This window comes from Macrotis lagotis, chromosome 8 (genome assembly GCF_037893015.1).
Source record: "Macrotis lagotis isolate mMagLag1 chromosome 8, bilby.v1.9.chrom.fasta, whole genome shotgun sequence".
NCBI classification, from domain to species: Eukaryota; Metazoa; Chordata; class Mammalia; order Peramelemorphia; family Peramelidae; genus Macrotis; species Macrotis lagotis.
Genome location: NC_133665.1, coordinates 89,996,669 through 90,068,757, shown reverse-complemented (window position 1 = coordinate 90,068,757; position 72,089 = coordinate 89,996,669). Strand labels below are relative to the sequence as shown.

At 34.5% G+C, this 72,089-nt stretch overlaps 1 long non-coding RNA gene across 1 annotated transcript; it reads left to right on the top strand.

The window, feature by feature from the left end:
- Window positions 1-26,150: 26,150 nt before the first annotated feature.
- Window positions 26,151-30,721, top strand: LOC141494881 (uncharacterized). Its single transcript, XR_012470572.1, has 4 exons — window positions 26,151-26,173; window positions 26,577-26,794; window positions 29,892-30,042; window positions 30,504-30,721. It is a non-coding gene; the product is annotated as an uncharacterized LOC141494881 (long non-coding RNA).
- Window positions 30,722-72,089: the final 41,368 nt, after the last annotated feature.

Genomic DNA, 72,089 nt, shown 5'->3' with positions numbered 1-72,089 from the left:
GTTTTATATTTCTGTGGGGGGAGTGGGCTTATGTTTACTCTTACAACAAGAATATTTTAGTAATGTGTAAATAAATAAAATAAACAAAGACTAAAACAGTTTATGATGACTTGGTTTGGAGGGTGAAGTACTTTGATTATTTTTCTATACCTTCAACCAGTGGATAGAGTACTGACCTTGGATTCAGGAGTTCAAGAGTTTGAATCTGGCCTCAGACAGTTGAGTCTTTCTAGCTATGTGATCTTGGATGAGTCACTTAGCCCTGTTTGCCATGCACCCAGGACTATCTCCAGTCATCCTAGCCACAGGATCCAGATGTCTCTGGAAGGCAAAGTGAGTCTATTGACTTAGCAAAGCATCTCCCTCACTCAAATGCTATTCAGTACTTGTCATAGCATCACCTTTCTGATATCATGGTCTTCTTTGAAAAATGAAGGATAAACATTATACTTTCATTCTCTGAAAGATTTGAGGACACAAAAACTGCAATTATTTTCATGATATTTTTGCTTGTGCCTATCATAAAATTGCAAACTGAAATTACCAATTGTCTTAATATATCAGGGTTTCATCTTGGAATACGAATCAATTCCTTTATTTGCCTCTTCAAGGTGAAACTGTGAGTCCTTTAACTGCAACTTCCTTTTTTCTTCTCATTTTACTGAATGTGAGATTGTTAACATTAATGTGATCTCTATCTCCTAATAATATTGTGAATTTGTTAGTCCAGTTTCAGAAACTAGAGCAATTGTGATATTCTAGCATGTCCATGATGAGGAGGGAGTGAAGAGAAGCATCAGCTTCAGGTGTCCTTTTGCCCACAACCTTTTGCTAGAGCAAGAACTACCAGGTTTTGAAAGCTCTTCAGGATGTATCACTTCCCATTTAACTTTACTTTTTTATTTTATCATTATTGACCTTGTAGCATCCATGGATTAGATAACAACAATATCTGAATCTCTATTTACTGGCTCTTTCTCAACAACCTGCAAATATACCGACATCTCCCCTATCATTAATAACAAACAAAAAAATCCTTACTCCATCTTATCATTTTGGAAAGCTGCCATATTATCTCTCCTCCCTTCTTAACTGAACTCTTTGAGAAAACAGGATACACTAGGTATCTCCATTTCCTCTCTTCTGATTTACTTCTAAACACTCTGCAACCTTGCTTCTGATATTATTATTCAACTGAAACCACTCTCTCCAAAGTCAGTAATGATCTCTTACTTATCAGACATAATGGTTTTTTTCTGAATTCTCACTTATGTTTATTTATATGTAACACATAACATGCTTGGTAACCTTTTCTTCCTGGAACCTCCTCACTGAGTTTTTAAGATATTGTTCTTTCTTTGTTCTTCTCTTACCAGCCTGACCATTCTTTCTCAATCTGCTTTTTTGGATCTTCATCCAAGGCATACTCACTAAACATAGTATCCCTCAAGAGTCTGCTTTCTCTTCCCTCTATTAACCTTGCTTGATGAAATCAGTTCCTATGAGTTAAATTAGAGCATTGGGCCTGGAATCAGAAATATCTAAGTTCAAATCTGACCCCAGATACTTACTAGTTTAAAAATCTGGATGAGTGGCTTTAACTGTTTTCAAAATGGAGAAAATAATATCTACCTTCTATGACTGTTGTGAGCATAAAATGAGATGCATTGGTAAAACTTTTTGCAAATCATAGCACATTATAGTTTATATGTGTGTGTATCCATATATATGAATAAAATGTTACTCGTTTAAAACCATTTCTCAATTAGATTAGTCAAATGATATGAATAAACAGTTCTCAAAACATGAAATGCAAAGTATTCATAACCACATGAAAGAATGCTCCAAATCATTAACAATAAGGGAAAAGCAAATCAAAATAACTCTCAGGCTTTGCCTCTCATGCTGAAAATTAGCAAAGGTGACAACAATCAATATTGGAAGATTGAAAAATAAAAGACATAAGAAGACTTTGTTGAGACAGCTATTAAATCCTTTTTAGAAAGCAAATTAGAATTATGCAAATAAGGTGACTAAAATGTCCCTATCCTTTGAACTTCATTAATGCCCTCCTACCCCAAGAAGTCCATTATTGAGAAAAGAATTCCTATATACATCCAAATAATTATAGTAGTACTTTTTGTGATAGTAAAGAATTGGAAACAAAGTAAAATGCCCATCAATTGGGGAATGTCTTAAACAAAATCCTGAGCATTGTTTTTGGTGAGTTGACAAGGAACAATGGTTGCAAAACAATCTTCATTCAACCAATAATTTTTAGGTTTTGATTATGGACAAATCCATTGAAGAATACAACGATGAACTCTTGGAAACAGTCTCTGCATTAGATGTTCAGAATTCAATAGAAAAGATAAAATGCAAGTATAATAGCTACAGGGTAAGTGAGAATACGATAAGTGCCATGAGGGAGGTACAAACTATGTGCTGAAGAGGAAAGGATTACTTCCATCTGGGGATGATCAGTGAAGGTTTAACTAAGGTATAAGGGTATATCATTTAAATTAAACTACAGCAAACTTGGGAACTTAAAGAAAGTCCTGGTTTGTCATTCTGCTTTCATTTTAAGTATAGAGGCAGAATTTTTTGAGAGACTTTGACAGGAAAGATCAACTGGCTACTAGCCTCACACAAAGGGGGGGGTTCCCCTTCCTGTGGTAGATTCTGGGGCACCACAGAGGATTTCTGGATGGCCTGTTTATTCTCCCCTTAATGAATAGATCTTTGCATGGGAGGGATGTACAGGGAAATAGGGGCTTGGGCAGCTAAACAGGGACAGCCAATCAGATCACAGTTACAGTTGCCTGAGCTAGATACTTCATCTTGTGTTGTCAAGCCTTGGCTAAAACTAAACACATACTCCAGGTCCAGGATGTTTGGCTCTGCACCAAGTGGCTCTTGTTTTTTGGCCACAACACAACTTTTGCTCTGTATACCAGTGAAGGAAGGAGAGGGTGTAATTCATTCTCTCTGGATGGGTCTAAGCTAAGGCTAAAAAGAGGTCTGTTGTCCTCCTCCTCTGATTAACGTTAAGCTACAGTAGACAATGGTGAAGGGTGAGATAGTTATGGGTCTGTGCACTCCACTCCTGACCCTGTAGCCTTCAGGAAGATGATTTACCTCTCTGTGGTTTAATTTTCCAATCTTGCTCTGCAAAAATAACTGTGAGGGATTGGGAAGAGTTACAGGCAAAAAACTATTCAGAAGAGTTACTGACAAAAGCAAAAAACTCACTAAAAGAAAAGAACACCTTATCTAGGCAAATTATGCTGATACAGTTCTGTAACAAGTAAACACCATTATAACAAAGACATTCATGAAGGAAAAACAAAGAAACACAAAGAAAATAGAAACATCTTTAGAACCCAAGTCAAAATATCAGAAATATATATGCATTCAGGAAAATAAATGTTTTACCATTGTCTCTTCTGAAGGGGAAATCACTCTCTGACAGGGTGTTGTGATCAGCGCTCTTCTCACTTTTTAATTCTCTATTAAATCTATTTTGAAAGGAGAACTGCATCTTAAATAACTCCTCACAAGTTTCTTTTCCAGAAAGAAACAATTGCATATTTATCCTAGCTTTGCTACTTAGCAGCTTTGTGACTTTCAGCTTTGCTTCTCTAAAATCAGTCTCTCCATCTGTAAAACAAAATGTACTTCCTAGGATCATTGAGAACCAAATGGAAAAAACATTTTCTTATAAGTAAGAACCAGTTAAACTTCTAGTACACCAACAAAATTGAGGCAGTTGTCAAGAATGACCCTTTTCCTCTTCTAATCTCAGACTCCTATGATAGAATCCTCCACTTTCTAATGAAATTGTCTATTGGTCAAGATAAAATCCTCTACATGAAGCCTCAATTATATCCCCTCATATTTTCTTCAGCAGATTGCCCCCTCTAGCATCCTCATTTCTTCAGAAAGCTGTTCCTAGTCCCCCAAGTACTAGAATCTTCCATTCTAAGATTAGCTCCAATTATTCTGTATATAATCTGTATGTTTTATCTCTTCTATTATAATGTAAACTCCTTAAAGACAAAGAATGGTTTTGTATTCCATTGTATGTCTAATTCTTGATTTAGTATCTGTCATATAAGATACGCCTAATAAATGATTGCTGGTTGATACTTGTAATAAAATATTGTTATATTATTAAAACTTTGGGATAATTGTAAACCACATAGCAAATGAAACTCAACCACAGATGAAATAAACTGATTATGCCTTAAAGAGCTTTCTTTAATTACCAACTTTTTTTCTATCTGATTTTTCTGTTTTACTTAACAGAAATTTATTTTCTCTTCCCCTTACCTTTGACCTCACTGGGGAAGAAGAAAAACAAACATCTTTTTAACAATTAAGCATAAACAAGTCCTCCCCTTCCTCCAAAAAAAGGCCTGGAGACAGAAAGTCCTGAGTTCAAATCCATCTGTGTGATGCTACCTCTGTATTACAGAGTATCCTACTCTGTGAAATGGGCTGGAGAAGGAAATGACAAACCACTCTAATATTTTTGCCAAGAAAACTCCAAATGGGGTCATGAAGAAAAAGACATGACTGAAACAACCAAATGGCAAAGCAAAAAATAATCTCAATTAGTTGTAATTTTCAAAAATCATATATCATTCTGCATCTTGAATCCATCATCTCTCTTTTAGGAGAGATGGATAGTATATTCATTATTGGTTCTCTAGCATCATGGATAGTTATTGCACTGCTCACACTTTTTAGAGTTTTCAAAGTTGTTTATTGTTACAGTAATATTTTAGTTATATAAATTATTCTCCTGATTTTCATTTCATTCATTATCTATTAATAGGTCTTTGAAATTATTTTTTTAAGAAAATTGATATAAATTATTTTACTTTTCAGTCAAGTTCTGCTTATTTGGCTCAGCATCAATCCATACAAGCATTTCCATGTCTCTTTAAAGTCATATATTTCCTCATTTCTCATAGCACAATAGTATTTGATTACATTCAGATAATACAATTTGTTCAATCATTTCTTAAATGATTGGCAGTCCTTTAGTTTACAATTTTTGCCATCAAAATAGAGCTACTACAAATATTTTTATCTTTATATGACCTTTTTTCTTTGTCATTTTTACAATAACATAACTGAACTATTTAGTAACTGTTTAGTAACTTTTTTATATAATTACAAAATGATTTCCAAAATTGTTGAAAAAGCCCATTCATAAGTCCACAAAAGTGTGTCACTGTACTTGTTTTCCCATAACCTTTCTAGTATTTATCATTTTTCTTTTTCGCTATATATCTATCTGATGAATTTGAGGGAGAAACTCAAAATTGATTTATTTGAATCTCTCTATTACTAATTTTAATTATTTTTAAATTTAACTATAGAGAGTCATGGCTTCTTCTCTTAACTACCCAATTTATATCCTTAGATATTTGTATATCCTCAAATCTTTCACAAGTAAACAATACACTCCTTATCTTTCTAAAGGAAAGCAAAATACCTTCCCCTCTATTAGATCCTAACTTCCCTCTCAGCCTAAATTATCCTCAAAATTTATGCTAAAATAAGGTCCCAGTTGTTCTTCAGTACAACTGTCATTCTACTGGTAGCACTACTGAGGTCATTGTATATTTCCATTTCATTTAGGTTCTGATTTGCCCTTGTACCTCAAGTTCAGAATCTCCTTTTCTGTATGTCCATGTGCTGACTCCTCAAGAACATGTGTTTGCCCGTAGATTGTTTTTCACCCTCCTTATATCCACTGATTCTCACATGCTACTTGTCAAACAGTAAGTGCTTAATAAATGCTTGGTGTATTTAATTGAATTAATGCTTTGTGAAGTGCAAGAGAAAAGATTATATCTGAATTGGGCTTTAAAAGATAATAGGAATTCAATAGGCAAAGAAGGGAGGGGATTAGTTTGATTTATTTTTTTTCCATTCTCTGAATCTATAAAATGAAGAATTGAATAAGATGATAATGTCACTCTAAAGTGCCAGGATAGTTTTGAAATATGCTATTAGTAACGTCTCAAGATTGTTAACAAGAGGTATGTTTAAAAATAGAAGGTAGGTGATATTTGTCCTTTGTTCTTGAAGAAAACCATGACATCAAGGGGATGATGCCAATGATAAGGAAGTGAATTAGACTTGAGTGAGGGGGTGCTGCGAGCTGTGCTGTGCAGCTCACTTTCTCTTCCAGAACCATCTGTGTTCAGTGGTCAGATATGAATCAGTACTACTAGAGGAGGTGGGTGGTAGTGGGGGAAAGAGATTTTGGGGAGATCAAGGGAAATGAGAACACCCACAACTTGAAAGTAACAAACTTACAAGGTTCATACTTTTCCTGGGATAAACCAGTAAAAAGAGACATGAAGTATTGGAGGTGAAACTTTAATGAGTTCAAATTCCATTTCAGTCATAACTAGCTCACTTAAGTCCATATACCCCCAGTTTTCTCATTTCAAAAGGGAAGGGGTTGATCTGAAAGCCAACACAGATCCTTCTATACATAAATCTATGAATTTAGGACTACATGATTTCTAAGGTTAGTTCCCCTGCTAATATTCAATAACTCTAAGTGGTGCAAGACAAGGAACAAACTCGACTGTGAGAGAAACTCCTAAAAGGGAAACTTGGGACTGTCACCTGTGCAGAGAAGAAACAGACAAAGTCACAGGAGTTAATGGTAACATGGTACAGCAAATAATCCAAGGTCATCTGATGGAAAGCCTTGAAGTTGGGTTAGATGACAAGTCTCACTTCTAACCAACATTTTGATGATAGTAATTCAATCTGAAAACATATGTATTACATTTACCTTGAAAATTAAGGGATAAATCTTCATGGCCAAATACATTTGGGGTTTCAGCAAGCCCAGATCATTTGGAAAAAAAAAGGTTCTGAGACACTGAATGTACAGTGTGGTAAAATTTGGCTGGTTGTGGTTGCCTCGTAATCTAAAAATAGTCATTGAGAAACTCATATTTATAGTAAAGACAGTGTCCTTTCAGTTTTCATGGGGGGATGAATTCTTGCCTTAGTATTTAAGCTGAAGTTTTGATAGAAAAGCTTGAGAACTGGTAGGTGAGGGGAAAGATTTGTTTTTCTTTCCTATTACATTTCTTTTCTAGAAATTTCTTATTCGGGATTATTATAACAGCAGCCCAACTACTGTGGCAAAAGGTTTCTTAAAAATACTTCCAGGTATGTATACATACATGCAAGTTCATGATGGTCAGGGACAGCACTCTGAGGAGAAAAAACATAGGCCTTGGTACCATTAGACAGGGATCCTGGAAGAGGTGAGTTTTGCGAGTGGGATTCAGCACCAATCTATCTGAACTTTAATTTTTCCATCATTTTTTATCTATTTTTGGTTTACATAAATGTTATTTTCCAAAAATAAAATATAAGCTTCTTCTTGTCTTAACCTCTCCATAAACTTAATCTGTGATCAAGTGACATTGGTCCTCTTGATGTTCCTTTTGTAAGGGACAGACACCCTCCCCCCTGCCACTACACACTTTTTTCAATGGCTGTCCTCCATTTCTTGGAATTCACTCCCTCATCATTAACACCACCATCCTTTTCAGTCCTTTCCAGTATCTTCCTCAGATTATTTCCAGTTTATCCTGTATCACTCTTCTTTGTTATCAGGGATTTACAAGTTGTCTCCATCATTTGTGAGCTTCTGAGTATAAGGGCTATTTTTACTTTTGCCAGCGCTAACAGGACATGGGACAGAATAGATATTTGATAAACAAATGGTGCTTACCTGTTCCTTCAGGGCTAGTTTCATTTTAGTTATTTTTGTCTCTAGCTCCTATCATGGTTCCTAGCACATAGTAGATTCTTAAAGATTGCTTGTTGATAAATAGACAGATGATCTGTAATTTGGGGATGAAAATATTCCTTTTCCTTCATTTTATGTTTTTGTTTAGTTTTGTTTTGATGTAAGACACACAACTAAAACTAAGCAGTCTTCTAATCTAGGCTGGAAGTCAGACTAGAGTATTTGACTCTCCTGGATTTTACCTGGTATTTCCAGAAACTAGAAAAAGAGGATTTAATGGCCCAAATAAGGCTTTCTGAAGCAATTACAGCCCTCCTGTCCTATAGATTAATTTCTCTGCCTCTCCTAATTTTGGAAAGAAAGATAATAATAAGTAAAAAAGCAATAATAATAATAATAATAATAATAATAATAATAATAATACATTTAAGTTACATAGAAGAATATTCATAGTCAGCAGAATTATCCACAAGCAGAGAATTTTAAGAGTATTACTTTAAAAATGTCACCTTTCCTACACAAGGTAATGATTTCACACAGTTTGAATGCAAGTCTTTTTAAGATGATTCACAGGGAAATTTAATGAAAATTCAGTGGGAGGAATATTTATTTTAAGCTTTTTTTTTTTTGCAAGGCAAACGGGGTTAAGTGGCTTGCCCAAGGCCACACAGCTAGGTAATTATTAAGTGTCTTAGACGGATTTGAACCCAAGTACTCCCGACTCCAAGGCCGGTGATTTATCCACTACGCCACCTAGCCGCCCCAAGGAGGAATATTTTTTTGTCATGTAATCAATCTCCAAATTTACAGAAAAGTAAATCTCCCTTTTGAATAGAGACATTACTACTTAAGATTATGAGGTAGGACAACCAGGTAAAATCTGATTCAATGTATATCTTAAAAGAATATTTGTGAGAAAAATTAGGTTTTAAATATATGTTATTTTGAAAGACTTAGGAACTCTGTTCGACACAATAACCAACCACAATTCTAGAGGACTGATGATAAAGCTTACTATTTTTATCAGGGGACTGATGGACTCCAGGTAAAGAATGACACTGTTTAAATATGTGTATTATTACAAGGTCTTCTCCTCCTCTCCCTCCTAAAGAGGTGATGATGATGTTTGTTCTTCATTACGAAAGATTATGATATTAGGGGAGGTGAAGCCATGACAAGTACATGAATTGGATTTGAGTGAGGGGGGATTGTACTGAGTTACCAACCTTACTTTCTCTTGTAGAACCATCTGGGTCCAGTGACCAGATATAAATAGGACAACTGGAAATGGTCCTGGATGGGAGACAATCAAAGTTAAGTGACTTGCCCAAGGTCACGCAGCTAATCAGTGCCAAGTGTCTAAGGCTGTTATGAAAGCTTTTAAGCATTCCTCTATACATATTTAATTTACAAAATTCCTTCCACCCTCCCTTACCATCTCCCTCCCCTTAATGGTAAAAAGTCAGATTAACATATATATAAGCAATATATATATATATATATATATATATATATGTATATTTGTGATAACTATGTTTACAAGTTAGTAATTTTCAGTATAAGAAATTAGGATTAAGGGAAAGAGATACAGAAGAGATTTTTTATAAAGTGTTTATCATATTCTAAAGGGATATTTTAATTATCTTTTTGTTTTATTTTGTTGTTTCCTTCCTCTGGATGGGGATAGGATTGTCCATAGCTTGTCAAATATGGTTGTTCTAGTTTTCCAACCTGCTGAGAGGAGCTGCTTCCATCAAGGTTGATCTTCTCACAATGTTGTTAATGTGTACATTGTTCTCTTGGTTCAGCTCCCTTTGCTCAGTATCAGATTCCATAATTCATTCCAACATCCAATAGTCCAACTATTTATGGTTTTATATAGAGCAATAATATTCCATAGTATTCATGTACCATAACTTGTTTAGCCAGTGCCCAATTGATGGTCATCCTGTCAATTTTGAATTCTTTGCCACTATACAAAGTTTTATGATTTCTTTATAATATAGGCCAAAAGGAATGAATGTTTTATTGATTTTTGGGCATAGCTCCATAGTGCTTTCCAGAACAGTTGGATCATTTCACAACTCCACCAGCAATGCATCAATATCCCAATCCTCCCATAACCTCTCCAACATTGATCATTTTCCCATTATGTCATCTTAGCCAATCTGATGGATATGAGGTGATATCTCTGGGTTGATTTAATTTTCATTTTTTCTAATCAATTATGATGTGGAACATTTTTTCATGATTGTTTATAGTTTTAACTTCCTCATTTCAAAATTGTCTATTCATTTCCTTTGACTTTTTATCAATTGGGGAATGACTTGTAATTGTGTAAATTTGATGAAATTTTCTGTATAATTTAGAAATGAGACCTTTATTAGAACTTCTAGTTGTGAAGATTGTTTCCCAGCTTTCTTTTTTCCTTCTAATTTTGGCAGCATTGATTTTATTGGTATGAAATCTTTTTAATTTAATATAGTTAAAATCATTCATTTTGCAGTTTATAATGTACTTTGCTTCTTGTTTGGTCATAAATTTGTCCTCTTTCCATGGATCTGATAGATGAGTATTTCTTGGTCTATTAATTTATCTGTAGTGTCATGCTCTTTATGTCTAAATCCTGTACCCATTTTGACCTTATTTTGGTATAGAGTCTATGCCTAGTTTTTGCCATATTATTTTCCAATTTTCCCAATAATTTTTGTCAAATAGTGCATTCTTATCCCAGAATCTAATGTCTTTGGCTTTTGCCAAACAGTGGATTACTGTAGTCATTCATTGCAGTTTCTTTTAAACCAATTCTAATCCACTGATCCATTACTCTATTTCTTATTTAGGACCAGGCAGTTTTGATGACTGCAGCTTTATAGTATAGTTTTAGATCTTATAGAGCTTTGCCACCTTCTTCCTGACTCCAAAGCCAGTTCTCTATCCACTGAACCACCTAACTTTCTCTTTAGAGTGGTAGAATGAAGAGAGATGAAAATGATTTTTATTTTTTTTTAAGTTTTTCTTTTGCAAGACAATGGGGTTAAGTAGCTTGCCCAAGGCCACACACATAGGTAATTATTAAGTAGATGAAGTCAGATTTGAACTCAGGTACTCCTGACTCCAGGGCCAGTGCTCTATCCACTGCACCACCTAGCAGCCCCAGAAATGATTTTATTGTTTGGAAAAATAATAATTTGAAAGAGAATGAGATGATATGTGCTCCTCATTGACAAAGAGAAAATCTGTATGTTCCTTAAATTTCTAACTTACCTCATCAATACTTCATTTATCTGACAGTCAATTAAATTAAAAATCAAATGAGAATAAGAAAGGAAAGGTAAAAGGTCACCAGATGAACAAAAGACATTTTAAAAAGAGTAAGATTGAGCATTCTGTTCTTTATGTCTAAGAGAGTCTTTGGGCTCTTTTATTTGCATATAAATCCCATTTAAAAAAATAATTTGGTGACAGGGACTACAAATATGATGCAAAATGCAAAAAAAAGCAAAAAGTGATAGATACATCTCCTAATTCCACGAAGTTTTCCATGGTTTTTTTTTCTATAATCTAGCATCAGATTGGAGTTACTAGGTCTTCCGAAAACCTTCTCATAATAACCTTGCCTATTTCATAGACTTGTTAGTGATTATAATCACAGAGAAATAGGATTTAAAACTAGAAATAACTTTAGATGTCACCTGGTCTAATTTCTTCATTTTGTAGATGAGGAGACTGAGACCCTGGGAATGACTTAGATGGTAAATAGAAGAGCAACGATGATCAAAGCATAAACTAAAAGACTGGTTAACGTATAAGACAAATCAAGTCATCTACCATGAAGATCCATCAGTCTGTAACTGGCATAAAACAATTACATATATGGATGAGGTGCACAGCTTCTCAGATATTAAGTGAAGACTTCAGTAGTACTTTGGAATCACTGAGATTATAGTAGCATTTTTTTTTCTCATAGGAGATACTTCCACTAAAGTATAAAAATGTGTGAGGAACAAGTGAAGAAAATTCTTCACTCATATGTATGAATATAATGCTCTACTACAAGTTTTAAAAATGACCATCTTGGAATAAATTTCATGTTTAGGGTACCATTTTGTAAATCCCTTATGATGCTTTCACAAACTAGGTCCAGTGCTTCTTAGAGTTAACCAACTTTTGTTACTTCCAGCTTTGAACAGAGAGACAGGAAAGGGAGGGAAAAGAGAAGAAAAAAAACTGAATGCCCTGCCAGTACTTTGGAAATGACCTACAATATAGTCAGTGTTTTCCTTGCCCTGGCTCATGAGTTTCCTTGGGTCAGAACTCAGAATCTAACAAAAGTGGTGTTGTGGGATGGGGTAAAAGGGTCCTTCCACACACTTTACTTTTACTGATTCCTTCAAGACTTTTGCCAAGATAATGATCTGTCTATATTTTGGCTTCGCAGGCCTTTCTGGAGTAAGGCAGGAAAAGTAGTAACAAATATCTAGCAAGTGTGACAGAAGAGGGAAGTGAGGGTTGACCTCTGACTGTCCAGGGATCTGAGGAAAGTAGAATTCCTTGATTTTGGAGTCTATAGAGTTGGCTAAAATGCAAATCCAAAGGTAACCCCATATGTAAATTCCTGATAGAATAGTATTTGAGCTGTCACTGCCTTAATGAGACTTACTGAACAGCAGAGGAATTGAGGGCTTTCATTCAACTGTTTGGGATTACCATTGATAAATCTTTACTTAGCCCACTGAACTAACAGCAGGTGGATCACATTCATTATTCTTATTTTGAAAGGGGAAATCCTGCTTAGAGTTGAATAACTTACTTCATTCCGGTTCTTCGCATCTCTAATATAATGTTTTCTTTTTCCTTTCTGAAGTTTGATCTTTATAGATTTGGAACTTGATACATCCTTGCTTGAAGCCCCTATAGAAAGGAAGGATCTGTCATAACCAAGAAAGTATTTATCAGATGGAGTATTCAATTCCAACTACATAAAAAACAACAACAGAAGTTGCTGCACATTTAAGCTTAGAATGGTATAGTGTGTAATTCCTGCAAAATAATACCTAACACCTGATTTATGTTTTACTTCTTTCCTTCTGTTTTCTAAACCTTTTTAATACTCTGTTCAAATAGAATATTTTAACATTTTCATCAATAATAATCCTGTTGTTATTGCCATTTTGTAGTTACCACTACTCTATGAGGATAAAAGTTTTTTCTTTTATTTAATATTATTATTATTATATTTTTAAAATTATATGACAAGAAAAGTTTAAAGAATTGTTTTTAAAAAATTTTTTGAGTTCTAAATTTGTCTTCCTCCCTTTCCTTCCCTTTCCCTAAAATGGTAAATGACTTGATTTAGGTTAGAAATGTGCAATCATGTAAAACATATTTCCATATCAGTTGTACTGTGAAAGAAGACACAAAAGCAAAGGTAAGAAGATCCACAGAAAAGAAGGTAAAATCATATGCTTCAATCTGAATTCAGACTCCGTCAGATCTTTCTCTTGATGTAGATAGCATTTTCCATTACAAAGTCTTTTAGAATTGTCTTGAATTATTGTATTGCTGAAAAAAGTAAAATCATTCATAGTTTTTTTTATTGTACATTGTTGCTATTACTGTGTACAATGTTGTCCTGGTTCTGTTTACTTCATTCAGCATCAGTTCATGTAAATCTTTCCAGGTTTTTCTGAAATCATCCTGTTCATCATTTCTACTAGTACAATAGTATTTCATTATATCCATATAGCACAACTTGTTTAGACATTGTTCAATTGATGGGGATTTCCTAAATGTCCAATTGCTTGTCCTCACAAAAAGAACTGCTATAAATATTTTTGCAAATGTAAGTTCTTTTCCTTTTTTATAATCTCTTTGAAATACAGTTCTACTAAGTGGTATCATAATTCCAAATTTCTCTAAAGAATGGTTGGATCACTTCACAACTCTCCAAAATTGTATTAGTGTCCCAAGGTAGAATATTCACAAATAGTTCACAGTATTCCAAAAATCTTAGCATGTAATGGACATAAGAGCCCACCTAGTACAAAATACCTGAATAAAAATGTCTTCCACAAAAGACCTGACAAGTGAACATATAACTTCTGCTTGTAGTCAGAGATTTCACTCTAATACTTGTACCTGGAGCAAGTGCTATTTGTGGGACATAAAACCTAGATGTAGACACTGAAAGGAGGAAATATGTGCTATTAGAATGCTTCTATGTTGCTATAGGATATAAGAGCCAAGGACATGGATGCTGTAAATGATTATGAAAAGTGAAGGGAAAAATTTGTAGAGTTTTTACTCTATGCTTCACAAATATCTCATTTAATCTTCACAAAAGCCCTGCCAGATAAGTGCTGTTATTATCATCATTTTACATTTGAGGAAACCTAGACAGACAGATGTTAAATGTCTGACCAGAGTCACTTAGTTAATTAAGTGTCTGAGTCTGTATTTGAACTCAGGTCTTCTTGCAGGTCCAATATTCTAGTCATTGTACTATTCTGCTGACCTCATAGGTAAGTGTGCCTCAGATGTGATGGGAGGAAATATTGGGTATAAGGTCAGGTTGAGGACATTTGAGGGAGGAAAAAGATCATAGACCATGGTGAAATTTTTGTGCTGCTGAAGGACTGGTCACATGGGGTTGTCAGAAGGAAGATTAGGCAAAGGTATGCAGCCAGCTTTCCATAAGACTGTCTTGTCAAGGGAATTTTGGATAGAGAACCTCAGAGCAGTACCTCCTGGGTCCCTATACTTCCCATTTGCAAAAAAGCACACATTTCATTGAGGCTACTAGCAAAATTACTGTTGACTTTGTAGGAGAATCATGCCCTGTTAGTATGCTCTGAATAGTCCAATCTCAAACTTTGGTGGCTATAATCTAAATTATAACTCAGAAATACTCTTTACCTTTGATCATCTCTGATTACAAGGAAGTTTTGCCTTACATAAAGAATAAATATATTTCTTTCTCATTTCTCTTCAGAGATTTGTTGTGTTTATTAGTTCTTTTGTCAGCATGTTCATAACTGACATGCATTCGTGTATCTGTGACTACAAGCATGAGAGACAGAGGAAATGTCCAGAGCTCAGAGATGGAAGGCCTATTTGTGGAAGAGTCACAATTCAGTGTCACTGAATTGAAGAGTTCATAAGTTACAAAAATAATCATACCCTTTCACAATACTTAAAATAGGTAGGAATATAGCCCTTGTACCAAATGTCCCAGTTTTCCATAAATACCCCTATGTTTTCCTATTACAATTGAAATCTTCACCACCATCAGTCTTCAGTATTCACAATTTCTTTGTCTTCTTTAATATTCAGCTGGATGACCCCATATATCCAGTAGGCAGTTAAGTTTTGACATTACCTTTTTATTATCTTTCCCATTTATCCTCATGGCTGTTTGAAAGACCACACTACTCAACTAGTCTGGGGTCAAAAATAAAGCAAAAAATGTACAAAAACATAACTTTATGTTATATTCCACCATCAATGGCACATGGAATGTAGAGACAAAATATATACAACTTTATAGATGGGAAAAAATCCAGTATACTGGAAAAATAGATAGCTCTTGTTTTGAAAGATCTCAGTAGGTATGCATCCCAGTAGGATCCCTGAGTGAAAAAAGACCAGCAAATAAAGGCCAGCATTCTGAAGTCAAAGCTGGATACACATTTTTTTCTGGAGTGGAAGCAGTGATGAGGAGCACCTTGAAACTAGTGAAAATTTTGCAATCAAATCTAATACAGACATGAACCTTGTATACTTTTTGAAAGGAGTGAATAAAAGGCTCATGACAATGAGATTGTCACTTTCTTTCTTATTTATTTATTTTTTTAATTTGGCAACTTTCCCCCTAATCTCGCTTGCCTCCCACCATCCCCACAGAAGGCAGTCTGATAGTCTTTACACTGTTTCCATGCTATACATTGATCTAAATTGGATGTGTTGAGAGAGAAATCATATCCTTAAAGAAAAAATGTAAGAGATAGCAATATTATATAATAAGATAACTTATAAAATTAAAAGTTATACTCTTTGGTCTTTGTTTAAGTCTCATAATTCTTTCTCTAGATACAGATGGTATTGTCTATCACAAATACCACAAAATTGTCCCTGATTGTTACACTGATGGAATTATGAAGTCCATTAAGATTGATCATCAACCCCATATTGCTGTTATGGTGTACAATGTTCTTCAGGTTCTGATCATCTTACTTAGCATCAGTTCATGCAAATCCTACCAGGTTTCTCTGAATTCCCATCCCTCCTGGTTTCTAATGAAACAATAATGTTCCATAATGTACATATACTACAATTTGTTCAACCATTCCCCAATTGATGAACATTCACTCAATTTCCAATTCTTTGCCACCACAAACAGAGCTGCTATGAATATTTTTCTACAAGTGATGTTTTTACCCTTTGACATGATCTCTTAAGGGTATAGACCCAGTAGTGGTATTGCTGGATCAAAAGATATACACATTTTCATTGCCCTTTGGGTATAATTCCAAATTGCTCTCCAGAAAGTTTGGATGAGTTCACAGCTCCACAAACAAAGCATTAGTGTCCCAGATTTTCCCCATCCCTTCCAACATTGATAATTGTCCTTTCTGGTCATATTGGCCAGTCTGAAAGGTGTAAGGTGGTATCTCATAGATGCTTTAATTTACATTTATCTAATAAGTAATGATTTAGAGCAATTTTTCATATAACTATGGACCACACTGATTTCCTCATCTGTAAATTGACTCTGCATATCCTTTGGCCATTTGTCATTTGAGAAATGGCTTTGTTTTTATAAATTTGAATCAGTTCTCTATATATTTTAGAAATGAGTCCTATGTTAGAAATACAAGTAGTAAAATTGTTTCCCACTTTACTACATTTCTTTTGTTCTTGGTTACAGTGTTTTGTTTGTGTAAAAGCTTTTTAATTTAATGTAATTAGAATTATATAGTTTGTTTTGAATGATGTTCTCCATCTCTTCCTTGGTCATAAACTGTTTCCCTTTCCATAGATCTGACAGGTAAACTACTACTTGATCTTCTAGTTTCCTTATAATATTGTCTTTTGTGCCTAAGTCCTGTATCCATTTTGATCTTATCTTGGTATAGGTTGTGAGGTGTTGGTCTAATCCAAGTTTCTTCCATACTAACTTCCAATTTTTCCAACAGTTTTTATCAAAGAGAGTTTTTATCCCAAACATTTCATTTCCTGCTATTGCACCTAGTCTATTCCACAGATTCACCAATCTTTTTCTTAGCTAATACCAGAGAGTTTTGATGACTGATGCTTTATAATATAATTTTAGATCTAGTAGGGCTAAAGCACCTTCTTTTGTACTTTTTTTCATTAAATCCCAGGAAATTCTTGACTTTTTTTTCTCCATATGAATTTACTTACAATTTTTTCTAACTCAGTAATTTTTTTTGGAATTTTGATCAGCAGGGCACAAAATAAGTAGTTTAATTTGAATAGAATTGTCATTTTTTATTATATTAGTTCAGCCTAGCCATGAGCAGTTGATATTGCTCAGTTATTTAAAATATGATTTTATTTGTATGAGAAGTGCTTTGCAATTGTTTTCAAAAAGTTTTTGAGTCTGCCTTGGCAGGTAGACTCCCAAGTATTTTATATTGTCTGAAGGTACTTTGAATGGAATTTCTCTTTCTAGCTCTTTCTTCTGTATCTTGCTAGTCATATATATATAAATGTTGAGGATTTATGAGGATTTATTTTGTATCCTGTGACTTTGCTAAAGTTGCTGATTGCTTCTAGTAATTTTTAGATGATTTTTAAGAATCCTCTAGGTACTTCATCATGTCATCTGCAAAGAGTGAGAGTTTTGTCCCTTCCCAATTCTAATTCCTTGAATTTCTCTTTCTTCTGTTACTGCTGAAGCTAACATTTCTGACACAATATCGAATAGTAGTAGTGATCATGGACATCCTTGTTTCACTCCTGATCTTACTGGGAATACCTCTAGCTTATTTCCATTGTGTATAATGCTTCTTGATGGTTTCAGATAGATACTGCTTATTATTCTAAGGAACAATCCATTTTTTTCCTATGCTCTCCAGGGTTTTTAGTAAGAATCGGTGTTGCATTTTGTCAAAAGCTTTTTTGGCATCTATAGATATAATCATATGATTTCTTATAGGCTTGTTTTTGATATACTTAATTATACTAACAGTTTTCCTAATATTGAACTAACTCTGCATTCTTGGGATAAATCCTACTTGGTCATAGTGTATTAGTTTAGTGATAACTTGCTGTAATTATTTTGCTAAGATTTTATTTAAGATTCTTGCATCTATAATCCACCAGGGAAATAGATCTATAATTTTCTTTCTCTGTTTTTACTCTTCCTGGTTTAGACATCAGCACCACATTGGTGTCATAGAAAGAGTTAAGCAGAGATCTATCTTCACCTAGTTTTCCAAAGAGTTTATATAGAATTGCAACCAATTGTCTCTTAAATGTTTGATAGAATTCACTTGTGAATCCCTCTGGCCCTGGAGATTTTTTTTTTATTATGGAGTTCATTGATGGCTTGCTGAATTTCTTTTTCTGAGATAGAGATATTTAAGTATTTAATTTCCTCTTCATTCAACCTAGGCAACTTATATTTTTGGAAATATTCATCCATTTCACTTAGATTATCACATTTTTGGCATACAGTTGGGCAAAATAATTCTGAATTATTACTTTAATTTCCTCCTCATTGGTGGTGAGTTCACCTTTTTTCATTTATGATAATAGCAATTTAGTTTTCTTCTTATTTTTTAATCAAATTAATCAGAGGTTTATCAATTTTACTGGTTTTTTTCATTAAAACCAGCTATTGGTTTTATTTATTAGTTTAATAGTTTTCTTACTTTTGATTTATTAGTCACTCTTAATTTTTAGAATTTCTAATTTGATATTTAATTGGGGGTTTTTCATTTGTTCTTTCTCTATTTTTTTTAGTTGCATGCTTAGTTCAGTGATTTCCTCTTTCTCTAATTTATTTATGTAAGCATTTAAAGATAAAATACATCCCCTGATAACTGCCTAGGCTGTATACCATAAATTTTGGTATGTTGCTTCATTATTGTCATTATCTAGGATGAAATCATTAATTCTTTCTATAATTTGTTGTTTGATCCACTCATTTATTAAAATGAGATTATTTAGTTTTCAATTAGTTTTAGGTCTATCTCTCCCTGGTCTATTATCGCACGTGATTTTTAGTAAATTATGATCTGAGAAGGATGTATTCACTATTACTGCCTTTCTGCATTTGATTATTGGGTTTTCATGCCCTAGTACATGGTCAATTTTTTTTGTGTAAATGCCATGTACTGCAGAAAACAATACTATATTCCTTTCTATCCCCATTCAATTTTCTCCAAACATATATCATGCCTCAATTTTCTAATAATCTACTTCCTTAACTTCCTTCTTGTCTTCTTGTTTATATTATGATTAGATTTATCTAAATTGTACAGTAGGAGGTTAAGGTCTCCCACTAGTAGAGTTTTGTTGTCTATGTCTTCCTATATCTCATTCAACTTCTTTAAGAATTTGGATGCTATACCATTTGGTGCATACATATTTAGTATTGAAATTGTTTCATTTTCTGTTACCTTTTAAGAGGATATTGTTTCCTTCCTTACATCTTTTAATGAGATAAATCTTTGCAGCTGCTTTATCTGAGATAAGAATTGCTACTCCTTTTTTCACTTGAGCTAAAGAAAAATGTATTTTGTTCCAAACTTTTACCTTTACTCTACATGTATCTCTCTGCTTCCAATGAGTTTCTTGTAAGCAGAATATTGTAGGATTCTGGTTTTATAGGACAGTTTGTCCCATTCACATTCAAAGTTATAATTGCTAACTCTTTATTGTCATCCATGATATCTTCCCTCTGTTTGTATTTTTCCACCTTTTTTCACTTTATCCATATTCCCTGGTATTTTGTTTCTGAACACTATAACCTTCAGTGTGTTTGCTCCCTTTTATCCAGTCCTCTCCCCTTTCTTTCTCTTTTCCCTTTGCATCTTCTTCTATCCCTTCTTTCTCCTAGTTCTTCTTTTCTTCCCCCCTCCCCCTTTCCCCTTTTAATACTTGAAAGGCAAGATAAGTTTCTTCACTTAAATGAGTGTATGTATGTTAACTTTAAGCCAAGAGTAAGATTCAAGCAGTTCTCACCTCCTCCCTTCTTCCCCTTTATTGCAATAGGTCATTTGTACCTATTTATGCAAGTGACTTACCCCATTCAGTCTCCTCCATCCTCCCATCTTTTTACTGCCCCCCCCTTTTAAGGAGACATTGCTTTTAAATCATTTTATCAGTCATGGTTAAGTCATGAGTGTCCATTATTTCTGGTTAAGTAAATTTTCTCTAATAGAGTTACATCTCCTGAGAGTTATGAGAGTCTTTCTCTCAGGTGGTGATATAGCCAGTTTCATGTAATTAAATAGCAGTTTTTTTCTTTACCCTTTTTTTAACCTTTTCATGTGTCTCTTAAGCCTCCTGTTTGAACTCCAAATTTTATATTTAGCTCTGCTGTTTTCATCAGGAAAAGATGGAAGTCTCCTATTTCATTTAATATCCATCTTTTCCATTGGCAGAGAAGATTCAGTTTTGCTGGATCATGAATTCTTGACTGCATTTCAAGCTCCCTTGCTCTTCACAATATCTCATTCCAGGCCCTTTGATCCCTTCATGTTGATGCAGCTGGTTCCTGTGTAATCCTTACTATGGTTCCTTGGTGTCTAAATTATTCTTTCTGGCTGTTTGCGGGATTTTTTTCTTTTATCTGATAGTTCTGAAATTTGACCACAATATTCCTTGGTGTTTTCATTTTGGAATTCCTTTCCAGAGGGGCTTGATGTATTCTTTCATTAACTATTTTGACCTCTGGTTCCATGATATCAAATAAATTTTTCTTCATTAAATTCTATAGTATTGAATCCAGGTTTTTTTTCCTCTCTTCAGTTTTTTCAGGGAGTCCAATGATTCTTAAGTTGTCTCTTCTAGATCTACTTTCAAAGTCAGTGCTTTTGCCAGTGATGTATTTTACATTTTCTTCCATTTTTTTTCGATTTTTTGGGTTTTTTGTTTAATAGACTCTTGTTATCTCATGAAGTCATTAGTTCCCACAGACTCCATTCTTTCCTTTAGAGAAGAATTTTCTTCAGTTACCTTTTGTAACTCCTTTTCCAATTGGCCAATTCTATTTTTGAAGGACTTTTCCATTTGTCCAATTGAGGTTTTGAGAGACTTATTTTCTTTTTTGCATTTGAACAATTGATGCTTTGAGAGAATTATTTTCTTTTTGCATTTGTCCTGTTGCATTTTTCAAGGATTTGCTTTCTTGTTACAAGGTGTTAGTTTTCTTTTGGGTTTCTTTTCTCAAGTTTTCCCAATTGATTTTTTAATTCCTTCCTGATTTCTTCAAGGAAGTCTTTCTGGACTGGAGACCAAATAATATTCTCCTCAGAAGGTCTAGTTTTCCCTGAATTAGGGTCTTTGCCTCTGAGGTAAATTTCTATAGACCCCCCCTTTCTGCTGGCTTTTCTTCATTTTCTAAGATCTTGTGTTGGGGAGGAGTTGGTTTACAGACCTTTTATTTTAAGATCCCTAGAAGCTTTGCTCACTGGACTTAGTAACTCCAGGTTAGCTGGCCAGTAGGTATACCTGGTTGCTTTCTCTGGAGTGTCTGTGACCTTGAATTGAGTCCCTCTCCCTATGCCTGGAGGGGGTGGTACTGCTGGATATTGCTCTCCTTGAACAATGTGGGCTGGGCCCTAGGGTGAGAATGTTAATCTCCCTATTCTGCTTAGGGAGCTCTACTGCCCATGCTGGGGTGGGGGTGGGGGACCATTGTTACTGTGTTACTTTTGGGAAGAGGACTATGCTGAAATGAAAGTATGGAGCCCATGGTCCTCCAGATTAGCTAAGCCCCCGGCTGTACTCTGTAACTCTCTGTGCAAGAACTCACCCTCCAGCCCTGTTGGAGCTCCCCAGATTGCCACTCCCACAGCCAAAACTTCCGCAGCTTAGTTGTTCTTCAGACTGTGGTTCCCACAGTCAAAGCCACCATGGCTGATCTTAGGTTAGTCAAGATCTCACCATGCCCCACTAACTCTCTGCCCTCTGCCCCTGGCTCACCCATGATACTTGGAGATAGACCTCGTTGGCAGATATTCTTCTGTTAGTTTCTTTTCCTGTGTTTTGTCAAATTAGTTTCTTCTAAGAGGTTTGTTTCATATTATTTATGAAGGAGACCTTAGCACAGTGCCTGTCTTCTCTCCACTATCTTGGCCAGAAATCAAAATTGCCACTTTCAAGAAAATGCTACACCACTATCATCAGTGCTTATGTTCCCAACCATGATGAACATTGATGAAATTAAAGCAAAAAAATTTTGAAGACCTGAACATTTTCAGTGTGTCAAAAGAGGACGAGATCATAATTCTGAGAGAGTTTAGTGACAAGAGTAGTCACAGATTATCATATATGGCAGGGAATCCTTGGAAGAAATGTAGTCAGAAATAGCAATAGCAACAATAACTTAAGGCTTACTTATCTCATGACCTTCTTCTCATAATTAATACTGTTTTCTATTTACCTTAACTCAATAAAGCTTTGTGACTGCACGTTCACAGCAAAATTAGCATTCAAGAAACAAAGACATTAGAAGAAGGAGAGAGAGAGAAGAGAGAGAGAGAGAGAGAGAGAGAGAGAGAGAGAGAGAGAGAGAGAGAGAGAGAGAGAGAGAGAGAGAGATGGAAACTATGAAGGCAATGTGTACTACAAAGTGCTGGACCAATCTTAGACTTATCCTCTCCAAGCTAAGCACTTAAATTTAATAACAGGATAGTTATTGAAGGGCAACCATCAGAAGATTTAATGTCAACAGATTAGAGCACTTCTCCCATGCCCTAAGAGTTTGTTGTTGACTTGAAGGGAAAGTTAAGTCAATGCAAATCTGACAAGTGTAGAGCATAAAATGAATAAGTAGTTTTCAGAAATTTAGAATATAGCACTTATTTACTCATCTGAGTAGAACATTTGCAAACATCAGGATTGGTTTGATAAAAATGATGAGAAAATTAAGGAACTATGAAATGAAAAATCACAGTGTTTGTCATCAGGATAGTTCATCCATCTCTAAGAAGTTTTCAATGAGAACAAAAACAGCATCAAAGTCAATTACTGTATTAAACATAAATTATCTTCAAAAGGTTACTATTCAAGACTAAAGTAGAGGGAGAGTAGGTACTCAATTTTTTGTTCAAAGATGATTATCCATTCAATGTGGCCTCTGAGGCGGATATACAACAGAATATGAATTGATGCTCTGTGATTTGTTCTAATTTATAACTGATAATACCAAGTAGACAAAGGTTCTCCCCCACACCACTCATATGTGAAATCATTGACTACTACAAATGGATAAATTATGAATACTAAGAATATGTTCACTTAACTTGGCAGTTGCCCAAACTAACTCTTGATTGGGAAACTCTAAGAAGTTGTGGAAAGAGAAGTATTATATCATGTACCAAACTACAGCCATTGTGCTGACCTTGAAGTTGTAAGACTATGAAATCTGGAAATACAAGCATAGTACCAAGAAACCGTGTCTCTTCCATTTGAATTATCTTAGAAAGATGCTGAATATCAGCTAACAAGAAAATGTACCAGATACTAAGGTTCTATCTCAAACTGAACTGCCAAGCATTCAAACACTACTGTGTAGAATACAATTCTGCTATGTTGGCTGCATTGTTAAAATGTATGTTTACCTAAAAGGTTATTTTAGGGAAAACTCATATGAAGTAAACATCATACAGAAGTCAGAAGATGAAGATTAGAAAGGCAGTATGGATAATGACAGAGGTAATCTGCTGAATAAAAAATAAAAAAATGAAAACAAGGGTTCATGTCAAAGAGTATCATCCCTTCAGAGATTAGAGAAGATAGCAAGGCAGGGAAGTTTCAGAAGGTTATGAGATGAGGAGAGAAGAGGAACCTCTCAGTTAATGGCCTCACATTTTCTGGTGACATATAAGGCAAGGATCTCAGCAAAGACCATAGGGGAAAGGCATAGTTTGGAAAGACTAGGAAGAAAATTAAAAACTTTGAAGAATTGTTATGGTGAATGGTGAATGTGATAGGGAAACAATTAGGTAGGAGTGAAAGGATAGTTTTTTTTCTGGAGGAAATTTAGATTAGATAACATATTTTTAACAGAATTTATCAGCACAGTTTTATGATTTCCCCTAGTTATATTCAATAAATGTAAGAGAGTAGGAAACATATGGTAGGAATATTCAAAGACTGAGGTTTGATAAGTCCTGATCTGTGAAAGGATAAGGAACAGTAGTAGAAGATAATGTAGAGTTGATGTCTTCAACCTGAGTCCAAAAAAAGGTAATGAAGAACCAGTCCACAGGTTGGTATCCTGAAATAATTTTGAGAATCTGAAGATCAAGGTGACTGAAAGTCACCATGACAATAAAGAGTGGGTTTAGGAGGAATGCAGTATAAAGAAATGAAAATATTAAAAGAAAATATGACCATATAAAGGAAATTCAGAATTCATTGTAGTTCAATAATGTTTCTTTATGATTTTGGATTCTAAGATCATTTTTTCCTCATTGACCTTAAGACCCTTCCTTAGAGTCTTGTCTTCCCATTCTTCTGTCTATGGAACTCTGATTCTCATTCTCTGAGAAAGGATGAGGGATTTCTCTAAAAAATAAATCTCTGCAGATAATACTCACTGTAAGGATTGCATCTCATTTTATGTCTATTTTGCCATAAAAACACTCAGTAGTAATACCCCTTCCACCAGTGAAGCAAGATTTCCTTCTCTTTTCCCCCTGCCCCTCTGACCCATTTTATTCATTCCTTGTCTCTTCTCTCATTCTCTTATGCACTGTCTTCTTCAGGAGTTATTTTCCTTCATTGCTGTTAGCCTTGACTTGATTAGGGTATATCACATTTCCCTCTATATATTCTCCCTCTTCTTTTACCTTTTATGTTCCCTCCCAGAAATTTAGTCTGTCTCTCTCTCTCTCTCTCTCTCTCTCTCTCTCTCTCTCTCTCTCTCACACACACACACACAAATACATACATACAGACAAACAGAAACATACACACAGACACATAGGCAGGGTGACATGAGGGTGAGTTTATGATGTTTCTAGCTTCTTTCTCTATTTTCCTTCTATTTAATTACTGCTTTCACACTCTTTTCCTCATGTACTTCTCAAAATAATTATATCATCATTCTTTATCCTATTATTTTGTTGCTGTCCTAAAATTGCTGTATTTGTTTCATTCTTTTTTGGTAACTCAGTTATCTGGGGTACTTGAGGAGCAAATGATTTCTCCAGGGCTGACTTTCTTTCTAGGAATTTTTCGATGCCTCTTTTTAATTGAACGTTCATCTGTTTTTATTTATATTTAGGTTCAGATTTGCAGAGCAGGTCACATTGGGATGCATCTGGAGCTCCTTCGCTCTTTAGAACACATTATCCCATTTACTTGTGCATTTTATGATGTGTACAAAATAGTCTTATGTTATTTGGACTTCCTTTCCTTTACATTTGAAGTTTGTTTTTTGTTTTTGCTTTTTGCTTGGTGGCTTATAGAATTTGTTGTTTCTCAATGGAATTCCTACATTTTTTGGTATCTTTGTGTTTGCAGAACAGGAGGTTGTTTGGGAGACAGTCTGAGGATTCTTTCAATTGGCACTTTGTCTAATGTGTTCAGAAATTCTGGGACATTGTCTTGGAATACTTCTCTCATGATGGTGTCTAGGTTTATCATTTACTTGTATTCTTCTGGGAGATAAATAATCTTTACGTTGTCTTTATGCACACAATGTCTTTAAGACTGAAATATTTAGCCTTTATGGAGATCATGTTTTCTTTTAAGTTATTATTTTTTGTTTTTCTTCTTCCAAGTTTCTTTCCCTTCCATGTATTTGCATTGCCAATTACTCTCTTTTATTTCTTTTGTTAGACTTGCCACCATGGATTCAAATTTTTCTACCTTTTCCAATTATTTCTGCACTGAAGACCACAAATTCTGATTTCACAGTTCATATTTCTTTTTTAAACTATTCACCTGTTTACTTCCATGTTCTTTTTGATGACAATTTTCTGGTGCAGTTGATCTCAAAGCTGTAATCCTCTTTCCATGCTTGACAATTCATGGTCCACCAACTTACAGTACTGTTCTTAAGGAATATAGAATTGAATTCTATTACAATTCTATTACATCACAATTCTATGGGCTGGTTTTTTTTAGTCCTTCTATGAGGAGAAAGGTGAGACAGAGATTGGAGTAAGTATTAAACAACTTGGGGGTTAGAATTATTCTTCTTTGCCATTAATTCTTTGAATTTTCATTGTCTTTGAATTCTTGGTGTTCTAGATAATGGATTCAACTGAAATGCTTTTTTTCTATTTTTTATAATTTTTATTTAATAATGATTTGAAAGTCATTAGGATCAAAGAAAATATCTAGTTCTCCATCACCATGTTATTGGTCTTATGATTAAAATAATTTGGAAATCCATAGTTCATGAACATGAAAAAGGAAGTGAAACACACGTGAGTGATAGCAATATCAAGAATACTTCTATCTCTGTGTGCACCATCAGTCTTCAGTACTATGAATAAACATTTGTTGAGTTTAATGGAATCATACTTAGCTTTTCCTTTTTGTTCCTGTATTTCTTTTCCAGAGTTCTTTGGGCAGTATGTAAACCTAGGATGTGAGAGAAAAAGTGCATGATGATGTTGGCCTCCCTTCCTCTGCCTATGTTACCCCTTGCATCCCTCTCACAGAAGACAGCAACATGAATCATATTCAGAAATCATAATATTATGTGGTCCTTTAAGGATCACAAAGTACTTTAAACAAATCATTTCATCTCCTTTTCACAACAATACCAGGAGATAAGTATGACAGATTTTATCCCATTTTAATAATAAAAAATGATTAATCATAGAAACTGTATGACTTATGTATGACTACATGGACCACAGTAAATGCCAAGGTCAGGATTGAAGCCTAAGCCTTTTTCATTTATATCATACATTCTTTGACATTCCTGAGAGTCAACCAAATCTCACTGAGTAAAGAAGCAACTTGAAGGTTTATTAGTTTTGTGACCTTGAGCATGTCATCTACCCTCTTTGACTCAGTTTCCTCAACTGTAAAAGTGGAAGGATAGCAGCTTCCACCACACTGAACTTTTGTGAGTTTCAAGTAAAGTATTATTTCTAAAGCATTTAGCTTGGAACATAGTAGGCAAAGTGTAAATGCATATTTTCTTCTCCCTGAGTAGGTGCCTTCTACTAGAATTTACCCAAAATCAATTTTGTAAATAAACAGTTTCCTTTAAAGCCATAGAGCTAACTGTTGTCATTCACTAAATAAACCTTAATGAATTAATAAAAAGCAGGATTTTTTTTTTGGGGGGGGGGCTAGCATCCGAGCTCCTAATACTAATTTTTCTGAATTCATTTCTTTGGACTACTTTCATCTCTTGCTTATCAACAATATGAGGACCATAGAGTAGTAGAAGTTACAGCCTTTGCTGACAACATGAGAGGAATACATGGAAAATATGAGGAAGGTGAGCCTATTGCCACTTAAAAATTGGTGTTCTTAAGAATTAACAATGCTTTAAAAAAATGAAAATTATCGAGAGAACACTTTACTCTTTCCTCCCACTTTAGCTCAAGGCACTAGGTAGTGGCCCCTTCATTTAGAGTTTGGAATATTTGAGTAACTTCAAAATTCTCTGGCCCCATCCTCTCCTGACAGAATTTACAATCTAAGCTGTCGTTTCAAATAAGAAACTAGAACTCTACTAACAATGGGCTTCAAAAACCATTGAGATTTGCTGCTGTCAGAGTAAGTGTGCACATTCCAAATGTACCTAAGGCTCATCCAATTTCCATCCAATTTTACTCTAACCTCTCTGGCCCCCAAATAAGGCCAGGCATTCCCCCAAAAGAGAAACAGAGCAGGCTTTCTATACAATTTCCACAGATTCATGCTTTAGGTCACACTGGAAATACCACAACAGCAACCTTTTTCATGGAATCTTAGAATAGTCTCTTTTTGCCAAAACCAGAGAGTTCAGAAGAGGTGCAAGGATAATTAAAACAACAAAATCTTAAGTGTATTCTGAAAACCACAAAAGAAGTCTGGGTTGGATTTCTTTAGAGGTTTAATCAATTGGTATATTTTCCCAACTCCAGTAGTTTTTCAGCTTCCTTAGTTTGAAATTACACAGTCCAGAGAGGCAGGGTAGATAGGTGACAAAGTGAAACAGGCAGCAACACCAATCCAGAGTCAGGAAAACTCATCTTCTTGAGTTCAAACCTGGCCTCTGACACTTGCTTTGACATGTCATTTAACTCTGGTTACCTCAGTTTCTTCATCTGTAAAATATGCTGGGGAAGGAAATGACAAATCTCTCCAGTATCTTTGCCGAGAAAACCCCAAATAGAGTCAGAAAGGGTCAGACACAACTGAAAACAACTGAATCAAAGCAACAAGCCCATATATTATTATCTGGCATGGATATATATGTACATATGTATGTATATATTCATACCCTCATAATGTATAGAATGTTCAGACATTGAGATCTCTCTAGAATGAGAAATGAATGAAAAAAATCCAGTTGCCTTTGCTGAAATAGTTTTCCAAGTGATTTCAATTTTCTCTGAGATGCTTCTTTTTTTTTTCAAAACTTAGTCAAACCCTTTTGTCCTTTTTTCCTGATAAAAATGGCCCAAAGGGGTGAGAATAAAATCTAAAACACAGAGAATTGAAGAAACTTGTCTGAGACTGAGGCCTCAAAAGCAACAGTGGGAAAGCGGGAGTGAGAGTCTAGGCTTTCTGATGATTTTCCCTTTCCCCTTTTCCACACTACTTCCCCCTTCTGTGACTGTTTTTATTTCTTTTTTAACTTTACTTTTTATATATGTTGGGGGTGGGGTGTAAATTTATGTCATCTTTTAATTATCCAATGCTTTCATAGAACTGAATAAATAAAAATCCAAGAAATTCAAATAACAGGTTCTGGCTTAAAAATTCCCTTAGGGTGATTTGTTTTTTCCAGGAAATATTTCATTTTGTGATTGATATATTCTACCTTGATGGAAAGACATCTGAGAAATTCACTCAACATCTTATACCATGGCTTATTCCGTTCTTAGGAACAAAGGCAAGGAATGCTGAAGTAGCTAAAATATATAAAGTTCTTTGCAGACTTTGTGCATATATCAATATTTATGCTCAATAACTTACTGTTTAACTCCTAAGTGGTACAGTGGATAGAGTGCTGAGCCTGTAATCAAAAAGACTCATCTTCCTGAGTACTTATCTGACCTCATATACTAGTTATATGATCCTAGGTAAGTCACAACTCTATTTGCCTCAGTTCTTCATCTGTAAAATTAATTGGAGAAGGAAATGACAAACTATTCCAATACTTTTGCCAAGAAAACCTCAAATGGAGTCATGAAGAGTTGACATGAGTATAATGACTCAATAACATTATATGCAAAACACTGTTGCAAAGAGAATGTAATCCAAAGATAAAAAAATAAGCATTTCCTGTCCTCAAATATATTTTTCTTTTTGGAGGAAAAGGTCTTCCAGATAGATAAGAAAATAAATATGAGGTGATTTGAATAGGGAAAAGAACCCAATAATTGAAAGATCAAGAAAGGTTTTGATAAGGAAGTCTTATGAATTGATTATACCTTTTAGTTCTCATATACACCATTTAGAAACCCTTCCACCCTTCTCACTGAGGAAGGAGAGCAGAGGGAACTCAGAATTATTGTTCAGTTCAGTTTTATTCAAATGAATGGGATGGGGGGTCACTGTTGATTCAGAGAAGGACCTGTAGCCCATTGAATAAACTAAAAACTGATATTCTAAATAGGCAACACTTAGTAGACATTCAAAAGCTGCAGGCAGGTCTCAAGACTACAGATGAGTCTAAAAACATAATTTCTTTTAAACTGTTTAGGTTGGAAGGAGCCAGATTCATCTTCCCTTCTAAGACCTCTCTGAATTCGGAGGGAGGAGGTTGCTGTTCACTTGGAAAGCATCCAGGCTCTTCTTCTGGTCACAACTTCTATACATGCAGCCCATTTAACGAACCTTCAGAGGAACTGAAAGTAAAGTTATGCTTATGCCTCTGTCCCTTTGGAAAAGCTGACTTCTGTGGGAAAGTCAAATCAATGTGTTTTTAAAAATCAAATGCAATATTCACGAGCAGCCTTGGCCTTACTTCAGAGGAAGCAAATTCTCCACCTCATCCAAGCTCAATAACTCTGTCCTTCAGGACCATCCATTTGACCCTCTGCTACTGTGAATTCTTTAAATCACAGAGCAAAGGACCAGTAATTTATGTGCCTTGCCACCACTTATTACTGGCAATCATAGTGTTTTCTCTACTTCTTGATGTATATGGTACAGATCCAAACAGGAACCAGGTACAATCAACCTTTCAGAATGTCCCAGATCTGAATACTCTGTGAAAGAAGTCTTATTAAGGGTTCCTATGCATCCCCCCCTCCCAATCAAATTCAAGAGTTACTTTCCTGAAACTGAATTATAAACTCTCTTTTTGTTTAAGGTCAATACATCAAAGTCTCAGTAGGAAGTGCCTGCTCACCTACAGCCTGTATTTCCTAAACATCAGCAAAAATACTAGCCTCTGCAGAGTTCTCAGGCTGAACAAGGAAGCAATTTGTACATTGCTCTTTAAGGAGAACTGAATCTATGCCAATGACAAGGAGCCAGTATTTATCTGGCATATTTCTCTAAAAATTTATGGCTCAGCTTATCCCAGGAAAAGAGGAAAGATGAATGATGGGGACCACATGGCCCTAAACATGCAACTGACCTGGTACTGCCTGTGTAGAATTTCTTCCTTTTCTTTCTTTTCTTTTATAAATTCTGTTGTTCTCTCCAATGGTCTGTGTTTCTGAGAAAGTTATTGTGGCCCTATAAATAGGAACAGGGACTAGACCTGAGATTTTACTAGTGTAAGGAATCACCAGGTGAAGAAAATCCTTTTATGAATGTATATTGGCATCTTCTCTACAACTTAAAAAGTTGCTTAGAAGATGGCAAATTGTGTTATCTGGGTTCACACAGCAAGGGTGTTTCAGAGGAAGGACTTGAACCAACTGCCTTACTGGTTTTGAGGTCCCTGTCTATCAACTCGGCAATATATACATACATATATATATATACATGTGTGTGTGTGTGTGTGTGTGTGTGTGTGTGTGTGTGTATCAAACAACTATTTTACCGAGCTAGGAAAAAATTAGTAACAAAATTCATCTGGAGTGACAAAAGGTCAATAATAGCAAGGGGACTGATGGGAAAAAATGTAAAGGAAGATGTTCTAGCTCTACTAGATTTAAAACTATACTATAAAGCAGCAGTCTGAAATAGAGTAATGGGTCAGTGTATTAGGATAGGTTCAAAAGAAACTACAATAAATGACTACAGCAAACTCAAACATATCAGATTCTGGGATAAGAACTCAGTATTTGACAAAAATTATGGAAAACTGGAAAATAGTATGGCAAAAACTTGGCATAGACCCATATCTCACACCCTATAAGAAAATAAAGTCAAAATGGGTACAGAATTTAGACATAAAGAGTGACACCACAGATAAATTAATAGACCAAGAAATACTTTACCTGATCTATGGCAAAGAATTAGAGCACATTATAAATTTCAAAATGAATGATTTTGACTATATTAAATTAAAAAAGGTTTTGCACTAATAAAATCAATGATGTCAAAATTAGAAGGAAAGCAGAAAGCCAGGTAACAATCTTCACAATTAAGAGTTCTGATAAAAGTCTCATTTCTAAAATATATAGAGAACTGCATTAAATTTATAAGGTTACAAATCATTCCCTGATTGATAAATGATCAAAGGATATGAATAGACAATTTTCAAATGAAGAAATTAAATGAGGTATCACCTCATACCTATCAGATTGGCCAAGATAAGAAAAAGGGGAAATGATCAATGTTGGAGAGGTTGTGGGAGCATTGGGACATTGATGCATTGCTGGTGGAGTTGTGAATGGATCCAGATTTTCTAGAGAGCAATATGGAACTATGGCCAAAGAGTAATAAAACTGTTCATATCCTTTGACCCAGCAATTCCAATTCTAGGTCCAGAAGAAATTATAAAAAGGGAAAGTCCTACATGTTCCAAAATATTCATAGTAGATCATTTTGTAGTGGCAAAGAATTGGAATTTTTTTAGTTTTTTAATAGTTAAGGCAAAATGACTTTCCTAAGGTCACACAAGGCAATTATTAAGTGCCTGAGACTAGATTTGAACTCAGGTCCTCCTGACTCCAAGGTGGGTGCTCTATCCACTGCTCCACCTAGCTGTCCAAAAATTGGAAATTGAGAGAATGCCCATCAATTAGGAAATGACTAAGCAAGTTATGGTGCATGAATACTATACAATGTTTTTATTCTATAAGAAACTATAAATGGTCGAACTCTAGAGAAGCATTGAATGACTTACAGGATCTGAATGAAGGGAGTAGAACCAAGAGAACAATGAACACTTTAACAACATTATGAGATGATCAAGGTTAATGGAAGCAGCTCCTCTCTGCAGTTCAGAGAGTTTGGACAATCATATTAGACCAGCTATATACAATGTTATCCCTATCCAGAGGAAGGAAAACAAAAGAAAACAAAAAAGAAAAGAAAAACCAACCCTTCAGAATCTGATGAACACTTTATAAAAATTATCTCATGTATCTCCTTCCCTTAATCCTAATTCCTCATACTGATATGACTAATATGTAAAAATGTTTATCCAAAATACATATGTATGATTCTAGCCTTTTATCAACTGAGGGAAGGGGGTGGAGAAAGAGAGTGGAAAAAATTTTGTAACTTAAAAATAAAAGTGTGCCTATGGATGAAAATAAATAAATAAATAAGTTTAAAAAACCAAAATATTACAACATATGCAATGGAAACTGAATTTGCCATATTGGCTCTGATAGACTCTACATACTCAGTAGCACATGATAGTGAGGGTCACAGGGGACCTATATTCTACATGAATAAGCACTATTATGTGACTGTTATAGCAGCAGCAATAACATGGAGCCTATTTCTATTACAAAAAGATTAGAGATGATCTAATCCAACTCCATTACACATAAGAAAACTAAGAACCAGTGAGGAAAAGGGACTTGGCCACTATAATATTACTAATTAGTGAAAGAGCTGGGATAATAACCTCTGTTTCCTGATTTCCCATTTCAAATTATTTTTGCTGTACCAGATAAAAAGCTCCAAGCAAACAATGACTTTAAAATCACATAATTTGAGCATCTGAAGGAAACTTAGTAAATCATCTAATATAACCCTTAAATGTAACAAAACTTATTGTTGCTTGTTTGTCCTTCATTCTTGCAGAAGACCATGACATGAGAGTGATGCCATGACATGCAAGTGAATTTAAATGAGGGAGGGCAATACAAAGTTAGCAATCTTGCTTTCTCTTCTACGGTTATCTGATGCAGGTTCTAGATGGGTTTCAGGATGACCAGAGATGACACTGGATATAATGGAAGACCTAGCACAGAAGTGTTTATTAATTTTTTTTTGTTCATTTGTTCATTCATAACTCTTCCTCTACACTCACAAAACCTTAGTTCTGAATCTCTAAATCTCTCACTTAGACTACTGTAATGAACCTCTGACTGACCCCCTTTCCTCAATTTTGTCCTTCCTTCAATCTGCACTTACTGTGATCTGCTAAATCACAGGTCTTACACAGACATACAGACATGAATACACACTCTCTGTCTCTGTCTCTCCAACTGTTTCTCTATCTCTCTGTCTCTTTCTCCCTCTCCCCCACCCCCCACCATAGTGGCCTTCTGTAATCAAATACAAAGGCTCTGTTTGCCATTAAAACCTCTTCAGACCATGACTTCTTTCCACCTTTTCAGCATTCTTACACTTCACCCTTCTACACTTAGGCCAAAATATAGCAACACTTAACTATTTGCTGTTTCTTTCACAAGATATACCATCTTCATTTCTATACTTTTGCACCAGCTGTCACACATGTCCAGAATACTCCCTATCCCTATATCTGAGACTGATAGGTACGCAGGGAGACAGACAGACAGAAAGAAAGGTTTTCTAAGATTTAGCTATTTTTATGATGTTTCCTTTACCTTGTTTTAGGATATGAGTTCCTAAGGGCAGGGCATAATTTTGTCCTTTTTTTGGTATCTCCTCAAAACAATTTGTCACAGAATATCTATTTAATAAATGCCTACTGACTCACCAACAGATGCATAGAAACATTTCTAAATGAGGCAGCAAGGTAGTAAAATGAATAGAGTACCAGACCCGATGTCAGAAAGATTAGTTCAAATCCAGCCTCAGATGTTTCCTAGCTATGTGGTCCCAGGTAAATAATTTAATATCTTTGCCTCAGTTTTCTTCTTCTGAAAAATGGGTTTAATAATAGCCCCATCTTTCAGAGTTGTTATGAGGATCAAATGAAATGTTTATTCAGTTATTTAAACAATAGGTATCATCATCATAATTTTAAACAATAATATACTTCCAGAAGTGCATATGAATATGAATCATGCAAGATCACAATCTCAACAAAGTTGCTCAAATAAAAAAAACAGTTCAATATATGCATGATCATTAACAGCAGCATTTTTTATGATAGCAGGAACTGACTGGAGAGTCCCTGAGTAATGTGTTATAGGAATGTAGAAAAATAGTACAAGAAGAAATTATGAGCATAATCTAGATTCATGAGAAGATATAAACAAGTCACAGCAAAATGAAATAAATAGAATTAGGACAACTGATGCCAATAATAATATAAATTAAAAGACTGTTAAAAGAAGCTCAAATTTATAAAGAAAAGAATTCAACGAAACAATACTGGTAAATAGAAAATGAAACATTATTCCCTCATTTCAGAAAAGAATTATCACAAAGGGGGAGCATGTGATGTGTATTGTTAAATTCATTATTGTTTTAATTATTTTTCATGAATTAATTTTCCTTTTTAAAAGAGATGGTTCAGCTCTAGGACAAGGGATAGACATATTGTATTTTTTCCCTCAACTAATTATGATTTTTTAAAAATGATAGACAGAGGGACAGTTTGAGTGTACAGTGAAAAGAGCTCTGGCTCTGGAATTAGGATGACTTGAGTTCAAATCTGACCTCAGACAATTCATACTTACTTAGCATTGTGACCTTGGGCAAGTCACTTAACTCCATTGCCTCGCAAAAAAAAAAACCAAACAAAATGATAGAAAGGAATCAAAATTGCTTTTTACCAAAGAGCAATGGAAAAATACATAGCAAACAAATTAATTGTAGGATGTTTCCAACAGGGACATAGGCATAAGAAGTCCTGCAATAAAAATCAATCAAGAAATGTACGATCAAAAAAGAATGACTGGCCATGTCACAAAAGTATGGAATAATATATTTACAGCCTGGATGCTGTACCAGTACTCATTGAAGGTTAAGACTTTGATCATTGGTTCATAGAGGTAGAGATGTGATAAACCTCATAGAACATAAAGGCCTATCTCACTTTACAGAAGATGAAACTGAGAATCAGGAAAGTTAACACCTGCCTAATATCATATAGGTAATATGTCAGAGAATGCACTTAAACTGAGGGTTCCAACTTCAGTCACTGATTCCCAACAGTAGCCTTGGAATTCTTGTCTCTTCTCCCATGGTACACTGTTTTCTCCCTTTGTCAAATGACAATGGGCTTTATATTACTTGCCTGACATGACTGGAGCTACTTGCTGAAGAAATAAAACTCTAGTTAAAGTCCTGGAACTAATTACCTTTTAAGAGCACTGCAACACCAAAAAAATATAATAACATAATAACAATAAAATGCTTTGAGAACTTTATAATACAAAAAAGCATCCAAGTTATTATTATTCAGTTTAATTCATAAATATTCTTGAAGTAGTCTCTATTTTCAAGGAACTATCCTAAGCTCTGAGAATTGGACTCAGCTTCATTTACCCTGTTTTTGACTTCAGTTAATAGTTATTCATTAAGCCTGTATAAATATATCTTTTATAAATGTAACTATCTTTAAGCAATTCTCCTAGATGTGGATTATTATAATCATTTAATTGATTAATTTATTTATTATTGGGGCAACTGGTATATATTTTAAATATAAAATCATCTAAAAAACCTTAAATGTTTCATTCATAACTTGTAGAGTGCAATGCCATTAGCTCTTCTTTTGACTGCTTTGTCAACATTCAGTTGCCAATTTTTCATTTTATGATCCAAAGGAAAAAAGTCATCTATGTCAATCAGAATCTATTAGTGACTGATTAAAGTATGAGTTCTATTTTGGTCTCAACTTTTGTGGCTTTACACCCAAAAACACACACATGCATACATGTACATATGCCTACACACACACACACACACACACACAAGCACCTAAGCCTGTGGTCATTTTTGTACAGTGCTATCCTATTATTGCAAAGAGAACCCTTTAGATAAATTATGATGATATGTCCTAACAGGGCTCATTTGCTAAAAACATCAAGCAAGAAAATTCTGAAGGTTTCCTCTGAGCACAGACTCTGAATTCTCCTCCCTGCTTTCCAGCTAACATCCTTAGTTCAAATATTCAAATAAGTCAATGAATCTCTGATCTTATTAACTGTTTATTATTCCCAAAGATGCAATTCATAATCCATTCATTCTTGCCATCTTGTTCTATTCTTATCCTTGTCTCCCTATAAGTTTTCTGAAGTTCTACCCAAAGATCTAGGATATCTCCTTAAGTTTTTCTGACATCCCAAGAATACCAATTAACCCATAAGATATTTTTCACTCTCCCCATAGGACTAGTTCATCTTTTTTTTTTTTACATATACATTTCTCTAATGAGATTCTTTCTTCAGGATACCTTGTTTGTAAAGGATTACTGTCTGCTGACACCTACTACTCACCTTTCCATTGATCCATGGGTAACCTCAATTTCAATTCTTTGGGCACTATTTCTATATTATAAGCAGTCAGATAACAACATTAAAGAAATTAGTAGTGTTAATAAGATGAGTTATTCTTTCAAAGAGATGCTTAGAAAATGGCCTGTTGGGGTGGCTAGGTTGCACAGTGGATAGATCACTGGTCCTGGAGTCAGGAGTACCTGAGTTCAAATCCGGCCTCAGACATTTAATAATTACCTAGCTGTGTGGCCTTGGGCAAGCCACTTAACCCCATTGCCAAGCAAAAACCTAAAAAAATGGCCTGTTATCAAATTTATCAATACTTTAAATAATAATGGTTTCCAAGATCAGTTAATATTTTTCGCTAATGAATTTTTGAAAAATACTTTCCTACTAAATGACTGTTAAAAAGAGTAATTTCTTCAAGTATCAGAATTAAGAGCTGTAAGGGACTGAGAGAGCATATGACTTAGCACTTTTTTGTTATTTATGAAGAAACAGAGGCTATGTCATCTCAACTTTGCTATTTACTATGTGGCATTAAGCAGGTCATATAAAATCTCTGAAATTGTCTCCAAACCCAGGACTTTTGTTACTGTATTGCATTCCTCTGAGACAAAGTACCTAAGATTATTTCCAGTTATATTAGAATCACATATTAACAGTTTTAAAATTAGTGAAGTCACCATGTTTACCTGAAGCAGAGTTTTAGTTTTTTGCTTGGATAGTTTTTTTTCCTGATTGTTAGTCTGAACATAGGAAACTGGATATAAAAAGACAGTGGCAAAGTGGAAAGAATCATATCAGTTACTGATTTAAGAGTCATGAAAATATGGGTTTAAATCTAGATCTGAGACTTGATAGATATATTTTTTGGACAAATAACTTCATTTCTGTGTGTGTCAAGCATTTTTTTTAGGATTTTCCTAGTATTTTCCTATATTTGAGTATTAATAAATGAACTTTTCAAATTGTACTCTATATGGTAAAGTTATGAATTATTTATCAACTCGGAATTATTTTCTTGCTCTATGCATCTGTAGGAAGAGAAGGTCTGAAAGACAGTTATAACTATTATTGTCAGTTAATCAGGAATTTTTATGGATACTTCTCAGTGTCAAAGAACAGAGATTGAGAAATTGAAGATTTTTGAACTATTTGAAGAGATTTCCACATTAAGAGATCATTAATGCCCATGCCCATATCCATGTTGATAATTCCATCCACTCCAATCTCAGCTTTCTTGTTCAGAGGAATAGACTGCCATAAAATTGGAAATATAAAAATAAAGAAATTTTTTGTATATTCATCCCTAAGAATCTCTCTCTCTCTCTCTCTCTCTCTCTCTCTCTCTCTCTCTCTCGCTTGCTCGCTCTATCTCTCTCTCTCTCTCATATAATTTATTACCTGGTAGAGGATGTATTGGATGTATTCCTTGAGGAATTCATTGTGTGGTAGAAAGAGTACAGATATTAGAATAAAAAGAAAGTAGAATTCACTTCATAACAATAATCGTTTCTTCTGTTTTGTCCTCAGTGAGTCACCTAACCTTTGTAAACCTCAGTGTACCCATTGTAAAAATGGGCCCGATAATACTTGTGAGACAAGCATTCTTAACCTGTAAACACTATATAAATGGGAATCATTATTTAATACTTTGACAGCTTTCCATTGCATAGGTATTCCTTCTGTCAATGCAAGAAATAGCCCATTCATAATCTTTCATTCTCCATTTTCCATAGGAAGTCCATTCATTTTTTTAAAAAAGTCTACCTTTTATTTCTTTTTTATTATATAAATATTTTATCTGTTTTCCAATTATATAAAATAGTAGTTTCTATAAATCATTTTTGTGAAAATTTGAATTTTATAATTTCCCCCCACCCTCCCTTTCCTCCCTCCTCCTCCTAAGAGAAAGCAATCTAATATCATTACATTGTTTCCATGATATGGATTGATCAAAATTGAATGTGTTTAGAGATAAAACATATCCTTGAAGAAAAAATAAAATAGTAGATACCATAATTACATAATACACAAGACAACTTTTTTAAAAATTATAGGTAATAATGTTTGGTCTTTGTTTAAACTCCACAGTTCTTTCTCTGGATACAGGCGATCTCCATCATAGATACCCTAAAATTATCCCAGATTATTGCATTAACAAAGTGAGCAAGTTCATTAATGCTGGTCACCACCCCCATGTTGCTGTTAGGGTGTACAATGTTCTTCTGGTTCTACTCATCTCATTCAGCATCAATAAATGCAAGTTTTTCCAAGATTCTCTGAAATTTCATCCCTCCTGATTTCTAATAGGAAAAATAATGGTCCATCACATACAAAAAACACAATTTATTTAGTCATTCCCCAATTGATGGACATCCCTTCAATTTCCAATTCTTTGCCACTACAAACAGAGCTGCTATGAATATTTTTGTACAAGTAATATTTTTACCATTTTTCATGATCTCTTCAGGGTATAGACCCAGTAGTGGTATTGTTGGACCAAAGGGTATGCACATTTTTATTGTCCTTTCTGCATAATTTCAAATTGCTCTGCAGAAAGGTTGAATCAGTCTACAGCTCCACCAACAATACATTAGTATCCCAGATTCCCCACATCACTTCCAACATTGATCATTATCCTTTCTGGTAATATTGGCCAATCTGAGAGGTGACAGGTGGTACCTCAGTGGTGCTTTAATTTGCATTTCTCTAATCAGTAAAGATTTAGAGCAATTTTTAATGACTTTAGAGAGCTTTGCTTTCCTCTTCTGCAAATTACCTTTGTATATCCTTTGACCATTTGTCATTTGGGGGATGTTTAGGGGGTTTTTGTCTGTTTTTTTATAAACTTGACTCAGTTCTTTAGATATTTTAGAAATGACTCTTTTGTCAGAAACACTAGTTGTAAAACTTGTTTCCCCAATTACTTCATTTCTTCTGAACTTCATTAGTGTAGTTTTTATTATGCAAAAAGCTTTTTAATTTAAGGTAACCAAAATTATTCGGTTTATTTTTGATGATGTTCTCTATCTCTTTCTTGGCCTTAAACTACTTCCTTTCCCATAGATCTGTCAGATAAACTATTCCTTGTTCTCCTTGTTGATAATATTGTCTTTTTCATCTAAATACTGCACCCATTTTTGATCTTAGTATAGGGTGTGAGGTTAGTCTAATCCAGGTCTCTGCCAGACTATCTTCCAATTTTCCCAATAGTTTTTATCAAAAAAGTTCTTGCTGAACTATTTGGGTTTATCAAATAGCAGATTAGTGTAATAATTTCCTGTAGTCACCTGTACCTAGTCTATTCCACCACTGTGTTTCTTAGCCAGAACCAGACAGTTCTGATGACTGATGCTTTGTAATATAATTTTGGTACTGTTAATGCTAAGCTACCTTCATTTGCATTTTTCATTAAATCTCTTGATGTACCTTTTTCTCCATATGAATTTAGTTACAATTTTTCCTAGCTCAGTAAATTAATTTTTTGGAAATTTTATTAGTATGTCACTAAATAAACAGTTTAATTTGGTTAGAATTGTCATTTTTTTATTATATTAGCCATGAGTAGTTGATATTTGCCCAGTTATTTAGATCTGATTTTATTTATGTGAAAAATGTTTTATAGTAGTTTTCATAGAGTTTCTGAGTCTGCCTTGGCAGGTAGACTCCAAAATACTTTATTTTGTCTGAAATTATTTTAAATGGGATTTTTCTTTCTAACTCTTGCTGCTGTATCTTACTAGTAATGTATAGAAATGCTGGGGATTTTTTGTGAATTATTTTATATCCTGCAATCTTGCTAAAGTTGCTAATTGTTTCCAGTATTTTTAAGATGATTTTTTAGGGTTCTCCAGTTACATCATCATGTCATCTTAAAAAAGTGAGAGTTTTGTTTCTTCTTTCCCAATTCTTATTCCTTCAATTTCTTTTTCTTCACCTATTGCCAAAGTTAACATTTCTAATATAATATTGAATAGTAGTGGTGATAACTGGAATCCTTGTTTCACCACTGATCTTATTGGAAATGCCTCTAGCTTGTCCCAATTGCATATAATATTTGTTGATGATTTCAGATAGTTACAGCTTATCATTCTAAGAAACAATTCATTTATTCCTATGCTCTCTAGTGTTTTTAGTAGAAATAGGTGCTGTATTTTGTCAAAGGATATTTTTAGCATCTATTGAGATAAACATATGATTTCTTTTAGGTTTGTTATTGATATAGTTAATTATACTGCCTGTTTTCCCTAATATTAAACCAATCCTGAATTCCTGGAATAAGTCCTCCTTGGTCATGGTGTTTTATTCTAGTGATAGTTTGCTGTAATAGCTTTGCTTAGATTTTATTTAAGATTTTTTGCATCCATGTTCATTAGAAAAATTGGTCTTTAATTTTCTTTCTCTGTTTTGACTCTTCCTCATTTAAGTACCAATACCATATAAGGAATTACGCAGCATTCCATCTTCACCTATTTTTTCAAATGCTTTATATAGAACTGGAATGAATTGTTCCTTAAATGCTGGAAGAATTCACTTGTGAATCCATCTGGCCCTGGAGATTATTTCTTAGGGAGTTCATTGATTCAATTTATTTTCTGAGATAGGGTTATTTAGGTATTTAATTTCCTCTTTATTTAACCTGGACAACTTATTTTTTGTAAATATTCAGCTATTTCACTTAGATTATCAAATATATAGGCATCCACTTGGGTAAAATAGTTCTGAATTGTTACTTTAATTTCCTACTCATTGGTGGTGAGTTCACTTTTTTCATTTTTCATAACTATAATGTGATTTTCTGCTTTTTTAAAATCAAATACAAAAGGTTTATATACTTTATTTTTTTCAGGTTTTTTTTGCAAGGCAAATGGGATTAAGTGGCTTGCCCAAGGCCACATGGCTAGGTAATTATTAAGTGTCTGAGGCCAGATTTGAACCCAGGTACTCCTAACTACAGCGCTGGTGCTTTATCCACTGCACCAACTAGCTGACCCTATATACTTTACTGTTAAAGCCAATTTTTGGTTTTATTTATTGGTTCAATAGTTTTCCTGCTTTCAATTTTATAATTTCTCTTTTAAATTTTAGAATTTCTAGTTTGGTATTTAATTGGAGGTTTTTAATTTGTTCTCTGTAATTTTTTTAGCTGCATGCTTAGATCATTGAGTTCTTCTTTCTCTATTTTGTTCAAGTAAGCATTAGAGATATAATATATATCCCCTAATAACTGCCTTGGCTATATCCCAAAAGTTTTGGTATATTGTCTAGTTATTGTCATTGTCTAGTATGAAATCATTAATTCTATCTATAATTTGCTGCTTGATCCCCTCATTATTTAAAATGAGATTATTTAGTTTCCATTTAGCTTTAAGGTCAATCTTTCCATGGCCCATTATTGCATGTGATTTTTATTGCATTTTGTTCTGTAAAGGAAGTATTCACTATTTCTGTCATTCTGCATTTGATTATGAGGTTTTTGTACATGGTCATTTTTTGAGTAGGTGCCATGTACTGCAGGGAAAAAAAGTATATACCTCTCATTCCCCATTCAATTTTCTCCAAAGGTCTATTATGTCTAGATTTTCTAACAGTCTCTTTAGCTCCTTAACTTCCTTCTTGCTTATTTTATAATTAGTTTTATCTAATTCTGAGAGGGGAACATTAAGGTCTCTCACCAGAAGAGTTTTGCTATCTATGTCTTCCTATAACTCATTCAGCTTCTCCTCTAAGAATTTGGATGCTGTACTGTTTGGTGCATATATACTTAATTCATTGTCTTTGGTTCTTTTTAGAAGGATATAGTTTCCTTCCTTATCTCTTTTAATGAGATCTATTTTTGCAGTTTCTTATTCTGAGATAAGGATTGCAACCCCTGCCTTTTCACTTTAGCTGAAGCATAAAATATTCTACTCCAACCTTTTATCTTTATTCTATCTGCTTCAAATGAGTTTCTTGTAAGCAGCATATTGTAGAATTCTGGATTTTAATCCACTTTGCTATTTGCTTATGTTTTATGAGAGAGTTCACTCATTTACATTCAAAGTCATAATTACTCTTTATTGCCCTCCATGCTATCTTCCTTCTGTATTTTCCCCATTTTTCACCTTATCACTATTTCCAAGTACTTTACTTCTGAATATCATTGTGTTTGCCCCTTATATCCAACCACCCTCCCCTTTTCTTTCTCCTTTCCCTTTGACACTTTTGTCCCTTCCTTCTATCAACTTCTCTTTTCCTCCATCCTCCCCCTTTCCCCTCTTAATACTTGAAAGGAAAGACAAGTTTCTAAAATCAACTGAGTATCTGCATGTGCTAATTCCTCTTTGAGCTAAATCTTCAGGCTGTTCTCACCTCCTCCTTTCTTCCCTTTTATTGCAATCCTTTGTATCTCTTCATGTGATGCAATTTGCCCCATTCAATCTCCACCATCTTCCCATCTCTTTATTGCCCCCCCCCCCATTTTAAGGAGATATTATTTTAAATCATTCTCTCAGTCACAGAGAAGTCATGACTATCCATTGTTTTGTCTAAGTGTATTCCCTCTAATGACATAATTCTCAAGAGTTATGACAATTTTTCTCCCAGGTGGAAAATATAGCCAGTTTCATCTTATTAGATAGCAGTTTTTTTCTTTTCTTTTCTTTTTCTTTTTTTAACTTTTCACTTATCTCTTGAGTGTCCTGTTTGAAGTCCAAATTTTCTATATACATAGCTCTTGTCTTTTCATCAGGAAAAGTTGAAAGTGAACTATTTCATTAAATGTCTATCTTTTCCCCTGGAAGAGAGGGCTCAGTTTTACTGGATAGTGAATTCTTGACTGCATTCCAAGCAAACTTGCTCTTCAGAATATCATATCCCAGGCCCTTCAATAAGACTTAATTAGAACATGTCTTCTGAAGTTTAATAATCTTTATACAATTTACTATTTTCTACATACTCTGATTCAGTGACACTAACTTTACAGTTTCTCAAACTATGCCTTTCATCTATTGACTCCTTATATTTTCACTGGCTATTCTTGATACCTGGTATGTTCTTCCTTGCTTTTGTCTCCAAGCTTTCTTGGTTTTTTTCAAGTCTCAAATTTTACTTTCTTCAGGAGGCTTATCCTGGACCCCTTATTCTGAAGGAAAACAGACTTTAAAAAAAAACAACTGTGTTTAAAATTGTATTACTTGACTACACATTTATATTTAAATCATTCTAGCTTTCATTAAATGACCAATAACAGTCCCAATCCAAGTTTCTGTGGCTTATTGTTTACATTTGCTACGAGAGTGAAAATCAAGTGGTGGATCATTGGAATGCATTAGGTACACTATACATAAAGTAGAAAATTACCATAGTAATGTACTGTTTGAAAAATCCAAAGATCCAAGCTTTGGGGATTAAAAAACTCACTTTTTGACAAAGACTGCTGAGAAAACTGGAAAGCATTTTGGCAGAAACTAGGTATAGCTCAACATCTAACACTGTATATAACAAGATAAGGTCAAAATGGGTATATACAGATATACATATATATATATATATATGCTTTAGACATAAAGGATGATGCATAAGTAAATAAGGGCAAAAAGGAACAGTTTACTTTCAGATCTATGGATAAGGGGGAAATTATGACACAGAGATGGTATTATAAAATATAAATGAATAATTTTGATAAATTATAATTCCCTGAACCAGGATCAAGTTTTATGAGGAAAAAAATAAGTAAATAAATCATTGGTTAATATCTTTTAAAAAAGGAAAGAAGAAAACTAAATTACCATTCTTAAAAATAAAAAAAATTAAAGCAATTATTAGGAATTATTTTGCCCAATTATGTCAATGAATCTAACAATCTAAATTAAATGGATAATCACTTGCAAAACTATAAATTGTTAAGATTAATTGAAGAGGAATTAGAATACTTAAATAAGCTTATAATTATAAAAGCTATTGATGATGTTCCTAAAAAAAATCCCCAGGACAAAATCAATTCACAAGTGAATTCTATCAAGCATTTAAAGAGCTATTGATTGCAGTACTATATAAAGTATTTGTAAAAACAGGAAAAGAAATCCTCTCAAATTCTTTTGCCAACACAAATATGATACTAAGTTTAAACCTGGAAGAGTAAAAATAGAGAAACAAAATTATAGAGCAATTTCTCTAATGACTATTGATGCAATATTTTTCATTAAAATACCTACATGAAAATATCTTAAAAACCATACACGATGAGGAGATGGGATTTAAACTTGTAATAAATGGTTGACTGACTATTAGGAAAATTATCAATATAACTGACTAAATCAATAGCAAAACCAACAGAAATCATGATTACTCTATAAATGCAGAAAAAGATTTTGATAAACTATAACCATTTCCATTAAAAATAAAAGAAAATAGAGCAAAAATGAAACTTTCCTATAATGGTGCCTTTAGAGAATTCCAGAGAATCAAGTAAAAAACTAGAAATGAGTAATAGCAACCAAGTTTCATTATATAAAATATACCCACATAAATCATCAGCATTTATGTATATTATGAAAAAAGTTCAGCAACAAGAGATTGAAAGAGAAATTTCATTAAAATAACTGTAGACAATATAAAATACTTGGAAGTCTACCTGCCAAGACAAATCCATGGCCTATTTGATTTACTTCTAGGGTTCTGATACCCTTTACCCACTTTGATAGATTCAAGAACTCCATTGCTGAAATGCATTGTCTTGGTCAGAACTATTTGAATTTTGGAAGTTACCTTAAATGAAAAAAACACACACATGTAAAGCCATTGGTATAGTGGGAGAGAATTAAGTCATAAGATTAGATTCTGGAGAAATCACAAAATGGATGTTGCTTCAGAAAAACTGAGACTTTGGAAACTTCTTAACGAGGCCAAGCTCTCCCTTTGCATCCAGGACCATTACTAGACATGCCTCTGGACTCCAATGTCTCTGGAGAAGAGAGTAAGGCTGGTGACTTTGCACAACTCTGCCTTACTTAAATCCAGTCACTTGCAAGTCAAGATATCACCTTTCTGATGTCAGAATCTTTTTCAAGAATGTTCAAACAGGATTCCAGGACATAGTTACAACCCTAAAAGAAATAAAAATATAAACCCACACAGGAAGGGGTACAGTCAAAATGTGAGTGGAAGCCAGATGTTCTTAGAGCTCAAGACACAAAGAGCATGGCAGATATTTTGTGAAACCCACTGCCATTGAATGGTGTGTATTATAGCCAGAAATATCATACAAAAGCTCTTGGAGTCTAGCGCTATGGATAAAAGATATGAATATGCAAAATTCTGCCTTTAGTCAAACATATGCAGTAAGTATGAGACCATGCTTTTTTGTGTAATTCATAAAATAACTCTGAAGCTACTTCTAAAAGAGGAACTCTAGAAAATGTCTAAGTAATTATGCATTCATTAGTTACATTACCCTAAAAACCAACAACTTTTAAGGATAATGCTCATTTCTATACCTGAGTTCTGATACATTTGTTTCAAATAATCTCATTAATTTCCATTCATTTTGTGAATATGACACTGGATCTTGTGACCCTACATGGATTATTTTTTTTTGGTTCAGCTATTCAAATTGCATCCATTTGGCTAATCAAATGTGAAGCATCTTTTGTTTTGCGATATTAATAGCTAATGTATTATTTTCATAGATTTGAGCATTTACTCTAAAGAATTGCAGGATCATGTCTTAGTATACTGTATTATTCTAACCTATGTTACTAACCAAGTTCAACATGAATTGGATCATCTTATTATTTAACTCTAACAACAAAAGAAAATTCAGAGTTATGTAATGGATAGTAGGACAGTGTGGTTGAACAGTGGATAGAGTGCTGGGAGCAAGACTCCACTTCATGAATTTAAATACAAGCTCAGGTACTTGCTAGCTATCTGATTGTAGGCAAATCACTCAACCCCGTTTGCTCATCTGTAAAATTACCTGGAGAAGGAAATGACAAACTACTTCAGTATCCTCACCAAAAAAACTCCATTGGGTTCATGAAGTTTCAGACACAACTGAAATGACTGAAAAACAAGAACAAATAAATATGAGACCATTGGTTGGAGAAAAGGAACTGGCTCTTATCAGGATCTGAATTATCTTTTGTAAAAATCATATTTAAGCTAGTTAGTTGTCCCTTATCTTTAGTTTTCTCAAAAGACAAAAATCCTAGTTCACTTACTTGTGAGATCATTTTCAAGTTAATCAATGAATCTTTTTTTTAATGAACTGATCAATCAATCTCTTGAGCAATTTGGAATTAAGTCAAATGCCCCTATGGAACTGTAGACCCTTTGACTCACATGTACAAAAGGCTTATAGCAGCTCTTTTTGTGGTGGCAAATTGGAAACCAAAGGATTTTCTATCGATGGGGAATTAGCAGAACAGGTTGTGGCATATGAAAATAATGAAATATTGGTGCTCTCTGAGAAATGATGAGTAGGAAGATTTCAGAGGAAAAACCTGGAAAGACTTACAAGAACTGATGCTGAAATGAATAGATACAAGAGGACATTGTATATAGTATCAGCAACATTGTGTGATGATCAACTATGGGACTTAGCTTTTATCAGTAATACAGTGATGAAAGACAAGTCAAAATAATTTGTTATGGAAAAATGCTATCCACATCCAGAGAAAGAACTATGGAGTCTGAATGCAGATCTGTTTTCACTTTTCTAATTTTTTTCATTCTTATGATTTTTTCCCTTTTGTTTTGATTCATATTTCACAACATGACTAATATGAAAATGTGTTTAAGATGATCATGTATGAATCTCTATCAGACTACTTGCTATCTTGGGAAAGGGGAGAGAAGAAAGAAAGAAAAATTTGGAACTAAAAATTTTGGAAAAATGCATGTTGAAAACTATCTTTACATGTATTAGGAAAAATAAAATACTGTTAGAGAAAGAATTTTAAATAAAATGAAAGGTTGGAAGAAAAAGTTTATTTTCACTGAATTAGGAAAATATTGTCAATCTACTTTTAGATTGGGAGAGCAAAAAGTATGCATTTTTGTTTACTTTCTATGATCCATTGTAAAAAATATTTCCTTAGAATTCAAAAATCCAGGAATGGCAATATTGAATGTTGTTTTCCCACTTTCTCCTTAAATCAAAATAATCAACTTTTAATTGATATTGTTTATCATATAGTTGCTGCTCATAATACCATCCAAAGAATTTTAACCCTACTTAAACTTGAATCAAGAGAACATTTTAAAAAGTGCATCAAATTTAAAACACCGTAAAAGATAACAATAGCAAGAACAACAACATATTGTGCAAAATAGAGAGATTATAGTCAATTAAATATTTCCTTCTACAAAATTTTGCTTTCTAAATTTTTAGAAATGCTAATTTTAAAGAGATTTAAAGCAAATTAACTTATGTAAATTAAAATGTATTTCCTCTCACTCATCTAAAGTTGGCATTGGCAAAAGAAGCTCACTGAGACAGTGACTATATTTATATGTTGTTTTATGTGTAAAGTAGGGAATTTCCAAACACCCTTCCCCCTCCTCCTTTTCAGCTAATGAAATCACTACAAAAAACCCCACCTTCACATAAAATTACAACATACTTTACATATGATATCTGATTTGTTGCTTCCCAACAATTCATTGAGGTAATGCCAGTAAGCATTATTATCAATTCCATTTTACAAATGAGGAAGCTAGATCTGGAAGAAGTAAGTAGATGATTGAAATAACATAGCTAGACTTGTCAGAAGAGAATTAGGTTTAAACCATAACTCTGATGCTTAATTTGTAATGTAATCTTGAGCAAGTCACAATTTCTTTGAGACTGAGTTTCCTCATCTACAAAAAAATATATATATAATATATATATAGCATTATACCACAGAGTCATAAGAAAAACTATAAACTTTAAAACACCATATAAATATCTATTATTATTTATTCCTACTTCAGAAAAATCCTATTATTCTTCCTCAACAAAACTGTTTCCTTTGATATCTTTAGGATTTCATTCTTGAGGATTTCCTATGCCTATTGGGGTGAATTTCCTAGAAACATTTTGTTCTCTGAGATCTACAAAACTTCCCTTTAATCTCATTGAAATATATTTTCCCAAAAACCAAAGGAAGAGACCTTCTTTCTCTATCACATATTCTAGTTTGTATAAGCAGTATTTCCCCTTGCTGATTACTCACATTTTGATATAATAAATTTTCACTATGATAGGTCCAAAAAACTATTAGATGCGTTGATTTTGGGAGAAATAAAGAGGACTCCCAAAAATATATTGGAAGAACTGAAGTCTTCCCTCACCGTCTTAATGACAGACTTATTATGTTTCACAAAATACTTCTAAGGTATAGCCTATGTCTTCACAAGCATCTGTAAACTTTAAATTGTGAGTCATTATCATATTATGAGATCAATTCTTAGCCAACTGTACATTTAGCAAATTAAGTTTTTCTTCTCTGCATCCCTTACCTTCATTGAGCAAGCAAAGCAATTGATTTTCAATTTCATGCCTAAGATTTCTTCATTGTTTTCTCTAATTTTTAAGGTTTCTCTTTGACATGCCACTTCTACCTAAATTTGTAATCTTCTGTTTTGATCAATTTAAGGTTAAATCTTTGTGAGATCTCTCTGTTATTGTCTTAAGTCTGACAATATCTGATTAGTTACCCCAGAGCAGGGAATCCTTATTGCTAATCATCTTTTGTTCCTGTCTCTAAATGAATGATGCCTTAGTAGATAGTTTCTGTATCTCTAGTATATAACTATTGAAAGGGAAAAGAACATTTTTTCCCTCCTCAGAGTATATATCCCTCCTTTAGAAAGGGTCTCAAATCTGTTGTTTAAACTCTTATTGGAATAGAAATATATGGGTTGCTCATGAGATTTTCAGATGACAAAAAGCTAGGTAGCAGAATAAACAAAGTGGATGATAAACTCAAGACCAAAAAGATATTGATGGGTATTGAACTATCAATTAAAATTTCACAAGATAAAACAAAGTGAAGATAAGCATGAGGTCTTGCACTTCAGTAAAAAAAATAGAAGTTGTTCTGAAAAAGATGTGAGACTTCAAATTCAACATGAACCAACAGTGTGAGATAGTAGTAATAAAAAAGGCATTTGTGAACTTAGATTTCATTAAAAGAAATACAGCTTCTAGAATTAGGGAAATGATCATCCTTTGTACTCTGTCTTTGTCAGATCTCCTCTGAAATCTCATGTTCAGTATTAAGTACCTTGGTTTTAAAAGAATACTGAATAACTGTGGAGTGTGTAAGGGAAGGCAACATCACTGGTTAGTGGTTTGAATTTATGCTTTATAAGGCTCAGCTAAAAAGATGGTTAGCTTGGAAAAGAGAAGATTCATAAGGAACATTTTAATTGTTTTTCAAGTGTTTGAAGGTCTGTCATGTGGATTAAGGATTAGCTATATTACATTATACTGAAGAGAGCTGAAATAGGAACAATGGATGCTGGTTGCAAAAAAAGCAAATTGGAGTTCAATGTCAGGAAAAACTTACTAACTGACCATACATGGAATTAACTGACTCAAGAGAGGTGGTGGTTCCCCCTTTGTGGAAAATTTCAGCAGAGGCTGGACTACCCACTTATGGGTATGAGATAGTGGAGTTTCTTTTCATGTTCATGGGATTAGTTGGCAACTGTGAATCCTTCTAATTCTCAAATTTTAATCACATGGAAGAGTTGGGATTTGTCTTCTGACATCAAATCAAGACCATTTTTCTTATATAACATCATATCCTTATGCTCATAATTTTTTGAAGTTAATAGTAATAAATATTTATAAAAAATATTGTAAAATATTGTAAACTGCCCAGATTAACAAAAGAGGAAACCAAATACTTTATTAACTCTATTTCAGAAAAAGAAATCAAACAAGCCATCAAAAAAACTCCCTAAGAAAAAATTTCAAGGGCTTAAATGGCTTTACAAGTAAATTCCACCAATCATTAAAGAACAATTAATTCCAATTCTATATAAACTATTTGAAAAAAGTATGTGGAGTTCTGTCAAATGCCTTTTATGACATGGTGATGATAACTAAACTAGGAAAAAGCCAAAACAGACAAAGAAAATTATAGACCAATCTCCCTAATGAATATTGATGCAAATTTTTTTTAAAAAATTTAAGCAAAGAGATTATAGCAAGTTATCACAGGGATAATAATACTCTATGATTAAATGGATTCATCCTAGGGATGTAAGGATGGTTCAATAATGGGAAAACATTCAGCATAATTGATCATGTCAATGACAAAATTAACAGAAATCATATGATTATTTCAATAGATTCTGAGAAAACTTTGGACAAAATACAGCACCCATTCCTATTAAAAATACAAGAGAGCATAGAAATCAATGGGGTTTTCCTTAGTGAAAAGCAGTATCTATTTAAAACCATCAGCAAGTATTATATCTAATGGGGATAAACCAGAAGAACTCCCAGTAAGATCAGAGGTGAAACAAGTATGCCTGTTATCACTATTTAGCAAAGAGGGACAAAAAAGAACTTGTAGAAATTAGAAAAGGCAATGAGGAAACAAAACTCATACTCTTTGCTCACAATATGATGGTATACTTAGGTAACCCTAGAAAAATTAACTTGAAAAATACTTGAAACAACGAACAATTTAGTAAAATAGCAGGATATAAAATGAACTCACATAAATAATCAGCTTCTATATATGAACAACAAAGTCCAGTAATAAGAGGTGGAAAGATAAATTCCATTTAAAGTAACTGGGGGTGGAGGGGTAGAGGGTAGAACCAAGATGGTGGGAGAAGAGTCTCTCTTAGGTGCTCTCTCCAAAATATTCCCAATTATGACTTTATTAAATTTTCTAAAATTATGATTCTAACTAAATTTTTGAGAGAACCCATAGAAAGATCCAGTGAGACAATTCTCCATCCCAAGGTAACCTGGAAAACAGTGGAAAAACTCAGTTCCTGGGGGTTGGAGGGGTGGCTGCAAGAGCGAAGAAACTTCAGCCTTCCAGGAGCAGTCTCAGGGCACCTAGCAGTGACTCCCCATAGTAGAGGCAGTTTCCTGACCTGCATCCCAGGGAGCACCAAGCACAACTTAGAAGATCAGCAAGGAGACCTCCACCAGAGCAAGCACAAAGCCCATGCATTCAGCACGGCCACAGCAGCCCAGATACAGGAAAAGGAAGCAGGCCTGTGGAATCACCCAGCAGGAGCCTCCAGGCAGATGCACCCTGAGTACTCAAACCTCTGAAGATAAGGGAGTGGAGGGAGACTGCTGAGGTCTGTCCTCTGTCCCTGGAACAGGCCTCTGGGACCCTGATCACATTCAGACCCTGGTAGCAGTCTAGCCCCCATAGACCAGGGACCCCCCTCCCAACAGTACTATGGCAAAGGGGTGAGCTTGTGGTCATTCACAGACCAGGAGAGCAGTTAGAACTTCACACACTGAGGTCCTTGTTGGAGCTTCCTAATATTACTCAAAAGCTCAGGAAGCACCCCAAAACCAGGAACAGATTGGGGAAAATGAGTAAACAGAATAAAAGGAACCTGACCTTAGAGAATTGCTTTGGTCCCATGGAGTACCAAAATACTCAATCTGAAGATGGTAAAGTCCAAGATTCTGCATCTAAAGACTTCAAGAAATATAGAAGTTGGGATTAGGCTATGACAGAGCTCAAAAAAATTTTGAAAATCAAGTAAGGGGGTTAAAAGAAAAATTGAGAAAAGAAATGAGAGAGATGCAAGAAAAACATGAAAACAAAGTCAGCAGCTTAGTCAAGGAGATCCCAAAAAATGCTGAAGAAAATAGCATGTTACAAACCAGCTTAGGTCAAATGAATAAAACAGTTCAAAAAGTTATTGAGGAGAAGAATGCTTTAAAAGGAAGAATTGGTCAGATGGAAAAGGAGATAAGAAAGTTCTCTGAGGAAATCAAATCCTTCAGATGTAGAATGGAGCTAAAAGAAGCTGATGAATATGCAAGAAATCAAAACACAATAGTTCAACACCAAAACAATGAAAAATTAGAAGAAAATGAGAAATATTTCATTGTAAATAAAACTGATCTGGAAAATAGATTTAGGAAAGGTAATTTTAAAATTATTGGGATACATGAAAGTCATGATCAGGAAAAGATCCTTGACTTCATTTTTAAAGAATTTCTCAGGAAAATTTCCCTGGTATCCTAGAAGCAGGGTGCAAAATAGAAATTGAGAGAATCCACCAATCTCTCCCAGAAAGAGATCCAAAAAAACAACCCCCAGGAATATTATAGCCAATTCCACAACTCACAAGTCAAAGAAAAAATATTACAAGCAGCCAGAAGGACACAATTCCAATATTGTGGAGCTGCAGTCAGGATCACACAGGACTTAACAGCAACTACATTAAGGGTTTGTATGGCTTGGAATATAATATACTGAAAGGCAAAAGAGCTTGAAATGCAACCAAGAATCAACTACCCAGCAAAACTGAACATCCTCTTCCAGGGAAAAAGATGGACTTTCAATGAAACAGGGGAATTTCAAATGTTCTTGTTGAAATGACCAGAGCTGAACATAAAGTTTGATCTTTAAGTACAGGACTCAGGTGAAGCATAGAGAGGATGAAGGAGAAGAGTAAAATATGAGGGATACAATGATGACGAAGCTTTTATAGATGAAGCACAGGAGAGAGCTGAATTTGAAGATATAATATTTTGTAAAAATAGAGTCAATGGGTGAAAGGGAATTGTACTGGGAGAAAGAGAAAGAAGAGGTAGAATAGGATAAGATATTTCACATAAAAGATATTTCATATAGCTTTTGCAATGGTATGGAAGGGGGCAAGGCAAGGGGGAATGAGGGACCCTTCATTCTAATCAAAAATGTCTCAGATAGGAAACAGCATACACACTTGATAGGGTATAGCATCTAGAGGAAAAAGGAGAGAAGGGAGAGTGGGGGGAGGGGGGCGATGTGGGTGATAGAGAAGAGGGTAGATCATAGGAGAGGATAGTCAGATATAACACATTTTCTTTTTTACTTTTTGCAAGGTGCTGGGATTGGGTGTTCTGTCCGGGACCATGAGGCTGGATGGTTGCCAGTTCTCTGGGGTGGGATATATGCTTGGGGTCTCTTGACCCCAGGGTAGGTGCTCTGTCAGCTGTGCCACAGCACATTTTTGAAGAGACAGAGTGAAAGGAGAGAGAAAATATAATAGATGGTAGTGGGGAGGAATGAATGGAGGGAATTACAATCAGCAGCAGCAACTGTGGAAAAATATGGAAGTAACTTCTATGATGGACTTATGATAAAGAATGTGATCCACCTGAGACAGAGCTGAGGGTATCAGAACACAGAATGGAACACAATTTTCTCTTACTTTTACTTTATTTCTCATGAAATTTTGCATTTTTGTGGGGGAGAGGGGTATTATGTTTACTCTTAAGGAAGACTATTTTAGTAATATGTAAATTAAAAAAATTTAACATTAAAAAATAAAGTAACTGTAGATATCATAAAATAGTTGGGAATCTATCTGTCAAGACAAATCCAGAAACTATATAAAGACAATTATAGAATACTTTTCATATAAATAAAGCCAGATCTAAACAATTGGAAAAACGACAACTGCTCATGGGTATGCAGAGCTAATATAATAAAAATGACAATTCTAGCTAAATTAAATTATTTATTTAGTGTCATATCAATCAAATAACCAAAGAGCTACCAAAAATAGTAACAGAATTAATCAGTAGGAACAAAAAGTAAAGAATATCAAGGGAATAAATAAAAAATGTAAAGGAAATTGGCCAAGCTATATTAGATCTAAAACTATATTATTAAGCATCGGTCATCGAAACTGGTACTGGATAAGAAATAGAGAAATGGATCAGTGAAATATATTAGGTACAAAAGAAACAATAGTAAATGGCTATAGTAGCCTCTGGAATAAGAACTCACTATTTGACAAAAAACAAGAAATAGTATGGCAAAAACTAGACATAAATTAACATCTCGCATGCTATTTCAAGAGAAGGTTGAAATGAATACAGAAGTTTCACATAAAGGGTGATACCATAAACCAATTAGTACAATAAGGATTAGTCCAGCTGTCAGATCTAGGGAGAGAGGAGGAGTTTATGAATAGACAAGAGATAGAAAATATTATAAAAGGCCAAACAAATAATTTTGAGTACATCAAAGTAAAAAGGATTTGCAATAGTAAAATCAATGCAACTAATATTAAAAGGAATGTGAAAAGCTGGTAAACAATTTTCACAGCTAGTTTTTTTTCTAATAAAGGCTTATTTCTAAAATATAAAAGGAAATGAATTATATTTATGAGAATATAAGTCATTCCCCAATTGATAAATGGTGATATACAGGAAATTTCCACACCAAAAAATTAAAGCTATGTAACCATAGGACAAAATGCTCCAAATGAATATTGCCTAGAGAAATGCAAAATAAAACAAATCTGAAATACTGCCTCACACCTTTTATCTTGGTTAAAATTGCAAAAAGAAAGGAAAAATGATCAATGATGGAGAGGATATGGGAAAACTGGGACAATAATGCACTGATTGGTAGAGCTGTGAATTGATCCAACTATTCTGGAGAGGATTTTGAAACTATACCCATAAGGCAACAAAACTCTGCATAGCCTTTGATTCAGCAATACCACTAGTAGAATAATCTCAAAGAGGTCATAAAATGGGGGAAATATTTTAGCAGTTCTTTTTGTAGTGGTAAAGAAGTTGAAATTGAGGGTATGGCCAACAATTGGGCAATGGCTGAACAAGTAATGAAATATGAATACTATGGAGTACTATAAGAAATCATGAATGGCAGGACTATAGAAAAGCCTAGAAAGACTTGCACTAACTAATACTGAGTGAAAAAAGTAGAACCAGGAGAGCATTGTATACATTAACAACAACACTGTGAGATGGATCAACTATGATAGACGCAGCTCTTCTCAGTTGTTCAATGATTAATCTACTCCTGAGAGACCTATTAAGGAGAAAAAGCTATGAAGTCTGGACGCAGAGCAAAACGAATTATGCTGACTTTTTAAAACTTCTATTATTTTTTTCTTTCTTTCTCTGGGTTTTGTTTTACTCTTTAGTTCTAATTCTTCTTTTACAACATAACTAATTTGGAAACATGTTTAACATGATTGTAATGTACACTCTATATCACTATTTGCTATTGGACAGAAGGGGAGGTAAGTAGTGTGGTAGAATAATGTGGAAAAACCTTTCAGAAAGATGAATGTTGAAAACTTTCTTTACATGTAATTTAGGAAAAAAAAATAAAGAAGGAGCTAGGTGGCACAGTGGATAGAGCACTGACCCTGTATTCAGGAAGATTTGAGTTCAAATCTAGCCTCAGACATTTAATAATTACCTAGCTGTGTGACCTTGGACAAGTCACTTAATCCCATTGCCTTGTCCCACCCTCCAAAATGGGAAAAAAATAAAATGCACTCAAAAAGAAGAAATTATTAGTAAAATATTCTCATTTTGATTTAATACCTGTACCAACATGTATTCTCTTCTGCATAAAGCCTATGAATTCTATGTAATAGGAAAGGGAGAAAAAGAAAGTAAATGGGATCAGTTCCCCAGTGCTTTTACCATACTAAATCTGTGCCATTTTAGGATGAAAACATGTCAGGAATAGAAGCCCAAAGTGTCTTCAGACCAGAGAGGTAATACTATTTTTTCCACATACCAAATTAAGAAGAAATGAACATGGTAATATTAAGCCTTAAGTCAAGGAAGAAATGAAAAATTCATTTGAAGAGGCAAGATTAAGAGCTAAAATAAGATTAAGTTATTGCTTCCTCCCTAGGAAGCAAGTTTTCTTCCAAGACAGACATGTTTTCTCTTCAGAGTCATTAATGCACCTATACTTTGTTTTGTAGGACTGTTAAGTGGAACCAAGCCCTCACACTTTGACTAGCCATTCCCTGTGTCCTATCACCAGAGTATGAGTCCTACTAACCTGTTGTGGGAAGAGTCAGAGAATCCTCTTCTCAATTGGAGTGTTTTCTTGTGCCACTGTTTCATTGTTTCTATTCTCCACCCATTAAAAAATAAGGATGAAAAAAGGGTCTGGATTCATGATTTCATTGCTCTAGGAAAACCTTTGGATGAAGAAACTCTCTATGGCAATGTCTGGCAACTTCTAGATAATGTCATAGTCTCAGATGTAGGGATTCCTGGAAAGGTTAAGCAATTTGCTTAGGGACACATATGTGAGAATCAGGATTTGAACCCAAGTCTTTCTGATTCCAAGGACAACTCTTTAACCACTATGTTCATGATATCCACAATTAATGATAATAGATACCATTTATTTTAAAGATGTAAAATACTTTACATATATAGTCTAACATGATCTTCACAGCATGTCAGGTATTTATCATTATTCCCATTTTACAGCTGACGAAACTGAAGCTGAGAGAGATAAGTGATTTTTAAAGTTATATAATAAGTGCCTGAGGCATCATTTAAACTCAATAGTTCAGATTCCACTTTCACTAAGCTACACAAACATACACACTCACACAGACTCACACACACATACACACAGACACACACACACACACACACACACACACACACACATTCCTTTTCTCTCCACTCCTCTCAGATAAGCATGGACTCAAAAAAAAAAAAAATCTCCAAAATACCAGTAGGAAAGCATTAGTGAATAACAAACCAATTCTATACAACAAACTATATTTTACAAGACAACTATCTATAAAGGAGCTTGCAGCAAAAATGTTTAAAAGTTTCTTTGGTTGCTTTGATGAAAAGGTTCCTGATGGGACAAAATAATTGTAGCACTGATTTAATATTAGTTAAGACATCAGCTTCTATAAAGATCATAATTCATCAGCTCAGGCAAGGCAAGGGGTTAGAACTTAGGCATCAATCTTTTTTCTGAATAATGAGAACAAATTACATAGCTCCAATTTTTCCCCGTTTGGAATAACTTCTTTTTCAGCCACCTTTGACCAATAAGAAGCATATTAAACATACACATACACATTCCTTAGAAATCCCACATGGGTCTTTCCTTTCCTTGCACATTTGTAACTTCAGCTTTTATGTTGTGTGGTTGGAATCAGCCACAGGCAGAAAACGGGGCCGATTCTGGCACAGTAATGACATTTTATGGGCATCCGGAAAGAGCTGAACACCATACCAAAGAAATGAAACAAAACAACAATTTATATGGCCTGCCTTTATCAGCACATGAAATAGAATTGCGTATGAGACTTCAGACAAAAACTTGGCTTCAGAGAGTTCATTTAAGCCCTTTTATACAACAAATTTGATATGTGTAGCTAGAAATTAGGAACAGTATATAGGTAGACAAAGACACAAGGCAGCAAAACAAATAGACACTAGAGACCAAACAACATAAAACACTGGGTCATTTAAGACATCAGCCTACACAATTCTTCATCTGAAAAAGTGTTTCCCAAATTAAGCTCAAAGTTTCACTTGGAATTCTATTAAAGCTTATATAGATTCTTTTGCATTGGATAATGGCTCTAAGTAGGAGGTTAAAAACCAAGGCTAGGATATATATTGAGAATGAAAAATATGACTTGTGATACTGAGAGATCAAAGGACATAGGAAGCTCTGGATTTGGAGTCAGGAGTTCTGCTGACAGACAGTTTGGAGGCAGAGTGCTGCTCTTCCACTAATTAGCTTTATGAATGCAGAGATTCCTTTACTTCTCTAATTATGCTAGAACTTTAAATTTTGCAAAGTGTTTTAAATAAATTATCTCACTTTAATAAAAGTAACTTAGATCTATACAGCACTTTTTGTTTTCCATTGCATTTTCCTCACAGTCAATAAAATAGGCATTGCAAATATCCCTATTTTTGAGGAAACTGGGGCCCAGGGTTTAATCTACAGAATTTCACCTCCTTCCTCTACAAGAATCCCCGCTGCAAAATACCCACAAGTAAGTCTCCAACAAGGGGGTAATCTCCCATCTCTAAAGTCACTTTTAAATAGCCCTAATTGCTAGGAAGTTTTTTTTACCAACATCAGACTCATTTGTCCTTTGTCTCGTTGCCATTTCCACTTAATGCTTCTGTGGCTAAGCATAGGAAGTGAGCCTGATCTTCCACCCTTCAGCTGTTCTGTTATTCAGTCAGCTATCATGTCTCTGCCAAATCTTCTCTCCTTCAGGCTAAACCTCTTTCAATCCTACAATTAAGACTCACAAAGCATGAAGTCCCTCACCATCCTCATTTTTTGTCTTCGAATACAATCCAGTCCTTCTCCTCTGAAGATCCCCAGATTCACTCAAATTGAATTTACTCCATGCTTAAGCTAGGTTTTGGCAATGATGAACAGAAGAACTCAGTGCTGCTGTTCTGATGAGATCCCTCTACTTGAAGGAGATGAAGCTGCATCCTCAAGGGAAGAGGTAGATTAGACAAACTCTCTGCATCAGACCCCACCCTCTGAACACCTAGGTCTTTGTAACTCTGAAGAAGGGTATCTTTTTACTATATCACCTCCCTATGTGAATAGCAAAGTCAAGACATGGTCAGGGCACATGATTAGGTTGACACAGCTAGTCATTATCAGAATAGGGATCCAAACTGAGATTTATCCTCTCTTTTCCTGCCACTGCATCACCCTATAATCTCCCTGAGAAATGTAAAATAGAGATCATAGTATTTGGGTGACTTCTGTGATGTAAGTAAAACAAAGTACATATATATATGTATATATATATATATATATGTATATATATATATATATACATATATATGTATATATTCCCATAGATAGGGAGTATATTATATGGATGTGCATATGTATGATTAGATATATCTGCATATATACATGTGTAAATAAATACATACATATGTATGCATGTATATAGATATATATATGTATATATAATTATTCTTAGTAGCCATGAAAGTTTGATTTGATAAGCCAGAGATGTTGAGACTGGCTGGGTCTAGGCATCAGTTTTAAGAAAAAGTAAACATAGCCTAATCATGGAATCTTAGATTTATAGCTATAAAGGACATCAAAGACTTTGTAGAACAACACTCATTTTACCAATAAGAAACAGACTATGAGAAATTAAGTGACTTTCCCACAGTCACAGAGATAAGACAAGAGACAGGATTTGAACCCAAGTTTTCCTAATTCCCTAGTCCAAAACTTTAATCAATATACCATGCAGACATTCCCTGCAGGAATATGTCATGTGACAGTTTCTTGCTCAGTTAAATATCATTTGGCTAAAGGTATACTTTCTCACTAAAAGAAGGAAAACAGTCAGCACCCAAGAAAAACAATGCAATGCAGAGTGGTTTTTCTGCTCTTTTCTACTCAGGAGAGCCTTCCTGAGTTTCCTTTTACATAAGTGTTGACTTTTGAAGGGAAATTTGCATGGCAACTTGCCTTGGCTCTTGATAAAAGTTAGTGGAAAACACACTATGCCAACTGCATTGCAGTCAGACCAACAGGGGAAAAAATACATTCATTCAAAGCAATTCGCATCTGTTGCTTTAAAAATATTTTATTATTCCTTCCAAATACTGTAAAATAAGCCTTTATCTGCATTTATATTTTCTAGGATTTGTTAAGAACTGAGAATTTCAAGGCAATAGGAAAAGAAAAAGATTATAAATAAAAATTAAATGATTCCTTTTGATGTAAGTCACAATAATCATTTAATTAAGGTTTAGTGTAGCTATAAATCCATGATATAATGAAAATGGTACTAGGTTTGGAGTATGAATATCCATTCCTTCTCTTCTTTGCTATGTGATATAGGGGAAGTCACTTCCCATCCCTGTGCCTCAATTTTCTCATCTCACTGAATTAATGCTAAGATCTTTTTTAGTTCTATGGAGCTTTTTGGATGATTCCTGTTGACATTGATTGAAATGATAGTTATAAAAATGAGACCTAGTCGGGCTATCTATGATCAAGTGTTTTGGGAACATTGAGAGTGGTATAAATTTGTCAGATACTATCAGATACTATAATATCATGTTGTAGATCTGGAAAGGACCTTTTATAGCATCCCTCATTTTGCAGATGAGATGTAGCTTGTGTCTAATATAGTATTTGAACTTGGGTCTTCCTGACTCCATGGCTAGCATACTATCCAATGTATCTAATCTGGCTTCCTCTATCATAGATTTAGGACTGGAAGGGACTTGAGATGTTCTCTAGTCCAATTCTATCACTTCATAAATGAAGTAATAGAGATCAGAGCTATGTGACTTGCCTAAAAATTTTATATACATATAGATATATGTTCATATGCATATATTTGAATGTGTGTATGAGTATGTATATTAGCAGAGCCAGCATTGGAACACAGATATTATGATTCTGGATACAATGTGTTTTTTTCCATAGCATGTGATCCAATGAGGCTGTGACACATAGACATTTATATCAACATAGCTCTCAATAACAAAAATTATTGGAATCCCTCTCAAGAAAAAATAGAATAGCAAAAATCATAGAGAAGTACAGAAAATTGAGTTTCAATGAAAAGTATGAAAACCATAAAGTAGTAATTTTATTTCAATTCAATAAGCAGCTTTAAAATTGTCTGCTATAGGGGCGTCTAGGTGGTGCAGTGGATAGAGCACCAGCCCTGGAGTCAGGAGTACCTGAGTTCAAATCTGGCCTCAGACACTTAATAAATTGCTAATCTGTGTGGCCTTGGGCAAGCCACTTAACCCCATTGCCTTGCAAAAAACTAAAAAATATTGTCTGCTATGTGTAAGAGTCTGTCCTAGGTAACAGGGATGCAAAAAGTTAAGAGAAAAAAAGACAACAAAATATTTCTTCTTATCCAGGGTTTTGTTTGAAGGTCATAATATTTAGGAGGAATGGAATAAGTATCTATTGCTCAGTCCTTCTATTTCCTTCTCTAGTGGATATTTTGTCAGACAATCAGAGGTTAAGTGATTTCTCCAACATCACATAACTAGAAAAAACTTGAGGCCTGATCTGAACCCAGACTTTCCTGATCCCACTGACTTATCTGTCCAAATTGTCAATCCTTGTGCTAAGTATTTAACAAGAATTATCCCTAACAAGAATAATCTGTGAGAAAGATACAGTTATTATCCTCTTTTTTATATTTGAGAAAACTGAAGCAAAGGCTAAGTGACTTTCCCAGTGTCACATAGCTGGTACATGCCTGAGGCTGCAGTTGAACTCAGAGCTTCCTGATTTCAAATCCAGTGCTCTATCTACACCACATAATTGCCTCAAGATTTAAATACCAAGACAATTTGATAGTAAATAAGAATGTTACTCAGAATAGATGAAACATTAATGATTTAGAAAAAGAGTTATTCATTATTTTAGTTACTAACCTAGAAACACAAAATACTTTGGAAAATATTTTTTTAAATGTATAATAGTTTAGTAAAAATGGTCATCAAGGAACATCCTAACATCCCACATAGTATATATCACAACATATTCCAAATGGATCAATGATCTTTAATGTAAAATTTTAAAAAGAAAAACAGTCAGATGACAAGGAATTGCCACGTTTCACAACTGCGGAGAGAGGAATTTCTTTATAGGCTGCAATTTAGAAATGAACTAAATGAGTGATATTATATAGAAATGAGAAACCATTGAACAATACAATTCAACCTTCACAGAATCAGAAGAAAGGAAACACACCAGTGAAGAGTTGTTTGTATCACTTATAATAAAGGCTTATTATGCAAAATTTATTTCTAAAATGGATACAAATCTAACATCTTTGTTAGATTAATAGTCAAATGATATGGACAGTTGGACACTAAATATATGAAATAATGTTCAACATCAGAGAAATGAAATTTAAAAAGGCAACTAATTAGTACAGTAAATAAAATGCTAACCTTGAAATCAGAAGGACCCTGAGTTCCAATCCCAATACAGATTCTTGCTTAGCTGTTTGATCCTAGTTAAGTCACTTTCCTCAACTTTAAAATGGTAGTAATAATAACCTATTTCAAAGGGCTGTTTTGAGAATCAAATGAGATAATATACATAAAGTGCTTTGCAAAGTTTAAAGTTCTATAACAATATTTATTATCACTATTATTAAAACATCCTAGAACCGAATAAATCCATAAAATTGGAAAAGATAACAAAAAACAACAAAATTCAATAGAAGTATTACTCATAGAACAGGACCACTGTCACAATTATGATAGTATTATAAACTGACTCATCTTCTTTAGATATTTGAAATTACATGAAGAGGTATAAAAATATCCACTCCCTTTGATGATATCCCACCACTGAGATTCTGCCCAAAGGAATTACTGAGAAGAAAAATATTTTTTGAATTTGGTTCAGATCTGCAATTTAACTAGTAAAGAGAATGTTCAAGGGGGAAATTCTGACATAGCAGAGGCCAATTGTTTATCAATGTATACCCTTAGAGAATTGCCTAGGGCATTGAAATCTAAGTGTATTGTCCAGGGTCACAGAGTTCTGGGCAAAAATATTGCTAGCATTAAGTGTCATTTGTATTACAAAACCAAAACAACAAACTGGAAATCAAAACTGTGTCTGTCAATTGGGGAATTGCTGAATAAATTGTGGTGGATGAATGTAATGTAATGTTATCCTACCATTAGAAGTAACTAATATGAAAATTTTAAAAACTATGGGAACATATATACAAAGTGATTCAGAGTAAACAAAGTCAAACTAAATAACAATATGCACACTGACTGCAGCTATATAGTTAATGACAATAAGAACCATAACAAATCTACATCATGTATATGAAAAAAGGTAAAAAGGGAGGAAAAAAGATCACAGATTTCAATATAATATGCTTTCTACCATATTAAAGTCAATATACAGGGTTGAGAATAACAAGGATATCCAATCATTTTGTATTATGTTATTGTTTGTTTTATCTGTGTTTATTGTTTCTTGTACTTTTGTTTATACATTGAATACCTATATTACCTATATTACCTATATGATCTTTTTGCTATTTAAACTTAACTATATGTATATAGTTAAGTTTAAATAGCAAAAAGATTCTTTAAAAACTGAAATGCACATTCCATGCCACTCGACCTTATCTGTATTCTATAATATTCAAAGCTCAATGCTAAAATGTTTCTGTAATCTCAATAACTTGTATATTCCTTCCCTTGATGCAGATTCCAAGTCATCCATGCCTGTCCCTCTTCTAAGGCTCACATTCATGGCTTTGGTAAGTTCATCACAGGTTGTCTGCCCAATATACAGGAAGACTTCCTTGATTTTTCTTGAAATTGTCATGGGATAGCTAGAAAAGATCTGGAATAGTAATTAAAATAATATGTCCCTGCTTTTATCACTAAAATGCTGTTTTTTGATTACATTTCAAGCATAAATGAATCAAAGTAATGATGAAAAAAGGGGGGGTACTTTTAGGCTCATTTTTTAAAATGATTTGCTTTACTTTGTCCAGAAAATTACTTCTGGAATCAGGTTTGAATTCTGGGGTTGGAGGGGAGGAGACTAGTTTCTTTGTATACAGGACTAACTTATCATTTCAATGCTTTAGGGCAAAGGGCAAAACCATCATAGATTGTTTCCTTGAATCCTCCAGAGTAGAGATAATATTTTAATATTTCAAGGATATATAGTTCCTTAATGTGAGTTCTCCCTCCCCTGCAGCACATCAAAATCCTTGTTTCAGTAAAGAGTATTTAAATATTTTACCCAAATGAATAAGTCTGCAGTCAACCAAGTGATAAGCCTGTCTGAACTTAGTTAAGCAAGTTCCCAGACAATAATAGACATACTAAGCCCATACTTGAGGTCTCTCCAGTTTGGAATGACCTGCTAGAGCTTATGTTTTCACTGGCACATCCTTCAAGAGCCCAGAGACACTTCCATACCATGATGCTAACTTAGCTCATTTTTCTTTTGGAACAAATGTATGCAAACGTCACAAAATGAAGTCTTTGTTTCAGTTATTCCACTCGGCCTTCATTGTTGCGCATCTGTTTGTTTATTTCACAATAAACTCCCAGAGGGTTGAATGATTTGGTCAAACTTGGTCTACTACCAAAGGGTGTCAGGATACACTTTAATAATGACTTATGTTTCAGTGGGTCTTATTTGAAACAGTGTTTGTCTGACAAAATTTCTAAACAAGCATAGCTTTTCTGTTTCGGCATGTTTTGTAAAATAATTTGAAAATAAATTTGACTATGACATTTCATGTACATGTGAAGAAAAGATTGATGGGAGAAAGTTCTCTTAGGGGTTTTTTTGGTCCAATAAACTTTACTTTTTCTCTCCTGGGTCTCACTTGGTAATCCTGAATGTCAAAGTCACTCTATGAGGGTAAATATAAACTTGGGGAAACTTGATGACACTCTTCATGGGCAAGAGGGGTCTAGCAACAACATTGGAAAATACTACCTTGTCAACCAGTCTACCCAGGGATGAGATCTGGCCCAGCTTCCCTATGATAGCTATGGAATATCTTATATCAGTTTGATTAAGGAGGAAAGAACATTCATTCCAATAATTATTAAATGCTGTCAATACCTGAAATTTACAGTTTCATTCTAGTAGACAGGGGAATATGCACAGGGCGGCTCATATATTATCTTGGCTCCCTTACAAAGTAATATATATATATATATATATATATATATATATATATATATATATATATATAAACCCTTGTTATTGCATATAATTAGGGAGGGCCAGGATAAGCATAAATAATATAATTTGCTCCAGAAAAATAGCTTTTAGTACAATGTCTGAATTCTTTGAATTTTATTCCTACCTGGATTACTCAGACTCATTCTTCAGAATAGAATGAAAGTCAGATAATCTTTTTTGAGGTAGCCCACTTAGAATCCAAACTCTATGGTCTGGATTCATGGCCATTCACCCATTAGAAAAAGATAGTAAAGCTCTATCTTTTTATTTCCCTTTACTTCCCTTTATGTCAAATAAGTAACATTTCCTCTGTTTGTTATTTCTCATTCTTAAGCCCAGTTCAACTTCTGCTTCCTCTATAAAATCTTTTCTGGTATCCATCCATGTGTGTGTGTGTGTGTGTGTGTGTGTGTGTGTGTGTGTGTACAAAACAATACTTCTCAGATCTCATATACTACTTTGCATTTTTCTAATGTATCTACAATGCAATATTGTGTCAAAATTATCTCTTTTTGTTATACAATCAATCAATAAACATTTACCATCACTTTACTATATGGCACCATGCTATTTAATATGGATTTAAAAAAAAGAAATGTTCTCCAGAAACTTACTTTCTAATGGGGGAGAAAGCTCATATCTAACTAGACAGTAAGTTGTATGAAGGTAGGGATCATGTCATATAAAAATTGTATTTTTCCTAATTCTAGGGAACAGTGTAGGTATTAATAGGATCAGATTTGGAATTGAAATGAATCTTCTAATCATCTCTTTTAAAGAACAGAATAGAAGACTTGAGAAGTTAAGTAACTTACTGAAACTCATATGAGTGGCCAATTCCAAATTTGAACCAAGTACTTTTCCCTTCAAATCCAGAGGTTTTTTTCTACTGCAATATGTGATCCAAACTCCATATTTATAGAAGATGTCAAATCTGTATCCTACTCATTACTATAGAATTATAATTAATAATGGTAAAATGGTTTTATAATAGTGATTATATGTGATTTTATAATAATAAATAATTATAATAGTACATAAAAAAAACAAAGACAAAGTAAGCTGCTAGATTCATCCACAGACTAGAACTTTTGGCCAATCCAGTAACCATTTATCATACCTTAACGGGTTCTGATGCATGTTCAGATTCCATCAGCTTGATTGGTAAATGCAACCTCTCCATGTGGAGAATGCTATGGGGTTTCTTTCAGGGAGAATCATGATGTTATATAAAGAAAGTATCTTTGAGAAACTAAGAAGCATGGGTGAAGATTGTATAACTGGTTTGAGTCGACCCATCTTGTGTTGAAGAAAAGGTTCTCTGATTGACTTTAAAAGTTTTCTCTCTGGGCAACTAGGTGGCGCAGTAGTGGATAGAGCGCTGGCTCTGGAGTCAGGAGTACCTGAGTTCAAATCCGACCTCAGACAGTTAATAATTACCTAGCTGTGTGGCCTTGAGCAAGCCACTTAACCCCATTTGACTTGCAATAAACTAAAAAAAAAGTTTTCTTTCTCAGTCACTCATTCAGCTTCTTTCGTGTCTTCTTCATACTGGTCCCTCCTGGGGGGGAGGTAAAAAAGCATTGATATTGGCACTATGCTAAACCCTTTACAAATATTCTCTCATTTGATCCTCACAACTACCCTGGGAGGTAGGTGTTCTTATTATTTCCATTTTATAATTGCTCCAGAACAGGTCTCAGTCATTATTCCTTTCTGTTGGAGGTGAAGAAGGTGGCCACAAGTATATGGGAGCCAGCATTCAAGTTGGGTTTTGCAACTAGCACAGCCTTGATGAATTAGAGTAAGAAACAATCTTCAATAGTGACCTTGGATATCCCAGTCCAATGGAAGGATTCACTGCAGTCAGGCTTCATAGATACATAAACCTGAAAGAAGCAATGTTTCATAGGAATTCCCCTGAGTTTGAGCCTACTCCCTCAAAGTTCTGGTGATATTAGGAGAGAATGTGGCACAAAGGTAATGGAGAAAATCCTTGTACATTTGTTCTTGGTATGTCTTTGAAGTAAATATTCCTTTATAAAAGCTAATAGACCAAACTGAGGTGCTAATCAAGGGCCCTAACAAGGGGGAACACAGTCAGTGGGTGATTGAGCCAATGGTAAAAGAGAAAGGAAAGCTTTGCCAGTTTTGCCTGAGGCATTCTGGAATCCGGAGGGAAGATGGAGCCAGTCTGCCTCTGACAGAGGGAGCCAAACCATAATGCACAATGCTAGAAAAAGAGATTCAAAGCTTCATAGACTGTATGATGGGTACATTGATGACTTTTAGGAAGCATTAGCAATATCAAGGTTTCATATATTTTCCTTCTGTTACTATATCTGACTATCTAGGGTAACAACATCCAAAGAGCAAATTTTAACCCATCCTTAATGCAGCTACAGTAATGGAGCTATGGCACAACTTAGGCAACTTCTAACCCATCTTCACATCAGATCCTTGAGCAACATTTCTGCAAACAAGGTGAAAATAATGAGAACAATTGTGGGAAAGGAAGAATAGATGCTCCCCTGCATCCTGCAAAGTCCCTTAACTAGAGCATTACAAAAATGAAGAGGTCTTTTAAAAATTGTTAAGGAACATCATCCAGACCAACTCTGCTGCAGGGAAAATGGGAAGAACAACAAACAACTCACTTGCTTCCTAGGTCATTTCCTTAGGCATCCATAGAATACAATACAGTTTGTATATGTTGCTCCATAACTTTCTACTGATCTTCAATGCTGCTGCTCAGTTTTTATGTGAATGAATGTGTGTATGTGTGTTTTGCTTTTGGTCTCACATATCTAAATCCATGTGTGCATTCTGTGTATGCACATACATATGAGTGTATAAAAATATAGAACCTGATCCTCAGATGATTATGCCCATGCCAGGGCCACATGTCTATCATCGAGAGATCTTTGTTGTGAAGTTTTTCAATGCCTGCGTTTTCAGAATTAAAGGGTACAGGCACCAGCCTAACCACAAAGCCTGAAGTGAACTATTCTGAGCTTTCCCAAAGACCTTTAATTTAATATTATATTTAAAGAAAATGGATAACCTTATGAAGTTCAGAACTGCAAATACACATCTGCTCCACAGTCCCTGGAAGCAGGATTTTGTCTTGAAATCTCCAACCGGGTAAGAATAGAAAATATCTAGTCAGGACTCACAGGTTTTTGGTTAGATAATAGATTTTGCTGGAGATTTTTGTTTGCCTGTTTGTTTTCTTCACCACTACCCTTCCCTGCCCCCCTTGGCAGGAGCACAAAATAAACTTTGCTGCCTTTCTGCCTGCTCAGTTTCATTTTCATGGTACCAAAGGCACTGAATTGTTGGTTGGAGTTGGTGTTTTTCCCCTTCTAGTTCAATGTTCAAGTTCCTCCATGCATAGCATTTTAGTGCCTTAAAATGTTTAAATTCAAAAGTTTTAAGTTACATGATTTTAATTATTCACATCAACTAAGCTTGACTCAAAAATCAATTATACCAGAAATGACAGAGTCAAAAATGAAGTAAGGAAAGGGAAAAAGGAAAACTGCAAGTTCCTCACAATTAAAAGGTCTATACTTAAAAAGTTGAACTGGGATAGAATTATGGGGAGACTGACACAAGCAGCTTTCACGTTGTGGATTTCCTGGGTTTGAAAATGAGTCACAGTAAGCTTCATGCAGCAAACTTTCTAACCAGAAAAGTTGAAGAACAGAGTGTCTTGCTTAATTAATTATTGTGATTTATAAAAAAAAAATCACATGATCATGGTCAGGAGACAAAGGGGGAAACCTTAGGTCAGCTACACCAATGTGTTAAACTCAAATAGAAAATCATCCTTTGGGCTGCATATTGACTTAGAAAACCATAAATTAACATTATCCATGTTACACTGCATTTTTATTTATTTTTTTAAATATTTCCCTATATCATTTTAATCTGGTTCAGGCAACATTCTAAGTTTTGAGAGTTTCTAATTTTGCCAATTAGAAATCTGAAGTTCACAAGGGAGAAATTATTTTTTCAAAGGTCGTACAATTACTAAATTACAAAAACAGCACTCTAATTTCAAATCTTATGATTCAAAATCTAGGATTTTCTCCATTTCACTAAATATGGATTCCATTCTAGACATAGGCCTTATTGATCACAGTATAAACTTAGGGTCAAAGACAAGGCCTCAAGTATCATTTTCAAGTATGAGTTGACACTAAATATATTACTCTCACTATCTGAATTTCATAGATATATAATTCTTGGGATAAAGTCCTGACCCTCTTAGTTGCCTAATCTATTTCACTTATCAAACTATATCTAGACCATGAATGCCACCATGTTCATACATAAAGTTTCAAAAGGTTTCCCTGGCTGTTAGTGTTATATCATTTCTCATTTTTTCCTATACTTAATTGTCTACAGTTCGTGTACCAACCAGTAGACTATCAGTTCCTTGATATCAGGGATTATTCTCCTTTTTTGTCATTGTCATAAGCCATGGGAAGCAGTTTGACACAGCAGATAGAGAAACAAGTTCAGTGTAAGACCTGAGTTTAAATATAACATTTGAAATATACTGGCTGCATGATTCTGGGAAAATCACTCCATCTCTTTGTGTCTCTGCAGCTTTCAAAGAATCAAGTTGAAAAACAGTTGCTGATCTGAACTGGGGGAAGTAGCTCATCTGTTGGATAAAATGGCAACTGAGATTTCCTCAATCTCTCAAATTCCATGTACCTGTTATTCTTCAAATGCCCCATACCACATTCATAAACAAAAAAACCCATCACCTCTTTCAAAATGTATGAAACAGAAGATGACTGACAGTTTGTTATAATTCCTGTTATACAAGACTCAATCAATGGCCAAATTCAGTGACATCTCTTAAAAAGGTAAGACTCCAACTTAAACTTGGAGTCAGGACAACCTGAATTCAAATTCATCTTCAAACACTCATTGGCTGTGTGACCCTGAGAAAGTCACTTAACCTATGTTTGTATCTGTTTCTTTAGCTGTAAAATGAGGGTAATAATTGTATCTATCTCACAAGTTTGTGAAAACTAAATGAGGTAACATATATAATGTGCCTTTCAATCCTTTCAAAATAGGAACATACCTAACTCAGCTTCCCAGGACTGTTATATAAATAGGAAACCTCTGGGGGGTTTTATTATTATTGTTGCTGTTTTTATTTTTAAGGCATCTGGGTCTCTTCAACAACCAGTTGGCTTCCTTTTTGTTTCTCCTTGAATGGGGGCTACCATTGGCAAGTGGATTCTCTACCTTTATAGATCCTTGGGAAATGGGGAGAAAACTACAAATGAGTCCTTTGGGGTCTTCCTTTTTAAGAATGACGTACAAGATGGAAAGTGACCATCAGGGACACCTCTGCAGCATCTGCTAACTTACATGACTGTACTGTCCTTGAGCTGTAATGATGTATGTGGTTCCTGTTACACTGCAAGATTTTATTGAGTGGATTAATATTTAACATTTTTTCTTACAGTCACATCTTAAAACGTTTGGCTCACATGCTCCATGAGCTATTTTATAAGGGCAATAACACAGGCCAGGGTGTGCATTTGTCAGCCAGGAGAGCATGCAGGAGATTCTGCCAAAGCATTCTCTATTATGGGGCCACCCATCTCTGGATGCAGTAACAGGGTTATTGGCAAAAAAAAAACATCAAGCCCTGGGACTTTCTGTTCTTGGTGTTCGTGCCTTAAATTCCATCCTTCAGGACTGCTGGATTTTTATTAGTGTCATCTGCTATGTTTGCTCTCATTTGAACTGAGCAAAGCACATGTCACATCAGCAAACTGAGCTCCAGTAGTTCCAGGCTGTTCCTGAGACCACTCACTCTAATAATCCGATCTTTCTTCCGCTAAATGTGGTGTCTGAGCAATTATCTCAGCTCCCCCGAAAAGGGCTCCTTTCTCTTTCCATCCCACTCTCTTTACATTAAAGTCTGCAAACAGGCAGAGATGCCAGACATTGGTTTCTGAAAATGCCCTCCTCTGAGGTCTATCGTAGGGAGAAGAGTCTCTCATTTCATATGTTATTTACTGCCAAGAACTGTGTCTGAGAGAATACACAGGCACCGCCTGAAATTTTCTCAGCATTTTTTTTTTTTATTGAAAGCTGCTGGTAAGGGTTTCCACAATACTACAGACCTGAGGAGAACATGGCCACCATTCAGAATTTGCCTAAAGCCCTATGAAATACTTGAATCAGTCAGTGATAAATCAATATAAATTGCCCCCAATAGTGATTTTTCTCTACCTTCCTCTATTTGACTGGTGATAGAAGCGAGTGCCTTGAGAAAGACTTTTGATGGTAAAGAAAAATGAATTTATCTTGATTTCCATTTCCTAGGTCTTTTCACAAGCTGAATATGTGAAATGCACAGCAGGCATTGCTCTAAATGTCCCAGATATCAACAGG